General features: G+C 37.0%; 4 protein-coding genes across 5 annotated transcripts; 3 read left to right on the forward strand and 1 right to left on the reverse strand.

The window, feature by feature from the left end:
* Positions 1 to 40,253: 40,253 nt before the first annotated feature.
* LOC110918381 (major allergen Pru ar 1) lies at positions 40,254 to 41,061 on the forward strand. Its single transcript, XM_022162710.2, has 2 exons — positions 40,254 to 40,486; positions 40,667 to 41,061. Exons 1-2 carry the CDS (start codon positions 40,303 to 40,305, stop codon positions 40,951 to 40,953), a joined length of 471 nt encoding a protein of 156 aa, XP_022018402.1. The 5' UTR covers positions 40,254 to 40,302; the 3' UTR covers positions 40,954 to 41,061.
* Positions 41,062 to 43,355: 2,294 nt separating this feature from the next.
* On the forward strand, positions 43,356 to 44,504 carry LOC110918380 (major allergen Pru ar 1). Its single transcript, XM_022162709.2, has 2 exons — positions 43,356 to 43,726; positions 44,088 to 44,504. The coding sequence occupies exons 1-2, from the start codon at positions 43,543 to 43,545 to the stop codon at positions 44,372 to 44,374; spliced, it is 471 nt and encodes a 156-aa protein (XP_022018401.1). The 5' UTR covers positions 43,356 to 43,542; the 3' UTR covers positions 44,375 to 44,504.
* A 357-nt stretch (positions 44,505 to 44,861) lies between these two features.
* LOC110918379 (protein CHROMOSOME TRANSMISSION FIDELITY 7) lies at positions 44,862 to 48,842 on the reverse strand. 2 transcript variants are annotated; one of them, XM_035980077.1, is made up of 6 exons: positions 48,593 to 48,842; positions 47,397 to 47,499; positions 46,955 to 47,050; positions 46,778 to 46,846; positions 45,806 to 46,152; positions 44,862 to 45,103 (listed from the first exon to the last, which is right to left on the reverse strand). In XM_035980077.1, exons 1-6 carry the CDS (start codon positions 48,748 to 48,750, stop codon positions 44,965 to 44,967), a joined length of 912 nt encoding a protein of 303 aa, XP_035835970.1. In that variant the 5' UTR covers positions 48,751 to 48,842; the 3' UTR covers positions 44,862 to 44,964. The 2 variants fall into 2 exon arrangements, with proteins under 2 accessions (XP_035835970.1, XP_022018400.1); XM_022162708.2 differs by having other exon boundaries at positions 47,397 to 47,649.
* Positions 48,843 to 55,602: 6,760 nt separating this feature from the next.
* On the forward strand, positions 55,603 to 56,622 carry LOC118484181. The gene is made up of 3 exons (XM_035980164.1): positions 55,603 to 55,915; positions 56,098 to 56,334; positions 56,378 to 56,622. Exons 1-3 carry the CDS (start codon positions 55,603 to 55,605, stop codon positions 56,620 to 56,622), a joined length of 795 nt encoding a protein of 264 aa, XP_035836057.1.
* The last annotated feature ends 3,395 nt before the right edge of the window (positions 56,623 to 60,017 follow it).

Below are 60,017 nucleotides of genomic sequence, written 5' to 3' on the forward strand. Positions count from 1 at the left end.
ACATCAATGGACATATACAACGTTTTTTATATAACGCTAATGCAATTTTTTTTCAAAAATAATGCCCAAAAACGCCCTATGTAAGGGGGGGGGGGGCTTTTTTTTTTTTAAATAATGCCCCACTACGGGTGGTCTTATACATATTTTTCACCCTTCACCTTCAAAATACCCTATCACTTTGATAGCGAGCGAAAACCACTAGTTAGACTTCACATGTTTTGTCTTTAGTTGAAATCATTTCAAGAAAACACATTAACGACAAAAAGAACATTTCCCCGTAACATGTTCATGTTTCGTGCCACACGATGCTGCTAAAAAGGGAGAAAGACGACATAACATGGCATAACGTATGAAGTATGAACCTTCATATCACATGCTACCTCCATAAAAACCCACACGTTAACAACACATGTTAAACTTTGCTTCATGTCATATGTCACATTTAAATAAACACCAAGGGTATGTTATATGCTACATTTCATAAAAGAAAAACATGCAACTCTATAACTATCAACACTAAACTTGGGGTAAAACTGTAATTATGTAATTCTCATTCCACGTCATAATCAACTAACCAGTAACCAACATATCAACACAACAGAATTAACCAATAATAATGCATCCTTACCGAGTTACCGTAGACCACTCCACACCGGAGCACTCCCTCTGGCTCTACTTTCCAGATCAAAAAATGTAGCATATACCAAAAGTAATTCACTGTACGGACCGGTCTAGAGGACGACAAACCGGTCCAGCCGGTGACCGGAAAACACCTACAACCACCTCATCATAAACACAATGATGAAACTCCGGCGACTTCCTCTGCTTCTTTGCTACTGTACAATCCTCACACAACGACCGATTTACGTTACGCTGTTCATCGTAAACCCTAGGGTACGCATCTTCAATCGTCGGAAAATTCGTATCCAAACGCGAATCCGAATCGAATTCATATCCAGAATTCAATATCACATTCATATACTTTCCTCTGTTTACTCTGTTCATCAACAAATCGTGAAACCGATCGTCGTAACAATACGAACGGTTAAAGCCGTTATGATTCAAACTAAATCGTGATAAATCAACCGAAGAAACATCTAAATCGCTAGGTTTAACGTTCAAACCGTTACGATTCAAACTAATTCGTGATAAATCATCCGAAGAAACATCTAAATCGCTGGGTTTTACGTTCAAGTTGTTACGATTTAAACTAATTCGTGACAAATCATCAGGTGATACAGTAGATACATGTAAATCGCTAGGTTTAACAGCTTTTCTCCGGCGATCTCTTCTTGAACGTTTTAACACAGCGAAGAAGTAACAGTTTGTTTCTCTAACTACAACGGCGAAATTAACCTTACCGGTGATGAGAATCTTCCGGCGGTCCGGTGAGGTTTTCGATTTCGAGCTATCTACTAAGTAAGTAGTGAGATTGTTGTACGATATGCCTGTAATTTCGGTTAATTTCGTTTGAAACGATTTGAAGACAAGATCTGGATGAATCTGAACGTTGCCGACGAGAGTTTCGCGTATGCCGTCGTAGAGAACTACTGGAAACGACGTCGTTGATGACGTTGTTGCCGGTGCCGGTGCTTCCACCATGTTTTCCGGTAAGGTTTTGAGTGAGGAAATGTTCTAGAGAATGCGTGGAAATGAATGTGAATGGTATTTATATAGGCGGTGGGTTTAGGGGGTGGATGTGTAAATAGTTGAAAATATGGGGTTGATTGTGTAAATGTTGAAATTTAGTTGCTTGGGGCTTAAGTGTGTGTGTGTACTTGGTACAGCGTCACGCTGTATTTTCTTTTTGTGGGTTTACTAGTTATTGGCCCGCCCGCGTTACGGGGCACCAAGCCGAATACTTCTCTCTCATAACATGTACGTCTATATTTTGGTTATCTGTACATACTACTTGTACCACGATCTCAAAAAAAAATTACATCGACTCAATCAATTAAAACAAAACACCATCATACTTTTGAAAAAACTTAGCCTTAAAATCAATGGGGAAGTGCCAGGCAGCTGCCTGCACTATTCCCCTCCATGGAATATGTAGTGTACCAGTTTTTTGCCCCGCCTGTGTTGCGGGGGCACTAAGCAGAATATTTCTCTTTCATAACATATACGTGTGTGTTTCAGTTACTTGTACATACTACTCATAACACGATCTTAAAACAATTATATCGAGTCAATCAATTAAAACAAATCATTGCCATACTTTTGCTAAAAAAAATTAAAACGATGGAAAAGTATATTTTTAAAGTGGGGGCAAAGTTGTACGTTTTTAGGACAAATGAGCGTGTGTTAGGAGGCTGCTTGGCACGAATAAAAATTAAACCGAATCAACCAACTAAAACAAAACACTACCATAGTTTTGTCAAACAAAAAAAAACCACTAAAACGATGGTATGCCTGCAATTTTACATTGGGGGCAAAATTGTAATTTGACAGAAAAAAACAAATGGAAAACTATAAATTTGAGCTAAGAATGAAATTGTAATTTAGCTAGGAGAAGGAAAAACACAACCAATAAAAAAACCATTGAAGCCAAAAGTGTAAAAAAAAAAAAAAAAAGGTCACCAATAGTGAGCTGCCACAAAAGGTGGCAGTGACTATTCCCCAAATGGGTTTTGTATACGGAGGAAATGGAGGAATGTGAAAAGACGAGATTGTGAAACTAGTAGAAATTAGTCCAAAAGTGTAATTTCCTTCTAATTGTAACTTTTTGGTTTTTACCCCCTCGGTGAAAGCGGGATGTTACAGATTAAATTATATTAAATTAAATTCTTAATTATTATTTAATGCCACAAGCAGTTTTATAACTATTACATTGAAGCCAATAACGTGGAAAATTTTCACAACATCTAAATATAATTAAATCAAACTGAATTTCAAAACAGACACGACCAATGATATTTTATTATTTTTACGTCTGCATGTTATATACTGTCTACAGGTGATGACCTTGTGGTTTAGTAGCATCAAATTTTATTCTTCGAAAAATGTTACGAGTTGAGTGTTACAAAGTGTATGTTTGTACTTAAAAAAGATACTATCTAATAATATTTTTGCTATAAAAAGTTATCTAATTTCATTAATATCTCATTAAGAATTAGTTAAGGTAATTGATGGTTTTAATGATAAACTAGTTTCTTCTTTCTGTTATCCGAAAGGTAGCTACAACTAGGATTGAATGAAAATGATGTAATTAATGTATTACACAAATATAAAGAAAAAGCTAATGTTTTTTATTTTTATTTATTTTATTTTTTGTTATGCAAAAATAATTATAATAGGATACATGTGTGTCATGTGTACTCGTTCATAATGAACTAAGGATGACACACAAATCCAAATCCAACCATGATGATAAATATGAATGCTGAGACACGTAAAAGGAGTATTTGTGCATGAAATTGTTGGTTCAGTTCTGTTTAAACATAATAGAAAACATGAAAACATACCTTTGATTGCATCAGTACAAGCCAGTAAAGAATCCAGATGTAGATGCAGCAATAGTGTTTGACATAGTTGTCAGTTTGGTCTGGTTCCTCCTTAGGGTGCAATCTAATGATGGTGACTAAGAAAACCGAAAAGGGTATCGGCCGTAGGAGAGGGAGGTCGAACATTATGATGTTATGGCTAATAGGGTGTCTGATACTGAGTAACCCCTTAACCTCCACATAATTCTCCTTATATAAGCACCCAGGAGGAAACCTAATTAGTTAATAAGGGTAATATGGTCCATCAACAATTACCAACTAATTATTAATAGGTTGTTATATATTTTGATCCATATAATGTAAATGATTATAATAGCTACTAGATTAAATATTAAATCATAATATATTTAATCTTACATTCTCCCACTTAGCCGAGTAATCATTTACTATGAGTGTAAGATAAGCCTGATCAGGAGTTAACACTCATTTTAGCCTTAAACAAGTACTATAGCAGAGAAATACAGCCGTTGAATCATTATGCGACTCAGGACCCCCATTAATCATACTATAGCCTTAATTTAAAACCTAATCGTCATGATCAAAATACGCGTAACCCCTTTGTTTGATTTGTAACTATATTTGTCTATATGCCATTATGCTAGCTTAACATATTCTAAGAGACATACAAAATCAAACTGATGAGGAAAATTAACTAATACTTAGTCATTCATAGTACGATATGCAATTGCGCACGACTATTAATTAATACCCGTCTATGAGCTCTCTTAATAAGACTTATGGGTAATAGCCCTTGTCACACCCCGATTTCCACGTGTCTCACCGGTGGGCCCGGTGGGGGATTACCGTGACGTAGTTGGCAACAATATAGTCAAACCACACAATTATATGAATGCACAGCGGAAGCATAAAGATAAATATATTCCAACGTTAAATGTAATATCAAAGTATCACCATTGTTGAAATAAAATCCACAGGGGATCAATAATAATAATAAAGTATTGTTCAACAGACTTCAGGCATCTTAAGCTTGCGAGACTTCTAATGATGCTAAGGAGAAATCCCAGCCAATTACGCATAGTACCTGCATTTAGTTTTTTTGGGAAAATACGTCAGTTTACACTGGTAAATACATTCAACTGACATTTTTGTAAAATGTTTAATAAAATTGGTTTAAATGCACAAGGCACAAACTCTTTATAACTTGGGATAATTTATAATTAAATCTTGTAAAGAATTACATGTTTGCTATACGTTCGGTCGCCCGGGTCGTGCCGGATTAAAGGTTAATAGACACGCCACAAAGCATAAAGCCGTGGCGGGAAAACCAACGGTTATACCTCTAATATAAATAGACACAATGCCGGGTGTACGCCTACACCCGGATGTCGAGGTAGTGGCCATTTCGTAAAATGATGCCAAGGATATCCGGGACATGGTCATTAAGCTCCCAAAGGCGTAAAGCCAACAAAACAAGTTTTTAAACGGGTCACATCGATAATACCCAACTACTAATGAGTTGGGGTCAATTGCCCGACCAAGCGGTATCTTAAATACCGTAACCCAAGCCCGTATAACGGAAAATAAGTTAAAAGTATTTACCTTTGCAAGTATAATTCCTTAATTGAAATAAATTGCAGATAGCTTTTACTGGTCCCCTATTCTGGAACGAAGGTTTAAATTAACCTATTAGAATCCAAACGGGTCTTTAATTTAGCCGTAGCTTAGACCGGTCAGTTTCGAAGGATAGTTACGGTTTAATCGCGTGAAAGGCGAAAACCGTGAATGGAGTGTGATTTTGACCCAACAAGTTTGAAGACTTGTTTTATATGGGTATAATAATCATACTCAGGATTTTGGGGTCAAAACAATATGGTTTGACCCGTTTCGGCTAATTTATGTAAACTAGTTACATAAGCCGAATCGTGCGCGCAAGAGGCGCAACGGGTAACCGTAAGAGTCCTACACTGTTTTCCTAAGTCAATATGCTTTAAAGAGGTTGTGGTATCAGTAGGATACCTTCCATAATGCCTGTAACGAGTTTAAGTTCATATTATGCCCCAAAGGGGTATTTCGGTCTTTTTAAAGATTATAAAAGAGGTTTCTGAGTTCTACAGGAAATCTGAGTTTCCCGAACAGTTTATAAAGTCTAAAATACTTTATTTATTATTTAAAATCAGTAGCAACTGGAATCGGGTCAAAAGACCTTGTAGAACTCAAGTTATGGCCGAAAAGGGTATATTCGGTATTTACCGAACCGTTGCCATAACCGCAGGTTATGACCAGGTTAAAAATAATTAAAAATCTTTAAAAATCCCAAAATATTATTTTACATCAGTGAGTAAAAGGTTTGGTGTCGAAATCTGGGTTTAGATAGGCGTTATGCTAATTGCGCTATTAAATTACTAAAGTTTCGTAATTTGCGCTATTTAGCATAACTCCCATTCTGGACCTCGGATTGACGTGAAATTTTAGGGACATGCTTAGAAATCAGTAACTAAGGTTATGGTTTTTTCACATGTCTGAAATTCTCGTTTTAAATAAAAAAGGGCGTTACGGTCAACTTTTAAGCATTTAACGGAAATGTGTAAAAGACTTGGACAAACAACGAACCAGCCACAGAGATTTATACCACCGTGTAACCTGGTCCTAAGAGAGTTCTAAGGCATATCTAAATCAAACTTTAACGGGTCAGAACTGAAGTCAATGCAAAAGTTAAAGCTTTTGCGACTTTCGGTTCCGAACCGGGTCAAAACAGTAAATGGTCGGATCAAACAAGCTTAGACTAGTTAATATACTTATTATCATGTTTTATGAGTGTTTAAACATGTTACATATCATCTACATTACTGATTATGCAAGAAATCGCAAAATAGCATTTCTGTTGACTTTTTCTAAGCACGTTTGACTCGACATTTGGACTAGTTAAAGTGGGAATCAGAGGGTGCCCTTTTAGGGGTTTAAAGCCCACATGATTACCAACATAACTATCTTTGATTCGACAAACCACTGGACCATTCGTGATTTATCACAAAGTCAATCGTTATCTACGACGGATTGACTTTTAAGCTAAACTAAGCAAAAACTAAACCACCAAAGGGTTAGGCAACTTACAGAAGCTTGGTGCACGAGTAAGGATGTTAGAAAAGTGATTGAGAGCTCCAGAGATGGTCAAGAGAGCAGATTTGAGGTGTGTTTCACTTTGATGCAATGTAGTGCCTTTTATAGTGAAAATTTGGACTTAAGATCATTACACATCAACCTACAAGGGATCATGGATGTTCAGCAGGTGGCCCTGGGTGCTAGGGGTCATGTAGAGGGCGCCCATGCTTCATTAATTGCTCAAATGATCGTTCACAACCTCAAACAGCAAGTCTGTCCAAGAATTCTGCATCTGGGACTCGTACGCGGCCCGCATTAGATTCAGGCTACATGCACGCGGGCCGCCTGAATCGTCGTGTCAGGAAACGTATCCACAGGTGGCTCGCGGCTCGCATTAACTTGCTTGTTTCACTCAGGCGGGCCGCCTGAGGCCTGAATTTCAAGATTTTCAAATCTTTTGTCATGATTACCCTGACCTTTCGGTTTCGAAGGGGTAACTTTGCGATTTGGCCCTCGATTATTTACGATTAAGGGCCTCGTGACTTTTACCCGCATTGTTAAGTCCCCGGTTAGTTTAATTACTATCCGAAAAGCCTTAACTTTTATTGTTGACGCTTTAAACCCCTCGCATACGAATTTGATCATAACTTTCTCGTTTTAAAACGGAACTTCGCGAAATTTATATAGTATATTCTAGTAAGCGTATTTTACTGTTACAAAGCCTCGGGTTCGTCAAAGGGTCATTCAGAGGTATGAATTAAACATGTTGGCACAATTAACCCCTGTAGCTTGTAATCTCTCACTTTCTCCCGCGTTTCGCCCCGTACGATCCATGATTTATTCGTTTGAAGGTACGAGCATCGATTAGGGTTACTATACAGCATATTTACCCTTCGTTGACATTCATAACCCTCGAATTTACATACTTTCAAGGCTTGTCAACTTTAGTCCTTTATTTATTATTTAATGCCACGTGTAAACTCATGACACGTGTCAACACATTATTGGACACAAAATTTCGAGGTGTTACATCCTCACCCCCTTAAAATAAATCTCGACCCGAGATTTACTGAAATAAATAAGGGTATTTCTCTTTCATCGTGGCTTCAACCTCCCACGTGAATTCGGGACCTCTACGGGCATCCCACTTGACCTTTACTATAGCTACATGCTTCCTTCGAAGCTTCTTTACCTGTCGATCTTCAATCGACAAAGGTTTTTCCACAAATTTCAAGCTCTCATCTATATGCACATCTGTATGGGGTATTACCAGTGATTCGTCAGCGAAGCACTTTTTCAGATTGCAGATGTGGAATACATTGTGAATTCCATTGAGCTCCTCAGGTAAGTTTAACTTATAGGCAACTGACCCGACACGTTCGATAACCTCGAAAGGTCCTATGTATCTCGGGCATAGTTTGCCTTTCTTACCGAAACGCATCACCCCCTTCCAGGGTGATACTTTAAGTAACACTTTTTCACCTACTTCGAAGTGAAAATCCTTACGCTTTGGATCCGCGTAACTCTTCTGCCTATCTCGGGCAGCTTTGAGACGGTCTCGAATCTGGACAATCTTGTCCGTCGTCTCGAAGACTATCTCTGGTCCTGATAATTGGACATCTCCAACTTCCGCCCAACAAACAGGCGATCTACACTTTCTACCGTATAATGCCTCGAAAGGCGCAGCCTTTATGCTGGTATGGTAGCTATTGTTGTAGGAGAATTCGATTAGTGGTAGGTTCTTATCCCAACTACCACCCAAATCAATAGCACATGCACGTAGCATGTCTTCCAACGTTTGAATAGTACGCTCACTCTGACCGTCTTTCTGAGGATGGTAAGTCGTACTAAAATTCAAACGTGTGCCCAAAGATTGCTGGAAGCTTTTCCAGAAATGAGACGTGTACCTAGTATCTCTGTCGGAGATAATAGACACAGGTATGCCATGTAAGGCTACAATCTTATCAACGTATAACTTGGCCAACATATCGGAGCTATAAGTCTCCTTGATGGGTAAGAAATGAGCTGACTTAGTCAGTCTATCGACTATAACCCATATTGTGTCATTTCCTTTCCTTGTCTTAGGTAACTTGGTAATAAAATCCATAGTTACACATTCCCACTTCCATTCGGGAAGTTCAGGCTGTTGTAGCAAGCCAGACGGCTTTTGATGCTCAGCTTTGACTTGCGCACAAGTCAAGCATTTGGCTACATAAGCGGCTACAGACTTTTTCAAGCCTATCCACCAATAATTTTGCCTTTAAATCCTGATACATCTTATCAGCTCTCAGGTGAACAAAATATTTGGAACTATGGGCTTCCTGGAGGATAACATCTCGTAGTCCTCCATAAATTGGAACCCATATTCGTCCATTTAATCGTAAAATTCCGTCCTTGCTAAGAGTTAACTGCTCCTCAGTTACTCCCAGCTTCTTTTTAGGATAGTTAGCTTCCAACACAGCTTCCCTCTGCGCAACTAACAACCTTTCAATCAAATTATTCTTCACTTCAATGCTCTTGGCATTGATTCATATGGGTTTCACCCTTTCTTTCCGACTCAGGGCATCAGCGACTACATTCGCTTTGCCGGGATGATATCTGATTTCACAATCATAATCATTTAAAGTCTCCATCCAACGGCGTTGCCTCATGTTTAGCTCCTTCTGATTAAACAGATGTTGAAGGCTCTTATGATCAGAATAGATCACAAACTTGATACCATATAGATAATGTCTCCACAGTTTAGTGCGAACACAACAGCACCCAGCTCCAAGTCATGGGTGGTGTAATTCTTCTCGTGCACCTTTAACTGTCTCGAAGCATAGGCAATAACTTTGCCTTTCTGCATGAGCACACATCCCATGCCAGTGTGTGATGCGTCGCAGTAAACTACGAACTCTTTGGTACCTTCAGGTAATGTCAGCACAGGAGCGTTGCTTAGCTTCTGCTTTAGTATATCAAAGGACTCTTGCTGCTTAGGGCCCCAAACGAACTTTACTTTCTTCTTGGTCAAAGAAGTTAAGGGCACAACAATCCTTGAAAATTTTCAATGAAACGCCTGTAGTATCCTGCTAACCCCAGGAAACTACGAATCTCTGTAGGCGTCTTTGGATCTTGCCAATTCATTACGGCTTCTACTTTAGCGGGATCCACCTGGATACCACGCTCGCTGACAACATGCACAAGAAATTGTACTTCTCGAAGCCAGAATTCGCACTTAGAGAATTTGGCATAGAGTTTCTCGTGATGCAGGAGTTTGAGAATACAGCGAAGGTGTTTCTCATGGTCAGCTCGGTTCTTCGAGTAGATAAGAATGTCGTCGATGAAAACGATGACGAATTTGTCCAAGTACGGCTTGCAGACGCGATTCATGAGATCCATGAACGCAACCGGTGCATTAGTGAGCCCAAAAGGCATCACTAGGAACTCGTAGTGACCGTAACGAGTCCTAAATGCGGTCTTATGTACGTCTTCATCTCTGACTTTCAGTTGATGGTAGCCTGACCTCAAGTCAATCTTCGAAAAATAACTTGCCCCTTGTAACTGATCGAACAAATCGTCGATCCTCGGCAAAGGATATCTATTCTTTATCGTGACCTTATTAAGCTCGCGATAATCGATGCACAGACGCATCGATCCGTCCTTCTTCTTCACAAACAGGACAGGTGCTCCCCAGGGAGACGAACTAGGTTTGATGAAACCTTTAGCTAGCAGTTCATCCAGCTGGGTCCTCAACTCCTTCCTTTCGGTTGGTGCTAGCCTGTAAGGTGCTCTAGCAATAGGTGCTGCTCCAGGGATGATATCAATCCTGAATTCCACTTGCCTATCCGGTGGCAGACCAGGTAGATCCTCAGGGAAAACTTCTGGATATTCCGAAATGACGGGAATGTCTTCTATCTTCGGTTTAGGCTCTCCAATAATCACCTGTGCCATGTAGATGACACAACCCTTCTTTAGACATTTTGAAGCCTTGAGCATAGTTACTTGCTCAGGCAATCCGTACTGGGTATCTCCTCGAATGGTAAGCGATTCACCGGACGGAGTCTTTATCACCACCTGCTTTCTGTTGCAGACGATTTGGGCCTGGTTGTGAGATAACCAGTCCATACCCAATACCAGGTCAAAACCGGCCAATATAAAGGGAAGTAGAGATAGAGGAAAAGAGTGGTTCTTAATGGATATCACACATCCATCTAACACAGTGGAGACGGTTTCTATGGTTCCATCTGCTAGCTCTATCTCGTAATTCACATTTAAGGTTTTGACAGGCATATTTAGCAATTTGCAAAATTTATGATCTACGAAAGACTTATTAGCGCCCGAATCAAAAAGTACTCTTGCAAAGATATCATTTACGAGAAAAGTACCTGTGATCACGTTATCATCTAGCACTGCTTCTTTTGCCTCCATCCTGAAGACTCTTGCATTGGTCTTCTTGGCCTCTTCAGGCTTCTTGGCATATTTAGGGCAGTTGGTTTTAATGTGCCCCTTCTCGTTGCAGTTATAGCAAGTTGCATCTTTTATCTTTTTGCAATCCACGGTCTTGTGGTCCTTGGACTTGCATAACCCGCAAGCAGATGACTTCGATTGAGTCTGCGAGTTTGATTCGAGTCTGCACTTCCCATAGTGGTGTCTCTTGCAATTCTTGCACTTGGGCTTCTCACCAGACTGTTGCCCATCCTTCCTTGACTCAGACCCTCTCTTGTTGTCACCGTTTCCACGGTGCTTCTTGCCTGACCTCCGTGAAGTATCATCTTCACGCTTTCTCTTCTCAGCTTCTTTGTTCCTCAGCGATCTTTGTCGGACCGCATCCAGAGTGAGGGACAAAGAAATGTCAACTACAGATCTAAAGGTCGCTGGCCGAGAGGCCTTCATGCTTGCCTTTATTTCGGGGGCTAACCCACCGATAAAACGAGCTATTCTCTTTGGCTCCGGGGTTACCAGATACGGAACCAACCGGGACATCGTGTTGAAGCTCGTGAGGTAAGCTTGACAGTCAAGGTTCGTCATCACCAATGACAGGAAGTCAGTCTCTATCTTTTCAACCTCATGTTGAGGGCAGTAATTCTCCTTAATGAGAGAAATGAATTCCTCCCATGTCATGCTGTATAGAACAGCCTTTCCCGAGGCCTGAACCAACGACCTCCACCAAGCCAGGGCCTCGCCCTTGAATGATTGTGAAACAAACTTTACCACATCTTTCTCTGCGCATCCACTGATGTCCACCACGGTGTCCATCTCATCTAGCCACGTCATACAATCAACCGCGCCCTTCTCCCCGGTGAAATCTCGGGGTTTACAAGATACAAAATACTTGTAGGTACAGCCCCTGGCGCGAGACGCATCAGTATACACTCTCTCTTGACGGACACTGTTTTCATTGGACGAGTGATTATCATCGTCCTTTTTAGGCTTGGACGGTGGTTTCCTGTGAGATTTTGAGTGGGTTTTCGTCTTTGAGTGTGGTTTGGATATGGTTCTGCTCCGGGATTCAGTATATTCCTCGTATTGTCGATCCAGGGTTGCCTTAACAGCATTGTCGACAAGAGCTTTCAATTCTGCGCCCGTCAAATGAACCTGGGCGTTATCGTATTCGTCTTCCTTCGAATGACTATTCTCCCCACTTGGATCAGCCATGGTAACTTGAATCTGCTACAGATGATAACGAAAAATTTTATTTAGGAGTTTATTATGGAATTGTCTTTTATGGCAATTCATTAACCATGGTAAACAGAGACCATATCTGGTTAATTTGTTACTCACTTTTATTTAGGATTTGATCATACTTATCCTAATTACAAACAATATTGTTATTGGCATAAAAGCCTAGTCACGAGGACGTTTTTATAATATTAGCCGGGATTACAGAGAATCAAGGCATGAAGGTTTCAACCGTAGTCCTTCTACCTTTTCTGACAGGGAGTCATAGACTACCACTGCCTTTTGTCTTATATGACAATAATTATGGCCCGTAGGCACGACATCACTAATGGATGTTTAATAAGTTTGGCCCGTGGCACTACACCCTAATGGATGTTTAATAAGTTTGGCCCGTAGGCACTACATCGCTAATGGATGTTTAACAAATGATCATCTTTATTGACGATTTAACCCATGATTTACAAATCATTAATTTGGGCTTTGGAATCCTTAAAAGGGTTCTTATATAAGAATGACGCGTGCGATTTTAACGAATCACATCTGCCATGAACGTTAACATGATTACAGAGGTTAACTTGGAATCTGAATCTTTTAATCAGGTCTTACCATCTTGGCCGGATCTTATAAAGACACCTGGCTAGGTTTCACTCTTAAGATTCTTTATTTAGGCAGATTTAAATTTAAAAGGAATGATTTTTGATTTATTTCATATATAATAATAACAAAATGAAATTTATAACATAACATTCCACAAATTTCAAATATGATTACACGCTGCCCTAAACGGGACTTTTTAGATAAATAACTACCTACACAGAGGTTTATAGAAAAACAAGTCCATGCAGGGACCAATACAAGATAGATGTCCGCGCAGGGACTAAAAGATAAGTCCGTGTAGGGACTGAAATACGATAAATGTCCACGCAGGGACTAAATTGTAAATACAACAATACATAAGGAGACTAATGATCTCGTTTCTTCCTCCCTTTTAGTAGGTTTGCTAGGCCTTTGAGAAATCCACGATTACTCTTTCGTTCTTGTTCGAAGTCTCGTTCCACATGGTTTAAACGGTGGAGTATTTCTTCTTGCTCCGGTGGAGAAAAACGTGGCTGCTGCGACGGTTGCTGAACCGGAGGTCTAGGAGGTATTGGATACCCATGAGCTGAGTAATCTGGTCTCCAAGAGGTTCCATGGAGGGCATTATAATTTTCCGCTACCACATATGGATCGGCATCATAGTTATAGTTGTAGTGCGTGTGAGTCGGCTGCTTAAACGGATTGTACACCGTGGAAGCGCCGTACGCTGGTATCGGATTGTCATATCCGAATGGTGGCGGAGGTGGTGCAACTGGTGCAGAATTCACCTCTGCAGGGTGACCAGAAGGTTCCCCTAATTGTGGTTCTTCTTCAGGTACTGACGGAAAGTGACTAGCACTCGAGTGGCGAGGGGTGCTGAAATGGAATTCCCCTCCTCGGGTGGACATCCGTGCGCCTGATCTTCTACGCCTTGGCGGATCTGGAATTACTGGTTGAACCGGTGGCGGTGGTGGTGGCGTAACTGCCACGAACCACGAATCCTCAGAAGGATCCTGTTGTTGCTGTTGATCATGAGGCGAGAAGTGATGTGAAGGTGTAAAGTACCAATTACATTGGTCAAACCTCGCCTGGTAGCTGTCGGGACCTTGATAGGGCGTTCCATGGAAGGATGACCCATCCGAGATCTCGATTGGATGATTGGGAGTACCCCTTGCAGGCTCGACGGGGTCTGTATCCTCGTCCATATCCACTGCATTATCTTCAGAAAAGTGATCCTCTGGTCCTAAAGGGTTATACCCTATTGGCTCCTGGACATAATCCGCCGGGTTAAACTGTCCTACGAAGAAAGGTGAAGGATCGCCATAAGAACGGTGCGAAGCGGATCGATGGAGGGGTATAAAGGATGGTTGAGGGTTATTGGGATTGTTTTCCGAATCTGATCCAAACGAATGACGGTATGAGGGTGTTGAGCTATGCGAGGTAGAATGTCTCGTAGGTTCAAAGAGGTTTCTTCTTCGTCTCTGTGGTTCTTCACTCCTTGTACTGGAAGGAGCTCGCATGTTCGAAGGTCCAGCCTCGTGATCATTGTGAGTAATGATTGTTCCTTTGCCTCTTCCTCCTCTTCCTCGTCTGATTGCAGGTGGCATATTTCCTGCTTTCAGAACTTTAAATAACAATAAACAATAAAAAGACAAACTGGAATAACAATTCGAATTTGTCCTATGTTCTTGTCTAGACTCAAGTATGTGCAATTGTGTAACTGAGATTAAACACAAAGGCTAGTGTTTAATTCACTCAGTGTTGGCTCTGATACCAACCTGTCACACCCCGATTTCCACGTGTCTCACCGGTGGGCCCGGTGGGGGATTACCGTGACGTAGTTGGCAACAATATAGTCAAACCACACAATTATATGAATGCACAGCGGAAGCATAAAGATAAATATATTCCAACGTTAGATGTAATATCAAAGTATCACCATTGTTGAAATAAAATCCACAGGGGATCAATAATAATAATAAAGTATTGTTCAACAGACTTCAGGCATCTTAAGCTTGCGAGACTTCTAATGATGCTAAGGAGAAATCCCAGCCAATTACGCATAGTACCTGCATTTAGTCTTTTTGGGAAAATACGTCAGTTTACACTGGTAAATACATTCAACTGACACTTTTGTAAAATGTTTAATAAAATTGGTTTAAATGCACAAGGCACAAACTCTTTATAACTTGGGATAATTTATAATTAAATCTTGTAAAGAATTACATGTTTGCTATGCGTTCGGTCGCCCGGGTCGTGCCGGGTTAAAGGTTAATAGACACGCCACAAAGCATAAAGCCGTGGCGGGAAAACCAACGGTTATACCTCTAATATAAATAGACACAATGCCAGGTGTACGCCTACACCCGGATGTCGAGGTAGTGGCCATTTCGTAAAATGATGCCAAGGATATCCGGGACATGGTCATTAAGCTCCCAAAGGCGTAAAGCCAACAAAACAAGTTTTTAAACGGGTCACATTGATAATACCCAACTACTAATGAGTTGGGGTCAATTGCCCGACCAAGCGGTATTTTAAATACCGTAACCCAAGCCCGTATAACGGAAAATAAGTTAAAAGTATTTACCTTTGCAAGTATAATTCCTTAATTGAAACAAATTGCAGATAGCTTTTACTGGTCCCCTATTCTGGAACGAAGGTTTAAATTAACCTATTAGAATCCTCACGGGTCTTTAATTTAGCCGTAGCTTAGACCGGTCAGTTTCGAAGGATAGTTACGGTTTAATCGCGTGAAAGGCGAAAACCGTGAATGGAGTGTAATTTTGACCCAACAAGTTTGAAGACTTGTTTTATATGGGTATAATAATCATACTCAGGATTTTGGGGTCAAAACAATATGGTTTGACCCGTTTCGGCTAATTTATGTAAACTAGTTACATAAGCCGAATCGTGCGCGCAAGAGGCGCAACGGGTAACCGTAAGAGTCCTACACTGTTTTCCTAAGTCAATATGCTTTAAAGAGGTTGTGGTATCAGTAGGATACCTTCCATAATGCCCGTAACGAGTTTAAGTTCATATTATGCCCCGAAGGGGTATTTCGGTCTTTTTAAAGACTATAAAAGAGGTTTCTGAGTTCTACAGGAAATCTGAGTTTCCCGAACAGTTTATAAAGTCTAAAATACTTTATTTATTATTTAAAATCAGTAGCAACTGGAATCGGGTCAAAAGACCTTGTAGAACTCAAGTTATGGCCGAAAAGGTTATATTCGGTATTTACCGAACCGTTGCCATAACCGCAGGTTATGAGCAGGTTAAAAATAATTAAAAATCTTTAAAATTCCCAAAATATTATTTTACATCAGTGAGTAAAAGGTTTGGTGTCGAAATCTGGGTTTAGATAGGCGTTATGCTAATTGCGCTATTAAATTACTAAAGTTTCGTAATTTGCGCTATTTAGCATAACTCCCATTCTGGACCTCGGATTGACGTGAAATTTTAGGGACATGCTTAGAAATCAGTAACTAAGGTTATGGTTCTTTCACATGTCCGAAATTCTCGTTTTAAATCAAAAAGGGCGTTACGGTCAACTTTTAAGCATTTAACGAAAATGTGTAAAAGACTTGGACAAACAACGAACCAGCCACAGAGATTTATACCATCATGTAATCTGGTCCTAAGAGAGTCCTAAGGCATATCTAAGTCAAACTTTAACGGGTCAGAACTGAAGTCAATGCAAAAGTCAAAGCTTTTGCGACTTTCGGTTCCGAACCGGGTCAAAACAGTAAATGGTCGGATCAAACAAGCTTAGACTAGTTAATATACTTATTATCATGTTTTATGAGTGTTTAAACAGGTTACATATCATCTACATTACTGATTATGCAAGAAATCGCAAAATAGCATTTCTGTTGACTTTTTCTAAGCACGTTTGACTCGACATTTGGACTAGTTAAAGTGGGAATCAGAGGGTGCCCTTTTAGGGGTTTAAAGCCCACATGATTACCAACATATAACTATCTTTGATTCGACAAACCACTGGACCATTCGTGATTTATCGCAAAGTCAATCGTTATCTACGACGGATTGACTTTTAAGCTAAACTAAGCAAAAACTAAACCACCAAAGGGTTAGGCAACTTACAGAAGCTTGGTGCACGACTAAGGATGTTAGAAAAGTGCTTGAGAGCTCCAGAGATGGTCAAGAGAGCAGATTTGAGGTGTGTTTCACTTTGATGCAATGTAGTGCCTTTTATGGTGAAAAATTGGACTTAAGATCATTACACATCAACCTACAAGGGATCATGGATGTTCAGCAGGTGGCCCTGGGTGCTAGGGGTCATGTAGAGGGCGCCCATGCTTCATTAATTGCTCAAATGATCGTTCACAACCTCAAACAGCAAGTCTGTCCAAGAATTCTGCATCTGGGACTCGTACGCGGCCCGCATTAGATTCAGGCTACATGCACGCGGGCCGCCTGAATCGTCGTGTCAGGAAACGTATCCACAGGTGGCTCGCGGCCCGCATTAACTTGCTTGTTTCACTCAGGCGGGCCGCCTGAGGCCTGAATTTCAAGATTTTCAAATCTTTTGTCATGATTACCCTGACCTTTCGGTTTCGAAGGGGTAACTTTGCGATTTGGCCCTCGATTATTTACGATTAAGGGTCTCGTGACTTTTACCCGCATTGTTAAGTCCCCGGTTAGTTTAATTACTATCCGAAAAGCCTTAACTTTTATTGTTGACGCTTTAAACCCCTTGCATACGAATTTGATCATAACCTTCTCGTTTTAAAACGGAACTTCGCGAAATTTATATAGTATATTCTAGTGAGCGTATTTTACTGTTACAAAGCCTCGGGTTCGTCAAAGGGTCATTCAGAGGTACGAATTAAACATGTTGGCACAATTAACCCCTGTAGCTTGTAATCTCTCACTTTCTCCCGCGTTTCGCCCTGTACGATCCATGATTTATTCGTTTGAAGGTACGAGCATCGATTAGGGTTACTATACAGCATATTTACCCTTCGTTGACATTCATAACCCTCGAATTTACATACTTTCAAGGTTTGTCAACTTTAGTCCTTTATTTATTATTTAATGCCACGTGTAAACTCATGACACGTGTCAACACATTATTGGACACAAAATTTCGAGGTGTTACAGCCCTTCAGTTATAGGATCCTTAAGCATATCATGAATGTATTCGATACAAAACTTAGTTTCCTCAATTCGTTCATAAACGAATAATTAATTGCGTATCGAAACTTAATGCAGCACCTCTTGAACTGTTACTGTTCAAGGAGTTATGGTAGTTGACTTTATCACACTAATTCTTCAAAACATTAATTATATGGAGTTAATAAACTTATGAGTCCACTGATAAATTTCCAACAACATTTAGTGACTATATTATGTCGTTATAACTTAGGTTGTTAATATCAGTGCATTATGACTCCTCCATGAAATAGGTTTTGTCTGCTGACATAAAGATATACCCGAAATTACATTTTGTCATCTTTGAATATATCAAAGTTAGAGTAATAAACAGGTTTTAATTCTCACTTCTTCTTTAAATGGTAGTCTCTCGTTTCTTTAAAGATATTGTAATACTCCATTAGATGCTACACATTAATCTAGACATATCTAGTGTGTTGCAATGTGAGTAATATCTAAACGAGTATAGACGTAAACTTACATAAGGCTTCTAATTAATGAAGCGTAAATAAATAATATCATTTATCCTATTATCCTCTAAAGAAGAGCAATATTGTTTGTTACATATGTAAGGACCCATTTAATGTTAAACTTATAGAACGAAACTATTGTTCCATTGGGTCTATCTCGGTACGTTATGATATCTATTACATAAGAGACATCTCTGAGATCTATTATATCAAAGTTTGTGTCAATAATGCTTTGACTTATGTAACATATACTTGTCAAAAGAATATCATCTATATAGACAAGTTTATCTTAGTTGCTCCCACTCATTTTGAGGTAGGTTCATTAATCCACTTGATTCTTGATGAAAATAATTATGTTAGCTTTTCATCACATTATGATGTTTGCATTAAGCCATACATGGATATTATTGGCTTACAAATAAAGTGTTCTTTAACCTTCAGTTTGAAACTTTAGGTTGTTATCTAATGAACATGTAAAAGTGTCAGCCATTTGTTAAGGAAAATTGTTTTAATGTTCATCTAATGTAGCTTTAAACTATTATAAGCTACTATAACAATGACGATCCTCAAAGAAATCTTTGATAATTTATCTCTTCCTGAGTACAACCTTTGACAACCAATCATGCCTCTTTGTGTCTTAATGCGTATATTAGGATTTGATTTATTTATGAACACTCTTAGGTAATTCAATCAAATCCCAAACGTTATAAGAACACATAAAATCAGTTTTACTAGAAAACAGTTTTATTTCATTCAGAGGATTGATTGACACTAATGGCTTAATTTGAAGAGACAGGATCATTAAACATTTCCAAAATCCATTTCAACTTCATTATGGAGGGTATGTAATCATCAAAGTTAGTAGGCTTTTAAACCTAGATGACCTCCTGAGTTGATTATTGGGTTCATTAGAAGTTTCAGTTTTATGGATTAGCTCTTGGTTAGGTTGCTATCATTTTCATTCTAAGTTTGTAAGGGTTGGTGCACTATGGTATACAAGAGGTGTAATCGAAGTTAAATTCGGAGTGAAATTTAATGACACTCTTCCCCCCGCCTCTTGTATTCCTTGCAAATCATGATAAGGACTTTGACTGCTCCCACTGAGCTTAGAAATCTTTAGGAACTCAGCATGTGTAGGGTCAATGTGTAACGACCAACAAATTCTAATAGAGAAAACAAATCAATGACGTTAGTCGTTGTGATTTCTCTTGTTGAGGATTATGTTAGTTTAGGTAAGAAATCTAAGTGTGCCCACAATTAAGCAACAATGAAACTTTTGTAAGAGTAGCATTAGATTTTAAGGAGATAAGGTTTGATAGAACAGTGTCGTGATGGAGCGATGTCTTGTACAAGAGGTGTAAATTTAAAATTTTCACTCCCCCACCTCTTGCAACTATTGCAAGTTATTATTAAGACACTTAATGCTCCCACTGATCTTTAATATCTCTAGAATGCTACAAGAGAAGTTTCAATGAGCTACGTGACGTAGGAACCTATCACATATACGTTAGACTTTATTTGATTTCTTTAATGTCCAGATATCAGAAGAAACTTTAGGGACATATCTAATAGAAATCTTATTAAGTATATATATGAATAGATTTCTTCTAAGACCGTGTGCCATATGCGACAAAAGTTAGATATAAGTTGATAGTCTGTTAAATGATAAATGAATTATGTCTGAATATTCCATTTGGAATAAGTTCCACGAATGTCAATGAATGACTTATGATGGACCCATACTTATTCCTTAAGCCAAGTCATATTTTAGGGCTTTAACGTCATGATTTAAAATCACTTAAAATGAGATTAGATGAAAAAATCATCCTCATTAACCATGTTATGATTTCTCATGAATTCTGGTTATAATGGATGAATTTTATAAGTCTCATTTTCCTTTTGTCAAATTCTCATTTGCATGATGACAAAAGTTGTGAAAAAGTAAGGTATCATCTAGTTTTATCTTAGTAATGTTTCTATCCAGATATTTAGAACAAATAAGAGGAGAGTTTAAGATAAGTGTGACTTTATGATGACCATGCAAACCTCACAACCTTCATAACATTGCTTAATCATGATACTATATTCTGATTAATCTTCAGAATATATAAGGTATCGAAAGGCGTTGTTAGAAGACTGCTTATTATGGTTCTTATAGCCTTAACAATTAATTTTGTCACTAACTCTCATGTTAGTTATTTGTTGACTTCTGGTAAGGAAACGTATGGAACTAGAGTCAACTAATCATGTGTTAATTGGAATATTAAAAAATTATCAGACTTAAATATCATTAGGAAATGACTACATAATTAACTTATCCAACTATTCTTTAGAATAATGGATAGTCTCGTTGCTTATGCCTAGTCTAATGGCATAATTATGCAGTGAGATTTTTCCCTTGAAGAACCTTAACGTTGGGATTAACACTTGTAATTTATCTATGGACCTTAGAACAATCCTCTTGTAAAGTTTTAGTGGTTGTAAGGTGAATAACATCTTATTTTCCAGTTTCAAACATTTTTTTCTATGTACATATGTTGCTTATCAACACACTCATTATACTTTGGTACTTTTGAGTGTTATAGCTGATTTATAATGCATCAAATTGTACAAATGAAAAAACTTAGTATGTAATGTACTAGAAAATGTACTTATTTCCATGCGTAAGCCCTTAACTTTATGGGTCATGGTATTGTACATTATAATGTATTCACATATACCACTTAACCTTATAATTTATAATTTTAAATGAAGACATGCACCTTAGGAGTTCTTGTGATTATTCCACAATTATAGATTAGTCTTAGGAAAAACTTAATCTGGAATAACTTTAGTGATAGCAATTATGTTAGAGAGTTCTTGATTATCATAAGAGACATCATGTTCGATTTATCCTAATCATCATGCTCTACTTTTCTTCTGTAGTGCCTTATCAGAAGAAAGCAATAGGGTTATCGTGTCTTAAGAGATAATCAAGGATTTACTTTAAGAGCTAATTCTTATAGAAACTTTAAATAAAGCAAAACATTTTAGGCTTAGGAATTAGAGTGGATGAGATATAGATTTATAGAAGAAAATTATAGTGAGTAAAAATTATGGGTACTAAGAATAAGGCAGACGAAATGATCATAAAATTAATTAAGGATCATTAATATAAGGATCATTATGTGAAGATGTTGTGATATGTCTATTACTAACATCAAAATAATAGACCACTTAAAGTTCTACTTAAACGAAGACAAAACAGCTTTGGCCAGAAGTGTAATCATTTAAGCATGTGTGCAAAGTGGTTGTAACAAATCAGCTTTGGCCAGAAATTGAGACAATCACTTTAGTTATGCACTTGTTAAGTATGCCATCTATGAAGGAATTAAATCAGCTTTGGCCAGATATTAAAACATTCATGTTTATGATGCACACTTAACATAGCTTTCGTAATACTTGAACGATAAGTAGATGCATCAAATCAGCTTTGGGCAGAAGTGATACATCAGAAGCTCATTCAAGTTAAGCCATTTTGGTTGTGTAAAACATTATTTGATCCTCATTAATTAACTAAGTAATTACAAAAACCAATCATTTAATAGCAAACTACCCGTTAGCGCGGATCGAACTCCGCGGTGAGTTCGCTAGGGGGTGCGGGGGATAGCGTGCCCCCACCCGTTAGTTCACATTTAAACAACCTAAAATAATGAGGTTTCGAGTCAGGTCTCGACTGAGTTATGAGATCTCGAGTCAGTTATGAGGTCTCGAGTCGCAACCTTGTTGTCACGAGTCGGAACCATGGTCTCGACTACTATATCTTATGAGATCTCGAGTCATGATGAGGTCTCGAGTCGCAACCATGGTCTCGAGTCGCAACCTTATGGTCTCGAGTTATGACGTTATGGTCTCGAGTCGCAACCTTATGGTTTCGAGTTATGACGTTATGGTCTCGAGTCGAGACCTTTGTCTCGAGTTGTAGACCTTTGAGCCCTTATGATTTCGAGTCGAGACCTTATGGTCTCGAGTCGAGACCTTATGGTCTCGAGTCGAGACTGATGGTCTCTAGTCGTAATCTGATGATCTCGAAGCTTCCTGTTGACAGCTGTTTATTGTGATAACATAACTGAAAATTCGAAAATTAAGAATTGTGATAGAGTTTCCTATCATAACATTGATCTAATTTTATCACAAAATTTCGAAAATCATAATCTGTTTATCTCATTAACAGATTTCGAAAAAACTTATTAGATAAAATAAGATCAAAAATTAGGAAAACATTCCACAATTCAAATCACATTCCAAAACATAAAGGAAATTTCGAATTTCATCTAAGAACATGATGAACCCTGATGCGTGTGTAGTGTGATATATTTTTGATGTATATTTTAAGCCCTTTTTACACTTTTAGCCAAGTTTTAAATTGTTAAAACACGATATTCACTAACACTAAACACACATATGGGCAAGTGCACCCATCGTGGACGTAGTATAGTGTTGGTAAGATACCGAGGTCGTCCAAGGACACAAGAGCTTTTAGTACCGGTTTATCCTCAACGTCTAATCAAATCAAAAAGTTAGAAAAGGTTTTTAAACTAAGAAAATAAAAACTAACTAAATGCTGAAAAATAAAAATAAAATAAGAACAGATAGACAAGATGAATCACTTGGATCCGACCCGTGTATTAGTATAACCTTTGATTATTTTCGCACTTCTGCACTTGTTTAAGAGATTATCTTAGTTATTGTAGTAGGCCCCTCTTTTGAAGGCGACGTTACCCTCAACCCAGTAGTTTGAGTCAGCAAGGATACAATCCTAAAGGGTTGGATTATTGGAAGATAATTAATTAAGTTATTAATGCAAATTGTGGTAGGCCCCGCTTTTGGCGGTGACGTTACCGTCGGCTAAGTAGTCTGAGTCAGCAGGGATACAGTCCTAAATAGTCGGGTTATAGTATTAATAGTAGTTAACTTATGAGGGGGTCAAAGAGTTTGGATCCCCGCCATCGAATACCTATGGGCATTGAAGGAGATCCTACTAAATTTGACCCAGGTCCCTTGCAGGACCTCTAAACGCTGAACAAGGGCAAGACCCTTACCAAACCGTTCCCTTAACCCCCGACCAGGTAGCCAACATACCTCCATATAGACCGTGGAGATATGAATGGTGAAAATCTTTTATTTTATATAGACAGTAAAATAATGCCAAGACACCACGGACAAACGATAAGGAAAGATCACCTTCAACATAAGCAACTAGTTATTAAAGTCATTAATACAAAACCAAATAAAAAGTGCAAAAGATTAAAAATAAAAAGTATTATACTAAATACTTGTCTTCACCATGTGATGTAAGAGACTTAGGCAAACATGGCCTTGATTGTCAAGAACTCTTACTATCAATCTTGGATCCCGAGACGACTCACACACTCTACGATGGACAATGGATGATGGTGGTGGATGATGGTGTTATAGTGGTGGTGGGTGGTGGATGAAGTGTGAGAGAGGTGGTGTGCCAAGGGATGAGTTGAAATGAAACCAAGCACTCCTATTTATAGGCTGAACAGAAGGCTGGGCACGGCCCCGTGTCCGCTGGACACGCCCCCGTGCCCGTCTGACACTCTCTCTCTTCATTAATTGTAATTCGCAATTACAATTAATGCGCCTGCTGTACTTTCGCCACGCCCCCGTGCTCACTGGCCACGGCCCCGTGGTGGGCAATAGAAGCTTCTATAGGTTTGTCTTTTCTGCTGCTTCTTGGGCACGGCCCCGTGCTGTCTGAGCACGGGGCGTGTTCAGTCTTCTGTTTTCTCTTCTCTGCTTGGGAGGATGTCGTTGAGGGGTCGGGCAATCTACTTTTGTTCCTTTTCTTGTATTTATGTTAGAATTAGCTGTCTTTTTGCTTCTTTTGTGAATTTGAGCTCATTTCATCCTGAAAATACAAAAGGAATACAAAAACACTCTTTTTCCAACATTAGTACTTAAAAAGGGTTAGTTTTATGCCTCATTTGATGTAATTTATATGTTGCATTTTACACACATCAAATACCCCCACACTTGATCTTTTGCTTGTCCTCAAGCAAAACTCTTTAAATATGTGGCTTACACTCCCAAATGGAATGGGTAGAAGAGAAGGTTTTTGGCTTGTCATAGAGTGTCAGGAATCCAAGATCTTTTTGGGTTTTATTTTTATTTATTTACAATCCTATTCGTTATGATTTATTTAGAACGTTTCATAAGAGAAATTACTTATTTAGGCTTAGCATGCCTTTTTTAAAATTTCATTTATATACAAGTTCACATACCTCACGGGAGAAATCACTCAACACTCGGCCGAAGGTGTATTTTTTAGTGAATCACTCGAGAGCGGCATGGACTTATTCCTACCATAAGCTTGCCAAGCAATCAATCCTCCTCCTTTTTAACTATATACCTTTGTAAATATCAAGAGGACTTTTTGGGTGAAGGGTTAGGCTTGGGCTAAAGGTGGGTGGTTGGGTTAGTGGTTAGTAAAAGGGCGAAAAGCGTAAGAAGCGTCGGTTTTCATAAAACACGTGTTTTTAGTGACTTTTTATTTTGAAGTATTTCTCCAAACAAGCTTTTGTTTTCATAGCTTTGTTTTTATTTTTTTAACTTCATCATCATTTTTTTATTTTTATTTTTTATTTTTTTTTGGTCACACGAAAAAAACGAGCTTACGAAAAACCGAGCTTGTTACTAAAATAAAGGGTGAAAATAAAAAGGGTTTTTGTGGGTAAAAAGGGTTTTAGGGTAAAGAAATGAAAGGTTTAGGCTCAAAGGGGTTAACTAGGGGGATTTTGGGTAGGTGGTAAAAAAAATAAAAAATAATGGTGTGGAAAGAAAAATGGTTAGTCCTAATGCCTCCATCATTTACTTACTTGGGTTTAAGTTGGTAAGGACCGGGAATGAATCGTCGTGGCAAGTTCTAGAGTTGTAAGAACCAAGCGGCTATTCACACAAGAAACGAAAAATGAGCATTTAGTTTAAGGATCTAAATTTGTATGCTCAATAAAGGCTCAAAACTCATTTTTGTGGAAATAGGTTTTTAATGTGATCCAGTATATATAATCAAATTTTAATTAGACTTGTCATGCCTTTTCATAATTTTCTTATGTTGGTTCTTGTTTATCACGACGCTCTCGGTTGTAAAATTGTAAAAATATAACCTTATTAATCTTTAGGATTCCTAACTTAAACTTTAGACAAGTAAAAAAATGAAAAAATTTGGGGTGTTTAGCGGTTCCAATAGAGTTTTGTGTAAGGCTTGTTGTTAGGACTTGCAAAATTTCAAGGTTTTAGCTTCCCCCCCACACTTAAATTACACGTTGTCCTCAATGTGTCCCAAAAATAAATTTTTAGGTTGATTGGATGTGTAATGTGGTGTTAAAAAGCAAAGATTTATGTTACTGGCAGTCTGGACACGGCCCCGTGGGGACCGGACACGGCCCCGTGTTCAGGTGCCAGTAACAAAAATTAAAGAAATGAGACAGAAGCCTGGACACGGGGGCGTGTCTGGTGAACACGGCCCGTGTCCAGTTACCTGAACTGGGCACTTTTCTGCAGGGGGTTCAGCACGGGGCCGTGTTGGTTGAGCACGGCCCGTGTTGAACCTTCTGTAATGGAGAGTTTTGTGTCGGGTTGCCTCGTTCTTGTGCATGGGGCCATTTTTCTCGTTCCCTTTTTCATCCTTTACCACCATGAGTGTGTTTTATTCAGTATATACCATCAAACTTTTAAAAACCATCATTTCATTTCAACCATAGAGAGATACATATAGTTCCTAAATAAAATAAAATAAAAACTTAACTAAATAGGTCAGGAGATACACGGGGTTATCATAAAGGGTTCTACTTCTTAAGAAAATTTCGAGAATAGTTTCCCGATGTAGTAGGACCTTTGGCCGATGGTTCCCTAGATGTCATTCAAAGCCATTCTTCTATCTCCCGTGGAAGGAAGAAGGCGGCTTCATTTTCCTCAGTGGCTTGAGGGGGAACATTCACCGGTACTCCTTGCACCACCCTTCGCGGAGGCTCTTGGTGCATGGCATACCATTCGGCCGGAATGATGACCTCGGGCACCACGTTCCACGCTCTCTGGGTTATTATGGGTACCAAAGGCGGGGAGGCGAGAAGGTTTAACCTCTGGTGCAAGAGGTTCACTTCTCGAAGACAACCCTCCAGTCCCACCGTCAGATGGTTGATACGGTCGACCAACGCTTCCTCCACTCCCGTCATTTCGTTAATAGCCTCCCTTAAGGCGTAAACGTAGTTCACAAGGGAGTCTTCTGCTGTTGACGATCTCCTCCCCTGTCGGTTATTTCTTGAAGATGTCCCGCTTGTTCTGCTTGCCATTTTCTGAGAAAGAAACCGAAGAGAGATAAAAAATTTTTCAAAACAGTCTCTCGGACACGGCCCCGTGCTCGCTGAGCACGGCCCCGTGTCCATTTGTCTGCAGGATTTTGAGCTAAGGAGTCCTGGAGTTTTAAATTATTTTCATGATTTTTGACAAGGTTTTCAGCTTAGATAATTTAAAATAAAGTTATACAACTAACTTTAAACAAGAATCCTTAGCAAATAACCTTACAAACTTCACATAGAGGGTTAGAATCATGGGATTTCCAAGCTTCTATGGAGGAAATGTTGAAAAATTTTGAAAGAAGAGGAAATGAATATAAGTAGAAGGGACAAGATGGTCCTTGGGAACCTTCTTTTAGCACTTACCTAGGATGGTATGAGTGAAGATCCCATGAATCTCTGTCTATGGAAGTGGTAAAAAATGAGCAGGAATCAGGCTGCATTTAAAGAAAACGACAGCGCACTGGACACGGCCCCGTGTTCGCTGGACACGGCCCCGTGTGTAGAGGAAATCCTGACACATTTTGTCCGTATTCTGACAAGATCAGCAGAGAATCTTTTAGGTGAGCACGGGGGCGTGTTGACCGGACACGGCCCCGTGTCTGGAGGCTGTCTTATGGAGTTTTGTTACCTCTAAGGATCTCGTTGATATCGGGTGGTTCCTTACTGGATGGAACAACCCCAAAGTGCCTAAGATACCTTAATTGTCCTAGACTAAGGCGAGAACGCAAGAGGTTGTCGGTGAGGGTAATTCCTATTTTCATTCTAGGTGGACAAGTCCAACCCTTTCCCGGGCTTTCGTTAAAGAAGGTGTATGCCGAATCGCTCAGGTCTATGTATGCACCGAACGAAGTCGATGGAGAGTCCTTCACGGCACAATCGGCACAGGGACGACTATCGTCCAAGTCTTTGCTAGGTACGAAGGTATTTTTGGGAGCAACGAGGTTGTCGGAATGCGGTTCCAACATTTCTTCATGGTCATCGTCTTGGGGTGGATCAATAAAATCCTTCCTAAGTTCTTTTGACCAATTTAGAATTAGCTCTTCTAGTTGAAATAACTCGTCAAGGAACATTTCCCCTAGAATATCTGGTTGGGCGCATTCGATGGAAAGATAGTGCTTATTTTTACTTTCGCCCCTCTTAAGGTTATAAGGAATTGGTGGGTCTATATAGTGGGGCCTATAATTTAGAAAGTAACATTTTAATTCTTCATGTTCGCCTCCACATAATTGACACCACATACCATAAGAGTGCCGAAAGTAAAAAGAATTACTATCACTCATGTTTATGTCAGAAATTACCAACCGCCGGGATCTAACGGTTCTGTTTTCAGTAAGAGAATCTTGGGCACGGGGGCGTGCTGAGTGAGCACGGCCCCGTGTTCAGCTTACTGTCTGACTTAAAACAGCATTGCCAGTTCCAATGATTGAGCACGGGGGCGTGTTCAGCGGGCACGGCCCGTGCTGAGCTCTGCAGAAGCTGAAAACTAAGAAAATCCTAAAAAAATTAAAAAGAAAAATAAAAATATGATTAGGCCGTTGATTCCTAACTTTCTTAAAATCCTTGTATCCCCGGCAACGGCGCCAAAAACTTGATGCGTGTGTAGTGTGATATATTTTTGATGTATATTTTAAGCCCTTTTTACACTTTTAGCCAAGTTTTAAATTTATAAAACACGATATTCACTAACACTAAACACACATATGGGCAAGTGCACCCATCGTGGACGTAGTATAGTGTTGGTAAGATACCGAGGTCGTCCAAGGACACAAGAGCTTTTAGTACCGGTTTATCCTCAACGTCTAATCAAATCAAAAAGTTAGAAAAGGTTTTTAAACTAAGAAAATAAAAACTAACTAAATGCTGAAAAATAAAAATAAAATAAGAACAGATAGACAAGATGAATCACTTGGATCCGACCCGTGTATTAGTATAACCTTTGATTATTTTCGCACTTCTGCACTTGTTTAAGAGATTATCTTAGTTATTGTAGTAGGCCCCTCTTTTGAAGGCGACGTTACCCTCAACCCAGTAGTTTGAGTCAGCAAGGATACAATCCTAAAGGGTTGGATTATTGGAAGATAATTAATTAAGTTATTAATGCAAATTGTGGTAGGCCCCGCTTTTGGCGGTGACGTTACCGTCGGCTAAGTAGTCTGAGTCAGCAGGGATACAGTCCTAAATAGTCGGGTTATAGTATTAATAGTAGTTAACTTATGAGGGGGTCAAAGAGTTTGGATCCCCGCCATCGAATACCTATGGGCATTGAAGGAGATCCTACTAAATTTGACCCAGGTCCCTTGCAGGACCTCTAAACGCTGAACAAGGGCAAGACCCTTACCAAACCATTCCCTTAACCCCCGACCACGTAGCCAACATACCTCCATATACACCGTGGAGATATGAATGGTGAAAATCTTTTATTTTATATAGACAGTAAAATAATGCCAAGACACCACGGACAAACGATAAGGAAAGATCACCTTCAACATAAGCAACTAGTTATTAAAGTCATTAATACAAAACCAAATAAAAAGTGCAAAAGATTAAAAATAAAAAGTATTATACTAAACACTTGTCTTCACCAAGTGATGTAAGAGACTTAGGCAAACATGGCCTTGATTGTCAAGAACTCTTACTATCAATCTTGGATCCCGAGACGACTCACACACTCTACGATGGACAATGGATGATGGATGATGGTGGTGGATGATGGTGTTATAGTGGTGGTGGGTGGTGGATGAAGTGTGAGAGAGATGGTGTGCCAAGGGATGAGTTGAAATGAAACCAAGCACTCCTATTTATAGGCTGAACAGAAGGCTGGGCACGGCCCCGTGTCCGCTGGACACGCCCCCGTGCCCGTCTGACACTCTCTCTCTTCATTAATTGTAATTCGCAATTACAATTAATGTGCCTGCTGTACTTTCGCCACGCCCCCGTGCTCACTGGACACGGCCCCGTGGTGGGCAATAGAAGCTTCTATAGGTTTGTCTTTTCTGCTACTTCTTAGGCACGGCCCCGTGCTGGCTAAGCACGGGGCGTGTTCAGTCTTCTTTTTTCTCTTCTCTGCTTGGGAGGATGCCGTTGAGGGGTCGGGCAATCTACTTTTGTTCCTTTTCTTGTATTTATGTTAGAATTAGCTGTCTTTTTGCTTCTTTTGTGAATTTGAGCTCATTTCATCCTGAAAATACAAAAGGAAGACAAAAACACTCTTTTTCCAACATTAGTACTTAAAAAGGGTTAGTTTTATGCCTCATTTGATGTAATTTATATGTTGCATTTTACACACATCAAACCCTAAAATTAACCTTAACCTTATATCCGAAATCTGGAAAATTTATCAATTATTTAATCAATTCTAGAACATTATGATTTCGGAATAGTAATATTTGATGAAAACATATGATCCGATATAGTTTGAACAGATCCGAGATGGGGTTTCGGATGAAAAATCCGAAATTTATTTAGGGTTTTCTAATTCCGTTTTCCAGTTTTATTCCAGATTTATGGATACAAAACAGAACTGACTAATCAACATATGCTCTGATACCACATGTTGGTTCAGTTCTGTTTAAACATAATGGAAAACATAAAAACATACCTTTGATTGCATCAGTACAGGCCAGCAGAGAATCCAGATGTAGATGCAGCAATAGTGTTTGACATAGTTGTCAGTTTGGTCTGGTTCCTCCTTAGGGTGCAATCTAATGATGGTGACTAAGAAAACCGAAAAGGGTATCGGCCGTAGGAGAGGGAGGTCGAACATTATGATGTTATGGCTAATAGGGTGTCTGATTGTGAAACTGAGTAACCCCTTAACCTCCACATAATTCTCCTTATATAAGCACCCAGGAGGAAACCTAATTAGTTAATAAGGGTAATATGGTCCATCAACAATTACCAACTAATTATTAATAGGTTGTTATATATTTTGATCCATATAATGTAAATGATTATAATGGCTACTAGATTAAATATTAAATCATAATATATTTAATCTTACAGAAATTAGTTATCTTCACTAGTTACAAAAGTGTTTGATGGTTTATGGTATTGGGTGACACTTGTTCGATAAGCTTTTCAGCATGTAATTTTTAACCATATAAGATCATAAACGGATATACTGGCAAACCAAAACTCATATGAAACATGGTTCTTTAATCGGGTATAAGAATTACCAAAACTCTTCTTATGTTAATCTTACTACCATTCCCACAATAAGGCTCCCTGAAATAGCAAGTGTCATTTTCTACAAAGAGTTAATTACTGTTTTCATCCCTGTGGTTTGTCAAAAATCACTATTTCAGTTCAATAGTTTAAAAATTGCGATTTCAGTCCCTGTGGTTTCACTTTCGTAACCATTTCAGTCCACCTCCGTTAACCCCATCCATTTATTCTGTTAAGTACACGTGAATTGACCATAATGCCCTTAGTAATAAAAAACAAAGATATCTAAATGAGTAAATTACTGTTTTCATCCCTGTGGTTTGTCAAAAATCACTATTTCAGTCCATTAGTTTAAAAATTGCGATTTCAGTCCCTGTGGTTTCACTTCCGTAACCATTTCAGTCCAGTTTCCTAACACCGTCTATTTTACCGTTAAGTTTTTAATGAGATACCTAAATTACCCTTGTGTTAATTAAATATGGACTTATATGATTTTATTATTGAATTTATATGATTTTATTGTTGTATGGCACATGGACTTAAATTGGATTGTAGGGTTCGACCCACAATACTTCAGTAGAAGTAGAAGTTTGGCATTATTTTTACATATATGGTTCCAAAATTTTAATTTTGGATTTTAGAATTAGAAAATGTCCAGCTAATCATTATTTTTCAAAGTTATTACGTTAATTGATGCTGCTAGGAAGATATTAATTGAGGTGGGGTAATGGGTCGCCGGACATTAAGAGGGTGGGGTTGTGATGCCAGAGAAGATGACCGGAAACTTTTGCCGGAAATGAGAGCAGGGATGGAGTAGGGTGGGGTAGTGTGGGGTTGTGTTTTAACAAGTGGGTCCTAGAATACAATCTTTTAAATTTCCATGGTTTTTTTATTTAATTAACATAAGGATAATTTAGGTATTTCATTAAAAACTTAACGGTAAAATAGACGGTGTTAGGAGACTGGACTGAAATGGTTACGAAAGTGAAACCACAGGGACTGAAATAGTGATTTTTGACAAACCACAGGGACGAAAACAGTAATTAACTCATTTAGATATGTTTTTGTTTTTTATTAATAAGGGCATTATGGTCAATTCACGTGTACTTAATAGAATAAAATAATGGGGTTAACGGAGGTGGACTGAAATGGTTATGAAAGTGAAACCACAGGGACTGAAATCGCAATTTTTAAACTAATGGACTGAAATAGTGATTTTTGACAAACCACAGGGACGAAAACAGTAATTAACTCATTTAGATATGTTTTTGTTTTTTATTAATAAGGGCATTATGGTCAATTCACGTGTACTTAATAGAATAAATTAATGGGGTTAACGGAGGTGGACTGAAATGGTTATGAAAGTGAAACCACAGGGACTGAAATCGCAATTTTTAAACTAATAGACTGAAATAGTGATTTTTGACAAACCATAGGGACGAAAATAGTAATTAACTCTTCTACAAAATATAAGAATATTTTTAACGAATAAAATTAATTAATTGTGAATATTTTTTAAGGAACCATAGTCGTTAACTTTTTATTTTTGGATGGGTGAAGAGATGAAATTTTTTTGGTTGAATACCTATACTGAGTACTGACCGTTCATAATTTGTACTATAGTTGGTATTTGTTTTCAGCGATTTCGGTTTTCATATTTCTAGGTTTTGGTATTTTCTATGATACAGGTATCTATCACTCAAAGTCGGTACGGTACACAGTATAAAGATTAGCTCACATTTGATTTTTGGTAATATGAGGTATGTTGGTATGGTACTGGTTTGATCAGCCGATACAATATATGTGGTACAGTAGTAGTTTGGTCAGATACCAACACCGATCTCTCATCATTAGATTGTAATCTCGATTGGCAATATTGATTTGATGTCAAATATGCAACTAAGATGCCATTTAATTCATTAGATTGTCATCTCGATTGGCAATATTGATTTGATGTGAAATTTGCAACTAAGGTGCCATTTAAAAGATCACGAGTCAAAATAGCCAAGGGATGCTTTATTAATTATTTAATTTTAAAGTACACTTTATTTTTTTATTAAATGTATTGCATAAGAACCAAAGTTTTATTGCTTACATTTTTTTTGAACAGTTTTATTGCTTACATTTGATACCGTCTTGTCAGGGCTGGTTTTGGGCCTGGCAAACCCGTGCCGACGTCCGAGGCCAAAAATTTTAAAGGGCCCGAAAAGCCTTTATAAGCTTATATATATTTATTAAATTATATATTTAGTATATTTATCCGTTTATTATGTAAAAAAGTATTGTGGTGTAGTGGCAAAAATCATCTCAAAATAATATAAAGGTCTTAAGTTCGAGGCTTTCCTCCATCACAATTTTTTTTTTTTTTTTGTAATTCATTTACCCTTAACCATAATTTTGGGCCCAATTCTTTTCGTCGCCCGAGGCCTAAATTTTTTCAAGAGTTTTCGGAGACGGCTTTGCGTCTTGTTACATGTTAATGGGGTCTATATGTGACAAAAATACATTGTCTAGTACACAAATACACTAGGGTACACATATATTAGGTCATGTTACATTGCATAGAAAAAGATTAAGGTTTGATGTACATTAATCAAAAGGTTAACTATTTGTTACAACTTAATCAATATGAATGATATGATGCAAATTAATTATAGATGAAAATTTGATGCGAGTCGATACACATGTTTGTTGACACATAACACTCAAAGATCGATTTGAACATGGTTTGATGTGTATGATTAACAATTTAGAAGTTTGTGTTCTTCTTAGTGAGAGATTCTTAACAAAATTAGAGCAGTGAATGTGATGTTCATTATTAAGTTGTGACTGAGAAAATACGTAATTGCACTATATTGGATTATTGGTGTGAGAAATTGCATAAAAAGTTCCCTATATGGGTGGGTGAAGTGAAGTCAAGATGTTCATTAAAAATTTTAAGAGTTATTGGATTTTATCACCCTCAACTATTGGTCATTGGCCGTTGCCACCCCCAACTAACATTTTGACGCCCGACACCTTCAACTTAAGATTTAGTGTGTTCTGGCACCACACTGTTAACTGAGCACTAACTCTGTTAGCTTTTTTGCATACGTGGCCAATTTTTGATGACGTGGCTTGTTTTGGTCCCATTTATGGCCCATTATTGACAGTTGGACCTATCGCTTGTGTGTTGGACCGTACCAGTTCCGTTCACCTAAAACTTAAAGCCAAGTAACAGCCAAACACAACCAATTTCAACTTCGATACACTCTAGACAGCCTCCATCGGTGATCAGTCTCTCCCCCATCGGGTTCTCCTCCCACAAGAAACATACCCTCCGTTTTCTTTACAACCACCATCTTTTACATTTTTTCTCAAAGGATATACTACGTATATCTCTTCATTTTTTAATTTTCAAGCAGCAACGATGGCTCAGGTAGTGTCTACAAAGTTTCTTCACGCTTCATTTGTTGGCAATCAGATTAGTGAGAAGATCAACCCTTCTAGCGTCGTTTCCAGTCATCCGATTAACCGTAGTCGCCGTCGTGTTTTTCCGTCACTGCAAGGGGAGCCGCCATCCAAGCTGTTCCCGTCTCACCGGAAGAAACACAGAAGGTCTCAAGAACAATGCTTTCGTCGGCCGGAAGAACGAGGGTGCTGCTATTCTCTGTCGTGGTCGACCTTGGTGAGTCCATTATCACTTACCTGTTATGTTTCGTTTTTGATCGAATCGTGTTGTGATGATGATGTTTGGTGCGGTGGTGGTAGTGATTGTGATGGTGAGGTGAAGGTGGTGGCAGTTGGGTGGAAGATGTTGGTGGTGAGGGTGATTCGAGGGTGGTAGTCGGAGATCTGCCGGATACTTGAACCCGCAACAGATTTGCCGAAGAGGTTATTTTTGGGTTGTGGTTGTTGTTGATTTCGGGTTTTTGTTGTTGTTTTTATGTTGCCGGCAGATTTGTGCTTCGATCTATGGTGCCAGAGGCGATGGTGGTTGGTGGAGGTGATGGTGGTAGTGGTTGGTGGTGGTGGTGGTGACGGAGGTGGTTGTGGTGGTAGGAGGCAGGCGGCAGGAGCTCATGGTGGCAGGAGGTTGTGGTAGCGGTGGGAAGATGTGGTGGGGGTGATGGTGGTGGTGGTGCTTTAGGGTGAGGAGAGAGGAGGTGGTGGGGCTTGGGGATTTATAATAATTTATAGTTGCTTTTAAACAGTTTTAAAAAAGAGATTTTTTTAAATATAATATTTTACATGACATGTCAGCAAAAATATTTTACATGACACATCACCATGCCACGTTAGCAAAAAAATGGCCACGTCAGCAAAAAACACTAACTGAGTTAGTGCAAAGTTAACAACGTGGTGCCATAACACGCTAAGTGTTAAGTTGAAGGTGTCGGGCGTCAAAGTGTTAGTTGGGGATGGCAGCGGTCAATGACCAATAGTTAGGGGTGATAAAATCGAATAACCCAAATTTTAATATTTCGTTTAAAGCGATTTATTTAACTTGACTATTCTTTCATGTGTTTGGGCTATAAAACCGAGGTTTCTACTTCAATTCTAAACACATACTACAACGACGGATTTCTTTAATTAACCATGTCAATCTGTATGACTTGAACTTAAGATCTTCAAACCTAGTTATACCTAAAGCTTTGACTTTGTCAATGGGCAACCAACCTCATTGGTAACGAAGCAGAAATAAGAAATTCAAATGTTATGTTATCTCTCAAAGGAAGTAAAAAGTCTAAAAATCAAACCTAGTCGAGTTCAGCCAAAAAAATTCCAAAACTGTCTAAAACAGAAATCGAACAGTTGCAATTTTCAAAAACCAAGCATTTTTGTTTTAGATTTTGATTTTAATATAGAGTCACACAATACTCATCTCTACTTAGTTTTAAATACATACAGTACAAAGCATTAAAATTATATAGTTTGGTGGTAAATACCAAATTGAATGATCGTACTCATACATATAAAAATATTAACAATATGGTCCACTTTTACTTTTGTAATTGAATGATCGTACTCATACATATAAATACATAATATTAACAATATGGTCCACTTTTACTTTTGTAATTGAATGATCATACTCATACTCATACACATAAATCTTCCTATACTAAGACCATGTGTAGTGGTTAAACACTATAATGCCCCCATCATGGGCGTTTTACGCCATGTGGCGTCCTAGTCAGCAAGGGGGCATTATAGCAAAAGTGGTGTAGTGGGTATAATGCCCCATAATGCCCCATTCAATCATTTGAAAAAAAAAATAATAAAGCAAAGAGGCTCCCATTGGCCACATCCCTCTTAGTCAAACATGGCAGGAAACATGGCAGGTTCTTGGAAGCCTCTCATTGGCTTATAGCATTTGACCCTTTGACCCATCCATATTATTCAAATAAAACGCCCAGCCATGAGTTTCGATTTAGCGTGATTTTTAAAACGCTCGGCTTCAAAAATTTTTAATTATAACGCCCAAAACGCCCGGTGTAGTGGGGGGAGGGGCGTTTTGAGGCGTTTTTTTCAATTTTTTTTAAAAATCACGCCCCACTACACATGGTCTAATAAATAAAAATCTTTTTGTACACGTGTCACTCTCTGGTGTCTCCTCTCTTTTAATAATAGTATTACATATTAATTTTTATACACAAAATATAATATAATATTAATTAATATAGTTAGAGATAAACGTGTAAATTCAAATTTAATTAATAATTATCTATAACAAATATAAATGTATCAAAAAATATAATAAGTATAATATTATTTAATATATTTAGAGATAGTAAATTACTTTTTGAGTCCCTATGTTTTAGTGGTTTTAACCATTTGAATCCAAAATCAAAAAGTTTAACGTCCTGAGTCTCTAACCGCTCATTCACACCCCCTGCAAAAAAATTAAAAAAACCTTTTGTAAGGCCAAGTTCTCTAAGTTCTCACAACTTGTCGAAATTTTCATTTTACCCTAACCCTATATATTTGTTAAGATAAAATATATTATTTGGATATAAACAATAATTACTAATAAAGTATCAAATCACATGTACAAGTACTTATAGTATATAACTTAGAAGACTAAAATTACAAGCGGATTATCTAAATAAAGTACCAAATTATCTTTAAAGCGAACACTAAATGGGTTTTAAAAGACATATTTTTTTTTTTGCTATTAAGTATATAACATTATATTTAGTTAAGCCATGTAATACATGTGTTCAATATTTTCTTCCAATTTTAAATTTATGTTACTATCAATATGTTTTCATCTTAAAAAATGGTCCAACTTTCTAATAACATTGAGTTTTAAATATTAAACTTAATTTCAATTATATTACGCAACTAAAGACATTATCATTATGATAAATAAAGACATTATATAATATAATAAAAATTTTAATTTGAATATTTAAATGTCAACTACTAATTAAAAAAGTAGTTGTAGACGCTCAGATTTATAGTTTAAAAAACTTTAGTCCTACTTTTTTAAACGTTTACTTTATTTTTAGTATGATTTTTTTAATATGTAATATTTTCTATATAATGATGATATTCGTATCTTGTCTCATGATCCATATATCTAAAAGTAGTATTTATATCAAAATATTTATTATATCATTAATACACATGTAAAAAAATTCAAAAACCTTTTGTAAGGCCAAGTTCTCTAAGTTCTCACAACTTGTCGAAATTTTCATTTTACCCTTACCATATATATTTGTTAAGATAAAATATATTATTTGGATATAAACAATAATTACTAATAAAGTATCAAATCACATTTACAAGTACTTATAGTATATAACTTATAAGAGTAAAATTACAAGCTAAGTATATAAATAAAGTACCAAATTATCTTTAAAGCGAACACTAAATGAGTTTTAAAAGACATATTTTTTTTTGCTATTATGTATATAACATTATATTTACTTAAGCCGTGTAATACACGTGTTCAATATTTTCTTCCAATTTTAAATTTATGTTACTATTAATATGTTTTCATCTTAAAAAATGGTCCAACTTCCTAATAACATTGAGTTTTAAATATTAAACTTAATTTCAATCATATTACGCAACTAAAGACATTATCATCATGCTAAATAAAGACATTATATAATATAATAAAAATTTTAATTTGAATATTTAGATGTCAACTACTAATTAAAAAAGTTGTTGTAGACGCTCAAATTTATAGTTTAAAAAACTTTAGTCCTACTTTTTTAAACGTATACTTTATTTTTAGTATGATTTTTTTAATATGTAATATTTTTTTATATAATGATGATATTCGTATCTTGTCTCATGATCCATATATCTAAAAGTAGTATTTATATCAAAGTATTTATTATATCATTAATATACATAGTAGAATTTAATTACAATTCATTTACCATAACCTAATAACTTATAATTATTTTTAAAAATACTTACAATTTTATGATCATTATTTTTTATTTTTTATTTTTTAGTGTTACTTCTTTTGAAGACATAATAAAATGGATTGTAGTATCTTAAAAGAGAAGTGAAAACTTAGAAAATTATTTTGAATAGCGAAAATATAACTGTTCTTTTGTTTTACTATTTTATCTAAATAAGTCATTTCATTAATAAGGATTATATAAAAGTTTATAATTTACATTTTTTCGTCATTTAACTCGTGTAATACACGGGGTTGTAAGCTAGTACATTATATTAACAATATGGTCCACTTTTACTTTTGTAATAAACAAATATTTTATCGTTTTAGAAAAAAATTAACGTAAGATACAACATGTATTTTTCAACGTCAAGAAACAACAAATCACTCATCCTTAATGTCTTTCCGTTATGACATATTTGTTTTGTCCATCGTGGTGTTGTACCCTACTCCATGAAATCTTCGTAGAGAGGGAAAAAAGGTTGGTACAAAATTGAATTTTTTTGGGCTACTTAAAAGTTACACAAGTAGTGGGGTGTAACTTGTAAACGAGCCAAGCCGATCGTAAGCTACTTGAGTTTAGATAGCTCATTAAAAGCTCAAATCGAACCGAGCATAAATGAGTCAGGTTCAAGCTTGAAAAATTATCATGTATAAAATTATTATAAAATAACTAAATAATATAATTTGTGTTATATATAAGCATTATAATTAGATATAAGAAAAATAACAATTAAGGGTTGGTTAACGTACCATTTGTGTTAACGTACGATGCGTACGAGTTTGAATTATCAACATGTGATTTTAACGTGCGAGTTCTTCTTTATAACGTGCAATTTTAAACATTATCAACATGTGCTTTTTTGTAATACAACATGTGATTTGTGTTTTCATACAATATGCGACTGTTTTTATAACATTCGATTGAAGTTTATAACGTGTGAACTTCAAATCTCGTACGCTCGTACAATAAGGCATATTGTACATTATACTTTCACATAACCAGTGTTGTAGTAATCGCTAGTCGGGCGGTGGGGTGGGAACTAGCGATTAATCGGGGATTAATCGGAATTTATGGGGATTAATCGGGATTAATTTGATTAATCGGCGACTAATTGGGGGATTAATCCGCACCTAGTCGGGATTTTTACAACCATGCACATAACAATTATAGATGTTCATAAACTAATCAATTAATGCAGAATGAGTCGGGTTCAAGCTTTAAAAACTACTAATGAGTCGAGTTCAAACTTTAGAAATAGAGCTCGAAATAAACCGAGCTTGAACACAGGCTCTCGTAAGTCGTAAGTTAAGGAAATGAGCTTGAACTAGACGAGCTTAGACTCGACTTGTTTACACCCCTAACAAGTAGAACAAAGTTAGAATTTTTTAAGTGTGTACCAATAATTACAATGCATGTCGAAGTTGAGTAAAAGACTTCCTGACTCGTGATGATGTAGGTCCGTAGATACAAAAAGTTGCAAGACATTCAATAAAATCACTTGTGTGTATGTGTTTTTGTTAAAATCAATACATTATATATATATAAAGAACTTGTAACTAGTGTTATACATAAAGCCTCTTAAAATAATTTAAAAGAAAGGACAAATGAGGTGAAAGCCAACAAAATGGATGTGTGACAATAGACATTATAAATTATAAAGTGGAACCAAAATTGGTGAGACATATTCTAAGACAATTGTGCCGCCCGTTGTAAAAGTGGACAAGAAATAGAATATGAGGTTGCCATTACAAGGTACAATTAAAATTGCACCAAGTACAATATTACAAAGCTCTACCATTTCAAAATCTAACCATACGTTTGCTCCATTTTAAGCCTATAAATACAACCATCATTAACCATCCATCTCCAACTTCTGAAATACTGTTAAATTAACCAATTAAACATACTTTAGTCTTGAAAATTCAAAATCATGGGTGTCTTGACTTATACCGATGAGCGCACTTCACCAGTCCTTCCGGTTAGGATTTTCAAGGCCTCGATTGTCGACTCACACAATTTAATGCCAAAACTTTTGCCGGAGGCTGTTAAAAGCATCAAATTTATCAAAGGTGACGGTGGGGCCGGAAGCATCAAGCAGATTAACTATGCTGAAGGTAAGTAATGGATTATCTTCATATATGCGGTTAGTAGTAGTTGTAGACGAGGTAACATGTTCAAATAGATTCGGATTGAAAAGTGAAACATATCAAAGTGACTTTAAATTGCTAAAAGTTCACTTTTAAGTATGTGATTCATTTAATACTAATTTGATATATGTTTTTTCTTGTATGCAGGTTTCACAAAGCACCACATAGATGAAATCGATGAGAATGCACTTACGTATAAGTACACTTTGATAGAAGGAAACGGTATCTCAAACAAGATCGAAAAGGTATCTTATGATATTAAGTTTGAGACTTCACCTGATGGTGGAAGCATCGCCAAGATGACCACAACTATTTACACACATGGCGATTTTGAAATCAAGGAAGACGAACTTAAGGCCGGCAAAGAAAAGATGTTAGGGCTTTACAAGGTTTTTGAAGCCTACCTTATCAACAACCCGGATGCATATGTTTAAAGATTTTCATTTTAAAATTGTGGTGTAGCCATATTTGGCATACTCAATATTTTCGTTGTTTCTCTTTATATAAACATCACATCATTAATAAAGTTTGACTTTGAATAACATTAGATAATAAAAACTCTAGGTTTAGCATTTAAATGTCCTCGCACCCAGGGGCGAAGTATAGAGGGGGCCCGAACTTTTCGCTCAGTAATGTTATATATGTAGTTTTCGTATAGAAATTTTTTGTATATACGTTTTCGACCCCCCGGTTCTATAGAAATTTTTTTGTACATACGTTTTCAACCTCCCCCACCCCCTCCCCACGTCATTCAGGTCAAGCTTCGCTACTGCTTGCACCTGTCCATGTGTGGATGTAAATATAAGGGGACAACTAAACTCTAATAGTTTAGTAAATTTATGTTTTAACTTCTAATAACAAAAATTACATGAATTAAGGCCTATATGTCATGCCTAATTCCCATATTAAACACGAATCAACTGCATACCTTTTGAATTAAAGTCTATAATATGTATTTACACTTGAACTTACCTAGACTTTACCTCTTTATTATTTTGATTCTCGTGACAATTAAATTCCTCAATCATTCACATTAAAATATACCCATGAAATGATACAATTATTTTTTTATTTATAGTTACACAGTGTGAGGTTCATTGGGAACACTAAAAAAATGGGGAATCGTGAGGAACCGACTCAAACGAACTCCGATTGGACTCATTCCAGCGGCGTTGGAACCGGCTCGTCGAACCCTAACTAGGATCTCTTAACCCTAAACCCTAAATCATCACCCCTAAACCCTAAATATATTAGGGTTTGGCTTTTAGGGTTTAGCTTTAGGTTTAGCCTTTAAGGTTTAGCTTTTAGCGTTTATAGTTTAGATTTTACGGTTTAGTTTAGGTTTTAGCGTTATTTTTTAGCTTTAGGGTTTAGAGTTTAGGAGTTAGGATTTAAGGTTTAGGGTTAAGAGATCTTAGTTAGGGTTTGACGAGCCGGTTCCAACGCCGCTGGAATGAGTCCAATCCAGAGTTCGTTTGAGTCGGTTCCCCGCTATTCCCCTCTTTTTTAGTGTTCCCCAATAAACATTCCCCTAGTTAAATAAATATCAAACTTATAGTAACTATTACACGTGCGAGTTGGAATGTTACAAGTGTGGATTTATAACGAGCCAATTAGTATTTTTTAGAAAATAATGTAGTCTAGACAAGTCCTTGATCTTAGATTCTATGAGAAGAGGTAAGTTGTTTTGAACTTGATTTATATAGATCTTAAACCTTCAATTGATATACTGCGTGATCACTACCAATTAAGTGACATAAGATTTGGTTATCATCACTATCATACAGGGGCGCAGCTTAAGAGGGGCCGGGCGCGTCCGACCCCCCGAACTTTTCGCTCAGTAGTGTTACATATGTAATTTTCGTATAGAAATTTTTGGGTATATACGTTTTCGAACCACGACCTCCCCCCCCCCCCCTCCCGTTCTTCATTGTCAAGCTTCGCCACTGCTATCATGTAATTCATGAGATGAACATTCACCACCGACGACAAATGGTGTCATATTAACCGACGAAAAATGGTGTCATATTAGTGTGGCGTTGCTTTAGACTGTTACGTTGTTGATAACAAAGGAAAAATGTTGATCAAAGATGAAGGTGATGATGCAATGTCTATTTTAAAAACCTACCTAAATCACTATACATTGTATTATCTTTCTTTCCTCTCATATTCTTACAAGAGTTTTATAAATCAAATAAAAGTAAAACAAAAACATACTATTTGTTCCACTCTAGATTTACATCATCAAAAGTTTACGCTTAGGGGGTCGGGGCACTGTTGAATCGCTCACGGGTACCCCTACCCGACCGGTAACACAGGCGGCGGTAGTGCGGGTAGGGTACTGCGGGAAATGGTTTGGGGTTGTGTTTAGCGATTAGTTTTGTGTGTGTTGATGAGAGAGATAGAGAGAGACATGAAGAGTGTAGAGAGAGTAGGATAAAAGTGGTGGGCCAATGGTTTACGGTAGTGTGGCACCTATTAACGTGTTTTAGCGTAGTTGCACGTAAAAGTGACGTGACACTGCATGATTAGAAAGGGTCCGGGTACCTTAAGGTAGTGGTGCCACCCCTTAAATTAGTTAATTGTCCACCGGTAAACATTGAAAAGTCTCATATTCTTATAAGCGTTTTATATATAAATAAAATTGTCTTAAAAAATTCATATAATCTGAAAGAAAAAAAAACAGAAGAAGTAAAAGCCAATAAAATGGATGTGTGACAATAAACATTTAAAAATAAAACCAAAATTAGTGAGACTAATTAATTGTGCTTATATTTGTTTGATTTAAATGGTCCATTGTGGCTAAGCCACTTCAAATGTGGACAAAAAACAGAATGTTTATACCCACCTGGGCCCAACATGAACTTGCCATTGCAAGGTACAATTACAATTGCACCTAGTACAAAATCTAACAAAACATTAGCTCCATTTTGAGCCTATATATACAACCATCATCAATCATCCATCTCCATCGCCTGAAACACTCTAAAATTAACATCTTTTAACCTTCAAAATTCAAAATCATGGGTGTCTTGACATACACCGATGTGTACACTTCACCCGTCCTTCCGGCTAGAATTTTCAAGGCCTCGATTGTCGACTCGCACAACTTAATGCCAAAACTCTTGCCAGATGCTATTAAAAGCATCGAACTTATCAAAGGTGACGGTGGGTCCGGAAGCATTAAACAGATCAACTATGCTGGAGGTAAAGTAACATTTATCCAAATGTTGATTCTGGTTGGCCCGTGTAACGTGTCTAAAAAAGTTTGGGTGGCAGTGTGGGTCGAATTGGGTTGACCCACAAACACTTTTTACCTTTTACTTGTTATTATATTATTTATATATGATGATAGCTTTAATTGTAAATACATAAAATGTTATTACGATATAATTTAAACGAATTATGTAAGCGATTTAGGATGTTGAATGTATTAAATACATATTACTTTGTTAATTTGGCCCGTTTAAGATGCACAACCCGAATAGGCACCTTCATAAGGATACTTCAGCTTCAAATACTAATTTCCTATGTGTGTTTTCTAGTTTAACTCAATTCTTGTATGCAGGTTTCGCGAAGCACCAAGTAGATGAAATCGATGAGAAGACATTCACTTACAAGTACACGTTGATTGAAGGAAACGGCATATCAGACAATATCGAAAAGGTATCTTATGATATCAAGTTGGAGGGTTCATCTAATGGTGGGACCGTCTCCAAGATGACCACAACTATTTACACACGTGGTGATTTTGAAATCAAGGAAGAAGAACTAAAGGCCGGCAAAGAAAAGGTTTTAGGACTCTACAAGGTTGTGGAAGCCTACCTTATCAAAAACCCGGATGCATATGTTTAAAGACTTTCATTTTAACGTTGTGTTGTATCCGTATTTGGCATTTTCAAGATTCACACTGTCTCTCTTTATATAAACATCACATCATCAACATCAATAAAGTTTGATTCAATAAATTGTCTTTCAGTAAGTATGTAATGTGTAGGTAATTATATATTTTGGTGTTTTATAATGATTACTAGAAGATATGTTAATATATAACTAAACTTTTATCTAAAAATGCTTTAATTTTATGATAGAAAACATAAACAGAGTATTTAAATCAATGTTACAACAATTTAAACATCATGATCAGAACATGAAACTAATACACTGATAGGAGTGATTTGTTTTTGTCAAATAGTTTGTTAAAATAATATAAGTAGGTTACAACTTACTTGATCACCTCTAATTTAAAAAAAAAAAAAAAAAATACTAACTTGTATGACTAAAATATCTCAAATCTGTTTATCACCATGGTAAAAAAAAAAAAATAAATAAACACTCTAAGTAACCAATTAAACCATTGTTGGCTTTGGAAAATCATGGGTATCTTGACATATAACGATTATACGAATTCAAGTAATGAATTCAAGATTTTGGATGTTAATGGCTTACAATAAGCTTGTTGTGTAGTAGACCAAGAAAGATCTTGTGTTGGTGTAACTGGTTGCTAATAACTTCCCTGCGTTCGTTGCCTGAGAGAACGCTAATTGACTGTGTTCAAGGATCAAACCCGAGCAGAAACTTTTCCTACATTCGTGTTGAAAAGATTCAAACGTTAATCATACGCACGTATTATCGAATGCACAAAACTTCTTAAATCATTTTATAAAGCATACAAGTTAAATGGGTCAAACAGGATGAAAACAAATTTGCAGAAAACCTCTTTAAATCATTTTAGAGTTAATAGCCAAAATAGTCCCTGAGGTTTGCTCACTTTTGCCACTTTAGTCCAAAATCCAAAATTTTTAAATCTGGGTCCCTGAGGTTTGCATTTTGTTGCCATTTTAGTCCAAATTTCAAAAACTCCATTTTTTTACTGTTGCAACCAGCCTATTTTGTCCTTTTGTGCAGGGGTATTTTGGTCATTTTCATGAGTTATTATAACAAACTCAGATCAAGAACCCAGAATACCCCTGCGCAAAAGGACAAAATAGGCTGGTTGCAACAGTCAAAAAAGAGGGTTTTTGAAATTTGGACTAAAATGGCAACAAAATGCAAACCTCAGGGACCCAGATTTAAAAATTTTGGATTTTGGACTAAAGTAGCAAAAGTGAGCAAATCTCAGGGACCATTTAGGCTATTAACTCATCATTTTATAAAAAAAAGTTCTGGACAAAAAGTATTTACCCAACGCGTTTCAACCTGCAGAAAAAAACTACATGTGGTCACTTGTTACCCGACCCGCCCATTTTACCACCTCTAGAAGATACATTTGGAGATCAAAGCTACCTTGCGGCCTCAAGTAAACGAGTGGCGACATGTTTTCTTCTGTTGGAGGGTGTGACCCAAATTGCACGAATACCGCATACTGCAGTGACCGCATCATTTTCACAAACGATGGCTCCAAGGAGGGCGTCTTCTGATTTTCTTTCATTTTTTGGCAACCAGTTTTTTCTCCGTAATTCTCTTTGGAAGCTAATGTTACCAAACTGGAAGATCGTTGGAGTCAACTTTCCGTCCTTTGTAGTGGTTACAGCAGATTTTTCAACCGAGTTGGAGATTAACCGATACGCCTTTTTAATTGGCTCCGCAACAAGGCAGCCAGCAACTCGATGCGAGGAAATAAAAAGATAAACCTGCAAATATAAAAAAAAAGGTCAACCTTCCTTGAATTATGGTAAATAGGCCTTTCAAAGCTTGTTTGGTTGTTCTTAAGTGCAAAAAAATAAAAAATAAAAAGAGTAAAATGTCATTTTGTCCCTCAGGTTTGGCCAGTTTTGCGACTTTCGTCCAAAGGTTTGTTTTTCCGCATCTGGATCGAAAAGGTTTGAAATCTTGTCATTTTCATCCGGCTCGTTAACTCCATCCATTTTTCTCCGTTAAGTAAGGGGTATTTTTGTTAGCTTAAAGGGCAATTCGGTCTTTTTCACTTTATGTACAGGCATTTAGCATAACATACAAGTTTTTCAAAATACTGAATTGACCTTTTAAGTTAACAAAAAAGACGGGAATACCCTGACTTAACGAAGAAAAATTGATAGAGTTAACGAGCCAGTTGAAAATGGCAAGATTTCAAACCTCTGGACGGAAGTCGTAAAACTGGCCAAACCTCAGAGACGAAAATGGCAATTTACTAAAAAATATAACTCCAAGAAACACAAACACACCAACCAAATCAAGAACATATATGTTGAACAAAAGTCAACCAATGAAATCAAATAATCAAAAACATAATAAAACAAAAAAAGTTGAAATAGCCACCTTACAGTGTTTATGGAAGATCCATCCATCACCAAGGTCCATCTCCATCATCTTAATAACCTCTTCAACCTGTCATTACAATTTCATTCCGAATGAACCGATCAACGAAATTCAAATTTTTATTCCTAATATGAAGCAAGCATTTCATATTTAACAAAAATCAATAGTAGATAGTACCTTTCTAACATGAGCAGGAGGATCATCATTCAGTACCAAAATAACCCGCGAATTTTCTAACGAGTGCGTCTCAATAACTCTTTCGTTACGCCAACTCTTAAGTACGAAATCCGTGAATAATTAATCAGTAAAAACATCTTAAAAACCAACTTTATATACTACAATGAGTAAATTACGTTTTTGGCCCCTGTGGTTATATCACTTTTGCTATATTAGCCCAAAATGAGAATTTTTAACATATCTGCCTCCATGGTTTCTATAACTAACCATTTTGGCCCCTAAGTCTAGAGATCATGGGGGCCAAAATGGTTAGTTATAGAGACCATGGGGGCAGATATGTTAAAAATTCTTATTTTGAGCTAATATAGTAAAAGTGATATAACCACAAGGGCCAAAAACGTAATTTACTCTACTACAATATATCAAATAACTAAACATGTACCTTAAATCCAATACCATGAGTGTAATTCTTGTGAAACTCTTTGTGAAGCTTGGCGTCTTCTTCGTCTCCAGGCACAAACTTGAATCCGCAAGTTTTACAGTTGCTAAACATAAAATCAGATTGGCCGAAATTTAGATGTAACTGTGCGTACTTTCTTTTCATGTTTAAAATCCTTTTGGAATTTGTAACCACCAACCGTTCTCTAAAATCAAATTTGTTTTTATTATCCCATTCGAGTAAACCATCATCCTCCCTACATGCCAAAAACCGAACTGTAATTCAAAAGATGATCTAAGAGTTAACAGACTCTTACTTAAACGAGCTAGATATGAGTGGAGTTAAGGTGCCCATAAGCAGGTATCGTCGTATCGACGAGCCGGATCATGTGGCAAACGCCATAAACGGTTTGGCCCAGCTGTCTGACCCGAATTTACATATATGGGCTCCGATTTTATCACGAAAGACATTCCCTAAATTCAACTGTTTTCAATTTTTTCCGTTTTAATTTAAAACGAATACAGCCCTGATTGCCTTTAAATTTATCTTAAACGGTTATTCGTCCTTAATTTCGATATTTTTTAGACCATAATCACAGGAAACGCTAAAAGACCCTTGTATCGCGTACCAGATCCGTCATACCGAATCGCGGTACAAAGTCGTAAATTACCAAAATCGTGTCCATGAGGTTTGGTCATGTTTTCCAGTTTCATCCAAAACAACTTTTTTGTACAATAATGCCCTTCAATTTTGAGATTTTTTTTTGTCATTTTCATCCAAATATCTGACAGAAAAAATAACTCAATTAGACGTTTGGATGAAAATGACAAAAAATCAAGGGCAATATGGAACAAAAAAGTTGTTTTGGATGAAACAAACAAACATGCCCAAACCTCAGGGACGATTTTGGCAATTTACTCTTTTGAAAATTTGATAACACCTATCAAATTACATTTTCTTGATAATTCTATCTTTTTATTTATTTTTTTCGTGTTTCCGCTCTGCGTCGTTTTTTCTCCAATATAATTATACTTGATGTGTTTCTTACACAAAGGATAATTAACTAAATCAATTTTAAACCTATAAAATAATTAACCTAATCAATGAGACTGATTAGTAGCAACGAAAACTGTAAACTGTTCTTCAAGTTCAACGAATTCACGAATCAAATTGTACAAGATAATAAAAAAATGTTATACCCATTTGTTTTCGGAGATCTTCGAGTGTATATAATCGGAATTTTGGGTTCTCTGGTGAAGTCTTGTTCCTCGACAGACAGATTCTCGAATAAATCGTTGGCTTGCTTTTGCGATGTTGAAGAAGAGGGTTTGAAGAATGAATTTATGTTGGAGTGCATTGCTTTGTTGTTGATTGGAAGAACGAATTGAAATGGCTGAAATTGAAACTGTCGATTGCATATTCATCTTCTTTTTGAATCTTGATGAATTTATATTTCCCGCCTAGAGAAATAAACCCTAATTTTAGTCTAACTTAAAATTAAAATATTAAAAAAAAAACCCGAGGTGGACAAATTGCAATAGGTTTTTTGGTATGAGATTAAGTAGCTCTTTGTTTATTTTTTAATGGTTCTGACCTCTTAGTGGTTTAATATTTAATGATTCTATTATTTGTTTTGCGAGTAAATGTCTGAATGGTTCAGACATTGCCTATAAAAGTTAAGTATTATACCGAGTCTGAATGGTTAAAACCTCTAATCTGAATTGGTCAGACATTTGCTTCTGTACGGTTAAGCATTATGCTAGCTCTTAATGGTTCAGACCTCTTACTGGTTCAGCACTTAATGGTTCAGACATCTTACTAATTCATCACTTAACCATTCAGAATTTGTCAAAAAGCCCCTAAGGGTATATATGTTTGGCATTAAGTCTTTTGGAGCTTCTAGCTTTAAACTTTTAAGAAAAAAGCTCATACTCAATAAAAAGCCTTGTTTGTTTGAAGGACTTTAAGCTTTTAGGTTAGGAGCTTGAAGCTTTTGGTTGAACCTCTAAAGATAATGAACTTTTTCAGAGACGTCTCCGAAAATGCTCCAAATTTTTTGGGCCTGGAACGAGTATAAAAAACGGGCCCTTATAATATAAAGTCAATAATTCAATTTTGTAAAGAAAAAATAAACATATTTGAATTAGTACATATTTACATACTAGAAAACATAATAATAAACGGAAAAAAGGGCCGCTAACTTTTTAAAAAGTACATATACAAACTAAACATATATATATATATATATATTTATACACTAATGGGATCACATGCACGTTGCATCGAGCGGAACTTTTTTTCGATGCACTCGTTATAGCAAACGAAAGTTAAAATCTAAAAAATACAGTTGTAACATGCGCAAACAAACGTGTTCGTTTCATCAGTTTTTGTATAAAAAGAGAAAAAAGTAAAACATTTCAAATATTGTTTGTTGAATTTAAGTTTTAAACAAAATAAAAAAAGAAAATTAAGTTTTAAACTGGAAAAGAAAACATAAAATTAAAATAGGAAAACCAAAAACAAAAAAAAAAATAAGAAAACTGGAAAAAAAACTAAAGGGAATTAAAGAAGCTAGGGAACCGAACTTGAGATAACGCCATCTAGACAGTTTCCAAGGGTATTAAAGGCCAGCATACCAAGCTTCTTTTTTGTTAAACAAATTATAAACTAAATATTTATATATAAACTTAAATATATGTATATTTAAAAAAAAATCTTTCGGGCCCCGGGGAAGTTTGGGCCTTGTGCCGTCGCCCAGCCGGCACACCCTCCGGGCCGGCCTTAAACTTTTTAATGCACAAACTTTTTAATTTTTAGTTATTTTCATTTTGGTCATTTTATACATTTTATTAATTAAAAGCTTCAGCTACTCGGCCAAATACCAAATGTATCTAAAAAACTACAGCTACTAGCTACAACTACCAACTTCCAGCCACTAGCTACTTTTGACAAACATACTGTAAAAAAAGGTGTTTACCTGAGACTATATATACTTTACCCGTATCATATACCTGAAAATTTTAAATATTAACTTTAATTTTTTTCAATATTTCATTCTATTAACTTCGTTACATGGAAATTAAACTTTTCTTTCTAAATACATTTTTTATGATATTATTTATATTTGTATGTTACGAAATACAAAATTATTATTTGAGATTTATATCATAAAGATACTTACATATTTTGTTTTTCCTTTTATTTTTTTATGGTGATTGTATGAATGTAGTTTGACATATTTTAATACATTTATATTTATATACTATTAATTTGAAACACTTTTATGCATGATTGGTTGTAAGTTGTGTTTAAATACTTGTATTTTAATCAAATATAGGTTGTAATTTATGCTTTAAGTGTTTAAGTGTTTGTAGCTTAATTAAATAATAATGGTTTCATTATCATACCAAATTCAATATGTTATGTATGCATGTATGGTTCTAAATTGTGTTTAACTAGTTGTACCCTAATCAAATAATGGTTTCATTATCTTACCATATTCAATCGGTTTGATCCATTCAAAGTTGTGTTATTTTATTTGTAAATTATTATTATTTATAATAATCTAATTAATTTAGCCAAAATTTTGTATAAATATAATTTGCAACATATTGATGCAATGGTTGTTGTAATGTATGCATTATGGTTTGTATACTGGTAATGATATATATTACATATAGATTACGATTAATCTGCCAAACGGGAAAAAATAGACGCGGGTTCATCGTAACGCGCAAGTCCTAGATCAATTTAGTTATTTTATTCTATGTTTTACGTTTCGGTTTAATTTCTTCACATTAACACCGCAACTTCAGTGTCGGTGATCGCTGACAGTAGTGTGACGTTGGTGCTCGCCCCTGCCGCAATGCGAGGGTCCTTAATACTAGTTGGATATTTAAAAAGCATAGAATAATATGAATATTATAAATGAAAGAAAAAAATACATATACTTGAAAATCTCAAAAGATAATATTTAAAAAAAAAACTAGTGGATGTAATACCGGATAGAAAATTACACGAAAAATAACAAACAAGTATTGGGGCAAATATGGGATGTGGTCTTAACAGGTCATGTTCATGTCTTAAGAGGTTGTGTCAGATATGATATCACCTATTAAGACTTAAAACCATTATACAATACATGTTAAGACCTGTTAATGGCAAAATATTAGATATATAGTAACAGGTCGTGTCTGTGTCTTTAACAGGTTGTATATCTGTCATTGTTTTTGTATATAGGACATTATTAATTCCATAAACCACAATTACCTGTAATTAACTTTTAGAGTAAACTTCTATTTTGCTCCCTGTGGTTTGGTCACTTTAACGGTTTTGCCTCAAACCTTTAAAAATAGTCATTTTACTCCCTGATGTTTTGGTTTTGTTACCAGTTTGCTCTCTGCGGGGAGCAAAATGGAAAAACAAACAATTTGGATGGAGTTAGAGGCGGAGAGCAAACTAGCAAAAAAACTAAAACATGAGAGAACAAAATGGCTATTTTTAAAGATTTAGAGTAAAACTATTAAATTGACCAAATCACAGGAAGAAAAACAGAAGTTTACTCTTAACTTTTATACAAATAAACAGGGTAACGTGGAAACACGACAATTTCACACAAAATGACGTCGGATGATTGCATAATCATGATTACGATATTTCTACTCCATGATACGTCATAATTGTTTTTTATATCAGTTTAGTGCTTGATCGGGATCCAATCCACATTTAAAAATAAACTTCGAACTATACCAAAATGACAAAAATCACACCCAACTCTACATAGTCACGAAAAGCCATTATTTCTTGTTTAACAGATTATACTTCACCATCCAAATGTAGCAAATTAAGTTGAAACCCTTTGGTTATATCTAGTTAACCATTGAGAGGATTGTAGGGGCAAGGGTTAGTTGGCTGGCAAGATGCTCGACGACGTGGAGATGTAACTGAAGGAGAAGGTGACATAGGAAGAGGTTGCGCCCCCATAGCAAGAAGAAGAAATAAAATCGTCGCTCAAAGAAAACTGGGGGGGGGGGGGTTGTGACTAGGAAACGGACAAGAACAAGAGAAGGAAAAAATTTGTAAGATTCAACATTGATATAACATAGAACAATGGAATCTCTGCAGTAAACACAAGGCAAAGTGGCAAAAAATATGATGGTTGTGAATAGTTTAGATAGAAGACGATGAAATATCATCTTTATTCAAAAGTAACGACATTAAAGGGTATAATATAGTAGTTTGAAAAACACATGACAATCGACAAGCGGTAGTCTAACAACGACAATGTGTCTACAAGCAAAAGAAAACAATGTCATAGGCATAATAGTGGTGTTGGCACTATAAGCGAAGGCAACAATGATGATGATTTAGGCCACATAAACCTTAGGAACATTATAGAAATCATAGGTTGTGATATCATGTATAAAAGAATAAAATATATTACTCTGATCTTGATTATAAAGGAAGGTACATAGATTAAATCGCATTTACATTCCATTAACGGTTATAGCATATATATGTGTTTCTTCGCAAGTAGTTGAGCGTTCTAGTCTTATGATGGATATTAGTGTAGATTTAAAATTTGAGTTTAGAGTGTATGTGAGATAGCCGTTTTTTTTGTAAATCTATACAAAAAGACGACCCCGCAAGAATCGAATGTGTACTATAAATAATTAAACAACCCTAGATACTGTTTTTTTCTTATCTGGTATCAATGACAATAGGATTTTCATGATTGATGAGCCAACAATACTTGTGTATAACTCAAAGATGATTTCCATGAGGGTCGTGATCGTCCATGAGAACTCTCAAAACGTTTTGGGCCCAGGTCGAGTAATAAAAGTGGACTCCTATATAACATAAACTCAACAATTGTCGCCCTCATATGTCGTCGTTCTTTTTTCCCACCCTCGGCCCTCACAAACCTTTTATTCATTTGGGTTTAAATTTGAAATGAGTTTTATTTGTTGGGTTCTTTTATTTAATTGTTGAATAATTTGAGTAGTTGGGCACGTTTTACTTGGGTTTATTAATAGTTGGGCTTATATTATTTGGGTTTAAATATACATATTTTTTTAAATATATATAACTTAATTTATTTAAAAAAAAATAATCTAGGCCCTTAGTGTCCCGAACTCTTATGTGCATGTAGTTTTTTTTAATCACATACTTAAGGAGAATACAACAATTGTATCAAACATAAGGATTCTCTTTGCAACATAAAGTAACATTAGGGTAGTTTATTGTAAACTTAACTAATTGCCAGTTTTATTATTGGCAATTTGTCATGTGGGCTTAACTAATTGGCAGTTTTATTTTTATTATTGGCAATTTGTCATGTGGGCTTGGTGATTAACTAACATTATCGACGGTATTGACATAATGAAACACAGAAAACAATAGTACAAGTTACAGCCTATTCAAGCTTCTTAATTATCTATATTAGGTGAGTGTAATGGGGCGTGATGGATAGGGCTGTTCACGAGCCGAGCCGAACCGAGCGGACCTTTGCTCGTGCTTGGCTCGTTTACAAATCGAACCGAGCGGAGCGGCTCATTTAAAACCGAGCATCAATTCAAGCGAGCATTTTTCGAGCAGTAAAAATTCCGAGCGAGCGTCGAGCGAAGTTCGAGCGATTTGGACAACCATGCCGCCCAATTTAAATTTGCTGAGAGAGATAGTGACAATGTTGGGTCACAAGTTTTTATGTATTTAAAAACATGCACATTTCATGGCATAATATTTTTTTTTTTATGAATAACAATGTTGTGGCTGACGAGGCGATGATCATATTGCACGAACAATTACATTGAGGGCAGGAGACGATCGACTTAGGGTAACGACATGAAACATTGAGGCGATGAACAGACAATCGTTTATCGGTTTTGGGTTTGACTTTTAGTTTTGATTTTAATTTTTTATTGGCGTGATTGAGCTAGTACGTATAGATATAGTTGTAAATTTGTATATAGTTGACCAAAATCTAATAGATTGGTACATATAAAAATAGGGTAAGGATAGTGTAAAAAGGACCTAAAGTGTGAGAAGTGTAAGAAGTGTATTATAACACTATATATAATACTATATAACACCATATAAACACCGTATAACAATATGTAACACCATATAATACCATATAACACTATGTAACACTATATATCATTATATAACAAATATAACACTATACATCTATCATAGACATGCTATCAGACAACCTATAGTGTTATATTTGTTATATAATGATATATAGTGTTACATAGTGTTATATGGTATTATATGGTGTTACATATTGTTATACGATGTTTATATGGTGTTATAGAGTATTATATATAGTGTTATAATACACTTCTCACACTTCTCACACTTTGAGCACTTTTTACAGGATCCTCTACCTATAAAAATATAAATTTAATTTATATTTAAGTATATATGTATGTGTAAGTGTGTATATATATAGGTGTATGTGTGTATATATATGTATAATTTATATTTGTGTATATACATGTTTATAGATGTATGTGTATATGTATATGTATATATATATATATATATATATATATATATACTAATTAAAATAATAATTCGAGCCGAACCGAGCCGAGCGGACCTTTGCTCATGCTTGGCTCGTTTACAAACCGAACCGAGCTGAGCGGCTCGTTTACAACCGAGCGTCAAATCGAACGAGCAATTTCCGAGCAATTTCCGAACGAGCGTCGAGCGAGCGACGAGCGGCGAGCGATTTGAACAGCCCTAGTGATGGAGGAGGTTTTGTGAGTGATGGCGCCCCATAGCGTCAGTCACACCATAACAGGCGGCACTATAGAGGTGTTTTAGGTTGGTCGCGTGATGTGCATAGCGGCGTGAAGAAGGCTGAATTTGAAATTTTTGACCATTTGCAACGGTCATAAAGTAAAAAAAAAAAAATTTCAATTCAATTAATTTCACCATCTCTCATATAAACATCCCCATCTCCCATTTTTTTTATAAAATCCCATACAATCAACATACTCTCAAACACTCTTTCTCTCTACTTTTTTTTTTAAACTAGAATTTTTATACAATGCAGCCCTAACCGCGGTTTTATTCCTCCCCGTTCGAGTGCGGACCCGAACCAAAGTAGCAATCCTACCCGTCCCATGTCTCCGGTTGCCCCTCGACCCACCCCATACGGATCCGGTTTTGTTGATTTAATCAACATAATACTGGGTTCATGAACCTTCTGAACCAATCACTCTCATGGGACCCGAATCTATACGGTTGGAACCCGAATCAAAACACGGACGGAATGGGGTCGTCTCAAGCATTCGGATCGACACAAGCATTCGGATCCACACTACACGAGCCCAAGGTTGTTGTGGAAACACAACCGGAAGTAGAGGAGACGCAAAAAGGAAAAACAAAACGGCCACATAAAAAGAAAACGAAAATCACCCGAGCGAAAAAAAATGTGCAATCGTGGGATGCCGAAGAGGAGTATGTGTTAACCCGAGCTTGGATCGACATGTCGGAGGACCCCCAAATAGGTAATTTTATTTGTTTTTTCTATTTTCTGTTTTTTTATTTTCTGTTTGTTTTATTTTCTGTTTTTTTTTGGTTTTTTTGTTTTCTGTTTTTTTATTTACTGTATATTTTTATTTTCGATTTTTTATTTTCTGTTTTGTAATTTTATTTGTTTTTTTATTAATTATTTGTTTTTTTTTTGTAGCAAACAGCCAAAGTAAAGCCGTTTTTTGGAGCCGAATCCGAGAACTTTTTTTCAGGCTTACGGATAGAGGAGACGAATACCGGCCGGCGGACTCGATATCGGGCAAGTGGACCGATATCAACAAGAAGTGCAAGAATTTCCAATCCGTTTACCAACGCATTTTTAACGGATGGAAAAGTGGCCACAAGGACGAGTACATTACACAAGCGGCCTTAGTCGACTACACACAAAGTCAAGGCAATTTCCCGTACTTAAAGTGTTGGCAAATTCTTCGTAATAGCCCCAAATGGGCACGTCCCTATGAACACCGGTCGGTCGGCAAATAAAAGGCCGTCAAAGAGATCAAAAACCAACGAGTCGGGAGAACGCGAAACGCCAACCTCCGAGGCTCCGACACTCGAAACACCGACGTCAATGATGATATTCCGGAGGAAGAGCCGGCAGAAGAGCTACCACGACCCGCTGGAAGAAGAAGCGGTGCAAGATCGAAAAAGCCCGAGTCATCGTCGATGGGATCCGAAATGACTAATGCATTTTCGGAGATAAACAAACGACTTCAAGACATACACGAACTAGAGACTAAACGTATGGAAGAAAACCGCGAAGTGACCGAGATTATGCGGGATAGACAATGGGCTCATGACTTTGAATTCTACTCGAAACCTCACGACCACCTAACCGTAAAAGCGTTGAAGATGGCGCTGTGTCGCAACCCCCGACCCCTACCCCGGGAGCAGGAGCCGCGAGCAATAGCCGGTGGTATCGGTGTTTATTAATTTGGCAGCGGAAATGAAACATCAGGATCGTAGTTAGGAAATAAATTTCAGAGTTTCAAAACACCAAACTTTTATATTAAACAAATGGGATAAAACCCATGTTTCATTCATAATATTGTTATAGGGATAAACCCTAGTTGCTGAAAACATAAACTTTTTATTTAGGTAACTTTATAGCTACTTTCTTTAAGCCTTCAGTGCTCCATAGCTGGTTTCTAATAGCTTTCATATCATGTTATCTGAAACGCGTTAAAAATATTTCTCCCAGCTTGATGTTCCAAAACTCGTCCTCCAGCTTCTGAAGCTCATGGGGAGGGCAAAATTCCTTCATCATGATTTCCTTCAATTCTTCCCAAGTAAGCCCATAGGCTGCGTCATTCCCTCGCCTGTTTCTTTCGGCAGTTCACCAGTCCAGTGCCCTGGACTGGAAAACGCCAGTTGCGTTGACAGTGCGCAGGTTATCGGGACAACCACTTTGGCGTAGAGTGACTTCAATTGAATTGAACCATTGAAACATGGCAGTAGGCCCGTCTTCACCAGTGAAGTCTTTAGGGTCGTAGGCCTTAAACTTCTTGAAGCTAAAAGTAGCTCGGGGAGAGTCGGTCTCTGATTCCTCAGAGGACTTGCTAGCAACTCCATTGATTTCACTGACGATTTGCAGAATGACCTTAGCCATTTGCTTGGCGACTAGCGATGCAATGCGTTTGTCAGCGTGGTTGCGGCAAGCAGCACGGGAGGTATGAGATCCGAACGACGACATTGTCTGCAACAGACATCGTCATAGGACTCAGACGCGATTAAATCGAGTATAGTCTATTGTATCACCGAGCGCTACTTTATATAAGCACATAGTCACATAGGCACATAATCCACATAAGCACGTAGGCACATAAGCATGTAGTCCACGTAAGCACAGAAGCAGGTAGTCCACATAAGCACATCTTCAACTATATTTTGCACGCATTCACCTACATATTTGGCACGTATTCACCTATTTGTCAAGGCTGCGAAAAGCGATCGGGAGTTGAGAGTGCGAATAGCGAGTATCATAGCGTGTAACATAGCATGCGATTTGTTAGCGTTTTGAGGTATGCGTATAGTACGTGTTGTGCGCATTTATCAAAGCGAGGAACGAAAGGCGAATAGTCTCCAAAACCGAAACATATATATAATCACATAAAACCACATAAAACACACAAAATTACACATAAAATCGAAGAATCGGCGGTCGCGAGCTCAGAATCGAAACACATAATCACATAAAATCAACGATCGAAAATGGATTGTCGTGGGTGTTAGCATCGACTACCCAAAGTGATTCGACTATTCACAAGGACTTCGAGTACACACTTTGGCCTTTTGGACTGTGCTCTCGCCTCGATCTGGGCGAACAGCACGCATCCTTCCAGTTACTGTGACTCGGGTCATTGGAGTCCGTCGAGACTTTGGTGAGAGTTTTGTAAAACCAAAATAGCGAGTGGAACGTGTCATTAAGGTGCGGGTTTCACCCCTAACTTAACGACTGCATTCCTGTTTGTGTGATAGAATCACGAGAAAGATAGGGAGATCTGCGTCGAAGTATGGATATCACTCCTGATTCAACGCAAATTCTCGTGTTTATAGTAAAAATGCGCGTAGATCGAGCGATTTTGTCGAGAGTTTGCGGTTTTCACAGCTAATCTCAACCAAATCACTCGTTTACGCGAGTGTTTTCGAAAATCGTGCGTGTTGCCAGCCTTAGGAAAGGCTGACCTTGCGCGAAGCAGTAGTATGCGATGTTCGCGCAAGAGCATAGTTTCCAGCGAGTTCAAGTGGGAATATCAAGTAAGCTCGTACAAAGCCCATACTGGGTTTGTATAAGTTGGTCTGTTAGTACTTAGACTATAGACTAGGTCAATTCTGAGACATCGACCCGGACTAAGTCGAGTCTTATCTAATTCCCTATAGTTATGGCTCTGATACCAATCTGTCACACCCCAACCGATGGCGGAAACATCGGGGTGAGGCACTGAGCGAAACAGATTGTCCCGGAGAATCCATAACAACTATTAAATTATAATATATTCAAAGTTCATGTCCTATAGCACAAACATATAAAAATAAAAAAGTTATTACAGACGTAGTTCTCAAAGACAAATATCCATTCCGACAACTCAAATTATTTTAGTTGGTTTCTTGACTCTCCTAGCTTGATTCCATGACATCCAGCAAGTACAAGCATCCTAAACACCTATCACATACATTAAAATAACAGTCAATACACATAGTGTAAAGGTGAGCATACAAGTTTAATAGTATAATAGTAGCGAAAGCGTTTTACGCATAACCAGCATGTAACATGTAGAATGTGAAGCATGTAAGCTATCGACAATGAATATGCACATACACGACTGCGAGTTGTAGAAGGTGCAACAAATATCACCACTGAGACACGTGAAGAAATACCCTTAACAACCCCTGTCCACGACAGGTGCTGAGTCCAAACTGTAGTACTATCGTTGCTAAGGTGTCAGGCAACAATCATTGTGTAAACATAACATACAAGCATTCATCGAATAACACGTATAACATGCGAGAGAGGTTAGCGTATAGAAGGTATTTGCGTTGTGTGTCGATGTGATTTAATATAGGTAACGTATGTAACACCCAAAAGTGCGTAAAGCAAAAAGGGATCGAGTATACTTGACGTGATGTCGTGTTCACAATCAAATTTAATCCAAATACAACTAAATAGTTAGCGGTAAGTGGGTATCGAACACAGGGAGTTTGTGGAATATGTGTTATTTAGAAGATTATCTAACTTAACTAGAATTAAACTAATTGCAATGAAAGTAAAATTCAAGAGTTGATTTGAGTGAATTGGTTTAAGAACTAAATTTAACTAAATAAATTGCAAAAGAGAAGTTTTGGTTGTAAGCAAATTAGAGACAAATGACCATCCTAGATTTCCGGTTTGTTTCGACATTCATATTATCATTTCACTAGAAAGAACTACATAGACATAGCTCATGTGTGATTACTTGCAGAGATGAAAGGGAACTAAGTACTCAGATTCCTAGAACGTGAGGTTGTTACCCGATGATCAATCAACCCTTACCCAAGCCTAACTATACCTATGATATCTCGATTGCCAAAGGCACCAAG

This window comes from Helianthus annuus, chromosome 11 (assembly GCF_002127325.2).
Source record: "Helianthus annuus cultivar XRQ/B chromosome 11, HanXRQr2.0-SUNRISE, whole genome shotgun sequence".
Lineage (NCBI taxonomy): Eukaryota > Viridiplantae > Streptophyta > Magnoliopsida > Asterales > Asteraceae > Helianthus > Helianthus annuus.

Excerpts from the sequence above, each read along its gene's own strand:
- LOC110918380 (XM_022162709.2), top strand. The coding sequence starts at position 43,543 with ATGGGTGTCTTGACATACACCGATGTGTACACTTCACCCGTCCTTCCG. Across the intron at positions 43,727-44,087 it reads ACAGATCAACTATGCTGGAG|GTTTCGCGAAGCACCAAGTA; the intron begins GTAAAGTAACAT and ends TCTTGTATGCAG.
- LOC110918379 (XM_022162708.2), bottom strand. The coding sequence starts at position 48,750 with ATGCACTCCAACATAAATTCATTCTTCAAACCCTCTTCTTCAACATCG. Across the intron at positions 47,650-48,592 it reads AGATCTCCGAAAACAAATGG|GGAGGATGATGGTTTACTCG; the intron begins GTATAACATTTT and ends TTTGGCATGTAG. Across the intron at positions 46,153-46,777 it reads TCTTCCATAAACACTGTAAG|GTTTATCTTTTTATTTCCTC; the intron begins GTGGCTATTTCA and ends TTATATTTGCAG.
- LOC118484181 (XM_035980164.1), top strand. The coding sequence starts at position 55,603 with ATGAACCTTCTGAACCAATCACTCTCATGGGACCCGAATCTATACGGT. Across the intron at positions 55,916-56,097 it reads GTCGGAGGACCCCCAAATAG|CAAACAGCCAAAGTAAAGCC; the intron begins GTAATTTTATTT and ends TTTTTTTTGTAG. Across the intron at positions 56,335-56,377 it reads CGACTACACACAAAGTCAAG|CCCCAAATGGGCACGTCCCT; the intron begins GCAATTTCCCGT and ends TCTTCGTAATAG.
- LOC110918381 (XM_022162710.2), top strand. The coding sequence starts at position 40,303 with ATGGGTGTCTTGACTTATACCGATGAGCGCACTTCACCAGTCCTTCCG. Across the intron at positions 40,487-40,666 it reads GCAGATTAACTATGCTGAAG|GTTTCACAAAGCACCACATA; the intron begins GTAAGTAATGGA and ends TCTTGTATGCAG.